This window comes from Balearica regulorum, chromosome 3 (genome assembly GCF_011004875.1).
Source record: "Balearica regulorum gibbericeps isolate bBalReg1 chromosome 3, bBalReg1.pri, whole genome shotgun sequence".
Lineage (NCBI taxonomy): Eukaryota > Metazoa > Chordata > Aves > Gruiformes > Gruidae > Balearica > Balearica regulorum.
Genome location: NC_046186.1, coordinates 37766646 through 37838734, shown reverse-complemented (window position 1 = coordinate 37838734; position 72089 = coordinate 37766646). Strand labels below are relative to the sequence as shown.

The 72089-nt window shown below is 39.1% G+C and overlaps 1 long non-coding RNA gene across 1 annotated transcript; it reads left to right on the top strand.

Annotated features, from left to right (window-relative positions):
• Window positions 1-28948: 28948 nt before the first annotated feature.
• LOC142600953 (uncharacterized) lies at window positions 28949-40138 on the top strand. Its single transcript, XR_012834455.1, has 3 exons — window positions 28949-30300; window positions 34335-34404; window positions 37700-40138. It is a non-coding gene; the product is annotated as an uncharacterized LOC142600953 (long non-coding RNA).
• The last annotated feature ends 31951 nt before the right edge of the window (window positions 40139-72089 follow it).

Here is a 72089-nt window from a genome sequence, read left to right as displayed (position 1 = left end):
GGTGGTGTACTCCTCAGGTCTAGGCCAGCCATCCATATCTGGGACAGTGATTAATTTTCTTATCCTACTTTCAAGATATTTACAAATACTAGTTCTCTAAGATTTGTATATATTTGCAAATTTTCTTACCATCTTTCTTTTTAAATTATGTTCACTATTCTTTGGTCTAGAGATGTTAGAATATAATTTTTTAACAGGTTTTTTTGTTCCCAAAATATTTGCTGGGTTTTTTTGATTTTCCATCCAATTTGGCAATGTATTTTATAATATTTCACATTAATTTTAATATATTATTTGAATGTATTTCACTGATAATATACTTAGAAGTTCAGGAGTCCCTATTAAGTTAAGAAAAGTATGTGATTTCTCTGTTTTGTGTCATAGGATGACTTTCATATGCAATCCAGAACTTCCTGTACTACTTTGGTTATTAGAGAGGATCAGGCAACACATAGTATTATCCTGTACTGGCTTTCTGAGCTGTGTGCATGTTTGTGTGTATAAGCATATGTCTTTCTCATCCTTGTCTAGGTCATCCTCTACTTTTTTTTTGTTGAATAAGAATTTGTCTCTTTTCACAAGACGATTGACTTCTTTTATTCCAGGATAAGTACCTTTATATTTTTTTTTTTTTTTCAATGGTGCTTCTATACCATTGAATAGAGAAATAATGTTTGGGTCACCAATTGTTACAACTGGTCTTCTTTCAGCTCCCTACACGCTGGAGATCTCATTGTGCACTGGGTGCCAAAGGTACCTAAGATATTTGCATAGGGATGGCAGGTAAGAGAGAGGAACCTACAGGAGACCTGTGTACTTCTTGATTGGCAGCTGGAAGCCAGACGGGATCCTTGAGGCACTGGACACCTGTGCTTTGCTGACTGGAGTCCAGTGGCACATTTCACTTACCCCAGCTTTGCTCTAGTACAGTCATGACTGCGTTAAATCTGCTGGAAGGCTTGCCATTCACAGCGGTGTCATCTGTGCGCCACTCGTGGTGTTGAATGTTGTTGTTTGTTTCAAATTTCATTTGTGTTTAAGTCACAAGAAGCAAAGAAACATTTTGCAGTGGAGCAACACCAGTTTTGCCCACCTGGATTTGTGGGTTTAATGTTAGTTAAAGCAAGGTAAATAATACACTGGGAAAATGAATATTGAGAAATGCACTTACTGATTGTTTTTACAGAATTTCATTATACAATTATCTATCAATCCTTGTGCCATTAGGGAGTGAAGTATAAATTGTGTGTCATCTTTCTAGTAAAGTATTCTAGTAAAACTGTCATAGTATTTTCTTGTTCTTGGACTGAGCTCTCTCAGGCAAAAGCTTGGGTTTAATTTGAGGGCAATCAGATGCTAATTTTTAAGACACTTCATGTTTATCTACGGTAATTTACTGCAAGGGAAATTTCAGTGGTACAAGGCAAGCAGGAAAACAAAGAAGTTTGGCTCAAATTTCACTCACACTCTTTGAATGGGGACTGTGCTGCATATGTAAATCAGATCTGCGGTCTAAAAGAAGCATGGAGAACTTTAAAAGGCTCTAAATGTATGGGTGTCTTACTGTCTCTGCATCATTCCCGCAGTCCTGCTGGCTAATGGGACCGAACCTGGCCCCTTCCACCGTTCTCTAATCTCGCTATAGTCTTGCTCTGTTTCTTTGTGTATGTGAGGGGACAGAGGCATGCCTGTCCTTCTCTTCAAGTCGTCCCCCTTTATCCCTGCCTGGCAACTCTGCCAAGCAAGAACAGGGCCATTTGAGACTTGCGATTCAAAAGCTAACCTGGCATTGGGGTGACAGTGGGCACTGCTACTCTTTAGAAAAACAAGGAGTTCTTTGAAAAGCAAAGTTAGTGAAACCATGTTTCTTACAGCTTTATACATTGTGATTTAAACTCAGTGTCTTCAGCTCCTGCTTCTCCTGGCCTTTCTCCCTCCACACCTCTCCCCAGGAATCGCATTCCAGCAATGCTCTCCACTTTTCTGTGTCCCTTACTTTTGTCCCCTGTTTGGCATGCTATCCAAAACCAACATAGGTGCTGACTAGCCAGCTGAGCACAGCCTGGTATAAGGAAAAAATATTTTGAGATATCTACCCCTTTGTCGGTATTTTTTTAACAGACAATTTCTGAGGAGCTTGCATCACTCTCCTTTGAGATCTCATTAGCAGCTTGAAAATCTGAGGTCACTTGAAAAGAGCAGGAAAAACCCGAAACATTAAACTTCTCTGTATATTCGTCATTCTGATTTGGACTGATATTTGCCAAGATTGATTCACCAATCACTAATACTGGTTGCCTTGGGAAATGTCTCAAGCATTATCAACGAGTTAAGGCAGTAGAGTGTTATTGCTGTACAGAAACCTGCTTCCTTATCTCATTGCTAACAAAATGACTTCTTTTCTTTTTTTCCTTTGAAAACTCTGTGTGTGATCTGTTGTTCAAATAGGGATTAATTAAAATTTTAAGAGCTTTCTGTGCTTTAATGTGGGTGGATATCTACTCGACCACTGGGATATACTGATACCCAATCCTAACTCTTATTACATAAACAACTCAGTGATTTATTTTTTTTTATTGCTCCCCTAATGAAACACAGCATTATTTCTGTTTTTGTCTACAGCTGCATATTGACCTGAAGGCATAAGTCTTTTTTTGTGTATTACATTACATTAAATTGTTCAGTACTTTGGTCACAGTGTTAGTGCCTTGCCACATGAAAAATTATGTGCTTTTAATTTACTACAGAGGAAAGGTCCTCTATTTTACACTTCATTTGACTTTCTGTTCTGTAGGTCAGATATTCTGAAAGAAGTATCAGAAGATTTACATTTGATATTCTGATATAGATTTACTGGCTATATTATATTTAACATTCTCAGAATAATTTTGGTACCACCATAAAATTTAAGATTCATAGAGTAAAAGGGCAAAATGAGCCATTCTATCATCTTCCCTGATCTGTGGATGCCTTATATTTAATCCAATTACTAATATATTGAACCAAGTGTCTTGAACTTGATTAAATAATGTCATCCAGAAAAGCTTTCATCCAGTGGCTCTTGTCACACCTTTCATGGAAATTTATAGGAGTTAATCCCCCCAATCCTCCCTTTCTAAAGGCCCGTGTGTACTGTAATCACAGAACATAGAAAACTCTACACCGTCTTTGAAATAAACTAAACAAACTCTGACTGCAAGGCATTTGCTCCAATTCCCAGTCATTTTTGTGGATGTCTATTGAATTCTCCAATATTTTCAAAAATCCTCTTCACACTAGGGGTAACAGAAACATGTATATTTGAGCATACTTTTTAAAAATGTTCCATATACAGATAGTGTCATATTTTCTTTCTTCTTTCTCACTGCTCTCCTTTTCTACATCCTTCTTGCCTTAGCAAAAGAAATAATGATTTTTTTTTTTTTTCCCCTCCCCAAAGCTCTGACTATAGCTAAATCCTTTTTGATCTGGGACGTAGTTCTCTCCTGTGTTGACTCCTTGGTTCTGTGATGCAAGGTGGGTTCCTGTTACCTGTAAAAAATAATGGCAACTAGGGGAGGTCCATGATGACTGGAAAAACCTGAATGTTATGCTCACCTTTCAGAACGTTAAGATGGACTTGGGAACTATGTGTGGGTGAACCTTACCCCAAAATTAAATTTGAATTAATTTCTAAGCATACAAGGGATTAAAAGGCAGTCAGAAATTACCTACACAATTTACCAAGGAAAAAACATGCTTGACCAGCATGTCTGTCTTCTATGATTAAACGGCTTTCAATGTGGATGAGCAGGGAGCAGTAGATGAAATTCATCTTGACTTCAGTAAGGCTTTTGATACTGCCTCCCTCAACATTCTCGTTTAGAAACTGAGGAACATATAGATGGGATGAATGGACTGTTTTAGGTGGGATGAAACTGTCTGGACTTCCATGCTTAGATGATGACTTGATATCTAGTATTGAGTGGATAAATACTGTGCATGAAGGATAAATACTGAAGCCTCTATTATCAAATAACTTTATCAACAGTCTGGAGGATAAAATTCCTTAGGAAATGCAAAGAGAACATTAAAATAAAGTTTAAACACAGCATTAAATTTGGAGGGTTGACCAGTGAATGGCAGAACTTCAGTCAACACAATTTAGGGACTCGGTCAACAGGAATGTCATGGATTTCAGTAAAAAACCATACATTTCCATACCAGGAGCAAAAAAGTAACGTATAACATTAAGTCTGGGCAGGCACAGCCAGGAGTCGCAGTGCTCTTGTGGCCCTGACAAGTGGGAGAAGTAAACTTAGCAGATTGAGACAAGTCATTTTTCTCCTCTGCTCTGCACTAGTGATACTGGAAGACTGCATCTTGTTTTGGGCTTCCCTATTCAAAATGACTGTTAAGAGATTGGCTGGCATCAGCAGAAGGCTGCCAAGATGGTCAGGGGCCTCAGGCCTGTGACCTGCCTGGAGAGGTTGAAGTAGCTGGGATTGCTGAACCTGGCAGGAGGAAGTTAAGGTACGGTCTAACAGCTGCCTACAGATACTTGCCAGCAGTTACAAAGCTGATGGAGCCAAGCTCTTATCATTGGTGGCAGATGGTATAAAGAGGCCAAAAGCTGCATTTTGGGAGGTTTACTAGCCATGACATTAGGAAGAAGTCTTTCGTTTGGAGGGTTGTGCAGCACTGGAACAGGTTCTGTCCTTGGAGGGGATGGACTGGCCAGACAAAACTACAGCTGACCTGACTGCATGTAAGAGATTGCTGTGCTTTGTTCAGGAAACTGGAACAGATGACCTCCAGACATGCCTTTCAATCAGAATTTAATGATTCTTTGATATATAGTTGTGTTTCTCTGGATCAAAGTACCAATTATTCTATATGACTATTCAGACCTTCACATCTTTTAATATTTCAACAGTCATCCTACACCATCAGTAAACTATCAACAATAAGTAGTCTGTACTATCAAAATGTTGCTAATGTTAAATGCCAGGCCTCCTGGAGAAATGCCACTATGTTTTCTTCCCTAATCAATGATGACTTTTTTGGGTACATAATTCAGCTATTGTTTATCTTTATCCCTGATGAGGGGTTTCTGTTTAGTAAAACTGCTAAAGCAAATGGCTTATATTTTACAAAAGTCTAAAAGGAAAAAAGCACAATCACCTTTAGCAATCAAGCATATGAGTTTCCCTCAAAAATTGAAATCATATTTGTTTGTTGTGTGACCATGTCTCCATAAAATCATAGTGACTGGTACTGATTACCTTTCAAATCTGCTAGTTTTGCTTTAGTTCGTTGTTAATACAATCTTATGTCATTTGTTTCATCACTATGCCTGGGACTGATGTCAGGTGATCTTGAGCTTCACGGTGCCCTTTTTGTAAAAGACTTATTGTTTTCCATTCTTCGAATTTTCCCTGTGTTCCAGGACTTGCTACACATGAATATCAGTAACTCTGAAATTGTTTATGCAGCCCTTTAATGAATCTTAGATTTCTGTTATCTGAGCCAGCTGGTCTTGAAAACATTTAGTCAATACATCCTTAACTTTGTGAAACTAGCCCCATATGAAGTGCTTGCATGTGTGCACACACATCTTGTGGATGCTGTCCTTTGCTTACCTCCTCTCCAGTCTAGTAAGTGGATTATTTTTATTGATTATAAAGAGATCTGAAACACCTGTCTTGTTTTCACACTGAGGTGCATCCTTGGGTCAGATTACTCTCTCCCATCCCTTTAAACACGTTTGATCACTTCCCCCCCCACCCCCCATGTCTGTCTGGTAGTGACACTAATTTTCTTCCCATACAAACTTGAGCTTGAGGAGTAATTTATCCTCTTGCCTACTTTGATCAATAGTCTTGTCTCAATAGCCTGCTTTGATCAATAATCTTTTCTTAGCACATTGATCTGTATTTATCTGAATTCCTTCAGGTTTGACTTATGTTGTAGTTATTAATAAGTTTTGGTGTGCATGTACATATTCGTATGTGTGTGTATATATATATATACACACATGTATTTGTCCATTCTGTCTTTCTGAAATAAATTGTAGCCAGATATATTTAAATATGAGACTTTTGGCAAAGAATAGTCTCCAAAGTTTAGAAAAGATCAAGTGGTGGTTTTGTGATGAGATGAAATACACAGCCTAAGTTAAACTGTTTATATTATTGCCATTAGCGCAGGATCTTAGTACCATCTATACTGCTTCCTACTTGAACCTCTCAGTGACCCTCTTTGCATTGCTGAAAAAAATGTAAACTTTGGTTAGTTTTCCTAAGTGATAACATTAACCTCTTGCCTTATTCAGCATCCAGGTAACCAGAGCTGTTCCGTAGGAGGGACGCTCTTGCCTACACTCTTAACCTTCCTCTTTCTGCCTAGGAAAACAGATTGCATGAGAAATGCACCACCCCAGCTGCTCTTCCTGCTCCTGCTCTGCACTTGTCACCCTCTTCCCTTAACATGGGTTCTGCCCTTGGCACTTAGATAAAAACAAACCACTTCTTTTTTTTTCTTTTACTTCTATTTCCCCTCCCCTTGGTGCTTCCATCAAGTTTTTTCAACTTGATAAATATTTTATTTAAATATAATTGTTGGTACCAGTTAGTCCTATGCAAACACTTGCCATAGTGAAGGAAAACACACAGAAGAAATGGAAAAGTTAGCTGTAAACTGAGAGTTGGAGACTGTAAAAAAGAGGATTCTTTGCTTCCTCCTAATTATGTAGGTACATACCTGAAAAACTAAAATAATCAGTGTTCCTCTTTTTTTTTCTTTTTCTTCCCCCTGCTCCAAGTTTTTGGCCTGTCTCTGCTTCGTAGAGTACTCAGAAGAGTGAGTAACCTCATTGCAATAAAATATGGAGAGTTAGCTGTATGTTTGTTTTGATCCCACCCCATTTGCCAACCTATGCTCTGATCTTAAAGGGAGAATCACTTACTGAATAAAAGAGTGAGGATTGCTGGTGAAAGAGTTGCAGAATTATCTGTTGAAGTTGTCAGGACCAAGCTAGGTAGAAAGTACTTACAGAAGCAAGGCCAATGATTACGGTCTTTGAACAACCATTTTGGTGTTCTCTGGGAACACTTACCATTATTTCTTTTGTCTTTTCTTTCTCTTCTCTTCTCTTCTCTTCTCTTCTCTTCTCTTCTCTTCTCTTCTCTTCTCTTCTCTTCTCTTCTCTTCTCTTCTCTTCTCTTCTCTTCTCTTCTCTTCTCTTTTCTCTTCTTCTCTGTTCTTTTTTCTTTTCCTTAGAAGTAATTTTATGTCTGCTCTAAGTAGAGGATATTCAGTGACAGTGATGATTCTGGCAAGGATAAGTGAATGCTGTAATTTCAGTGACACTTTTTTCAACTAATCAGCCTCTTTCACTGACCTGAGGGATTTTTGGAGTTCCTGTCTAGATAGTTAACTGAAAATATTTCCGAGTGTTCTTCTTGCTTTTCCTCTCATTTTACTTGTTCCTCTCATTTACAGTGCTGTGATATATGCCCAACTGTGGGCACCAATTGCAAGCAAATCTCTGAAAACTACTGAAAATGTGGGTGCTTCTAGAGCTGCTGGGTAATAAACTCAGTTGGACTGCTATGTGGATGCAACCTGCAGTGCTTCCAGTTGCTGAATTAAGCCGGCTCGGACACCTCGTGCCACCTTGCCAACAGAGCCTAGAATTCAGCTTTGCTTAGAAGCTACTGTTGACTTTGCAGAAACCTCCATATGGCAGGAGACTTGAGTGTTTTGAGAACATGCTTTTACTTGTCACTTGTGTTCCAGTAAATGTTAGCGTAATTGAAATCCCCATGATCGATGTCTGGGCTTTTTTACAAGTCTCTTTTTTTCATGTGTAAACACTTCCTGTTCTGCCTTCTAATCCTGCCCTGGAGATGCATAACTGTTCCTTATGACTGTTATTTTTTCACTGTTTTCACTCTCATCTCAGTCCAAACTCTTTCAGCTGTGGTACACAGACTATATTTGTAAACTTTTCCCTCTGAGATAATGTCCTTCCTCACATATATTGGCATACAAATGTAGTGCATCCTGCTACTTGAAGGCTAACATTGCCAGTGCCTTGGTTTATTGATACTGAGATGGGGTAGTTGCAATCCACCACTTCATTAGTTATGGTGATATGTAAGGATAAAGAGGGAAAAACATCCCGGATCTCCCTGTGGTTTTTTATGATTCTGTTTTGTAAGCAGGGTGAAAACCTGAGTAAGCTAATAAAAAGACCATCTTATTTATACATGAATATTTTTTTGCAGATCTGTGACGGAAGGTATCGACTTAGAAACTTAACGTGAGACTGGTCTAGAAGTTACTTAAGACTGATGTGACGTTTCCTGACCTTATGAAGTTTTTGCAAGACTGGTGATTCTGCATTTTTGATACAATATCTTATGATGTGCTTTCAAATCTCACTTTTTTATTCTTGTGGACATCCTTTCCTGTTCTTCTCTCCATGTGTATGTAGTTTCCTCTTGTGGTGCTTCCATAGCTTCACATACCATCTTCTGCTGACAGCAGCCACATCTCCTGTTAGATTCAACAGACTGCCCATGTGAATTAACTGTCCACATTAAATGGGGGAATTATGTAACCTGTTCTACTTCTTTTCCTCCATCAGGAGCAGACACCAGGTTATTCAGAAGCACAGACACTGAGTCACCATAAACCAAACCATACTCTTTTTTTTTTTTTTTTCCCCTACACCTTCTGCTAAAACTTCCTCCCTCCTCCCCTCCCCCTTTCACTTTGAGAGAAAACAATAAACACATACCCAAACCTAAACAACAAATTCTCCCTTTCTTTAAAATGCCTGTTGATGCTGTGGTCATGTCCCACATGCTTCGTGGAGCCTTCACCTCTGACACCACTCTTCTGCCAGTGATCCAAAGCAGGGACACTGGGACAGTCAGCTGTACAACATCATGCCTGGGTTTGGTTCCCCCCCACATACCCTTTGTTTATCCTACTAAGCTTCAGCTTCTTCTTACTGTCTTCAGAAATTTGTGCAGATTTCACTGACCCTCTCAAATGTCATTTCTTATGGTAGCTGTTTCACTTCTTTCACAGCGCTTGCTGTCCTTTGGATCAGAGACCTCTGTCTGGTGCTTGTCTCTCTCTTGTGGTAATGAAACAACCAGCACCTTCATGTCACAGCGGGTCACTGCTCTCTTGCTACAGAAATCTTTCTTGAAGGCTTGCTATTCTGTAGGAGACCTAAACAGTAACTTATATCACAGTGCTTTCACCAGGGAGGTACACAGGGGAAAAAAAGGCCAGATGATCTGCGCTCTAGGACATACATTTGGCTATATCTCTCTCTTGGATGGCAGTCTAGTAGTGGTGGGGGATACCTGTATTGTTCTCTTCTGTATAAAGTTGCATATTCTTGTAGTGACTAAGGTTCAACTGTTGAGGGTGATATTTTTTTTTCTCCGCCCAAGGATTAGAGGGCAGAAGATATAAAAATGAAAGGAATGCAATAGGTGGAATACATTTTTAGAAAATTAGATATGACACAGAGCATGATTTTAGACGTATTTGACCCTGAGACAATTTTAACTTCTCCATGACCATTAATTGATATTATTCTACCCCCCCCCCCCCCCCCCCCCCCCCCTTCCAGCTCATATCTGGGCAACACTAATTGTGTTTATTAATGTAATTAATATTTTTCTACCTCTTTTAAATAAAATATAGAACTTCAGATTCTTCCTTCTGTGTAATGCTTGACAAAGTTATATAAACAATGAGAAAACCACACACTCCATGTGATTTAATCTTGAAAGTGAAAGTACCAATGGTAACATTCAATTTTGTTTAATACAGTCCTAGCACTCCTGGGGGAAAATTAACTTAAATACAGCTTTAGAGGAGGAAATGTAGAAAACAATACTCCTTAAAAAAAAAAAAAAAAAAGAAGAAGCAGCAGCAGTAGAGACTAACACTCTAGGTATGACTTTGCAGTGTAGTCCAGCTCCTAATGAGCCAAGATGATATTGGCCTGCCAATACTGCATTACTCAAGCAGGAAGCGATGGGCCTGATGTGCTGACTTCAACTTTTTCTGTCCAGGACATAAGGAACTGCATCATTGTACTCAAGATGATGAGTAGAGATGATGATGCCTACAAGAAAAGTAGGCAGCATGGAGAAGATGTGGTGACGGGTGCTTCTGAAGAAAGCTCGAAGACAGCACAATACGTAAAGATTGGCAAGTTTGACCACAGGGAATAAGTATGAGATGTTGGAATCCTGAAAAGGCTGACAGGGTTGGTATATCCTTGCTCTTTACATAGCTAGGAGCATCAGGCAGGGATTAAAAGAAAGTGATTTAGCTGAATCATTCGGAGAAAAACTTGAGTTGCTTTGTTCTGCGATGTGAAATGCTGAAGTGATTTGCCAAGTCAGGTGTGCAAGCCTTCATCCATTCAGACACACAGTGGAAAAAGCACTTTAAAAAGCAACTCTGCGATGTATTCCCTGCCCGTATTTCTGGTTATTCTGCTTTCCCTGTGCTTATCTTTTCTACCACAAGCCATAAGAGTTATCATTATTATTAATAATTCTATTTCTGAGTATTTAGGTCACATACAGGGCACTCCTATTCCTCTCAGGTTCATAATACTACTCCTGAATCAGAAGACAGAATTAGCTACAGGACAGTTAGGACTTTTCAGGAGTGAAGGAAGAGAGCCTGGGCATAGAAATTCTGTCCATCTGCTAGCATGATGCAGATCTTCTAGGACATCCTATGCAACAGCTAATATCTCCCAAACTCTTGTTGTAAAGGGTTTGGTTTTTAGTTCCTAGGGAATTTATGTGAGGTGCTGGAATAAACTTTGACGTAGTTTTGGAACGAATAGTATCAGAGATTTTTCAAGAGTCGTTCTGACACTGAAATTGTTCTCTTCAACTCACTTGGATTGAATTCTTCAGCAAAATCCCTTGGGGGAAAAAAAAAAGTAGTGTAGGAATCAGCTAGAATATGAGAACAATCATCTCATGTATAGAAGGGTATAAAACAAGCATATTAAAGCAAATGAAGTTAGACTTTCATAAACTGCAGCAGTAAAAGCTGGGGAGGGGTATGTTGCAGGCCTGTTAAACCGTGAATGGTATGAAAAATGTGAGCGAGGAGTAATCAGTCATCATTTTTCACTGTGAAAGAACTATCAGGCCTCAGTGAAATTATCCTGCAGCAAGTTTAAAGCAAACAAAAGGAAATCTTTATGTTGCATATTAAATTGTAAGAATCCTTGTGGAACATTTTGGAGGCCAGAAGTATAGACAGAGCTGGAAAGGATCTGGATCTGGATAGATTAATGAAGATTAAGTCCATTTGTGGCTATTCCATGCAGCCATTTAGATGCAAGCTTCGTGTCAGACGCTCCCACTGATAGCGAGAAACAGGGGATTACGACATAGGAAGAACCCTTTTATGTGTGCTCTGTTCTTATTCTGTTCTGTAAACATCTGTTGCCAGCAGCTCTTGGAGAAAGGGTGCTGCATATATGGACCTTCAGTCTGGGACACAGCAGAACCGTTTGTAGGAAACAGCTGATAGCTTTCTGGAACGCAGAGGGATGAAACACATTTTCACTTGGCTGTATTTCAAGCAAATGGTTAATGTGAGATTTGAAGTGAACTTTACAACTGACAAATGTAAGGCTATTTGGTAATAACGCTATCGTAGTCGTATCTCTTGAGTTAACTGCGGTGTACCAGGTGATCTTTCAGCTTTGTAATGATAACATTAATTTAATTGCAAAACAAAAAAGTGGAGATTCTCATGGGTTTAGAAATCCCTCACTGAAGTTTTGAAAGTCTGAGAAAATAAGAAAGTATAATGAATTAAGATCTTTCAGGTGCTATTATACAGAAAAATAACATTAGGTTTCATATCAGAGATAGTAAAAGGCCCTGTTTCTGGGTTCTTTTCTCCTCTCCTCCAAAACAGAAATACAAACCCCACATTTTCACAGTTTGTGGAATTTAATTTCTTTTCTACTCATTGGAAAAAAAAAAAAAAGAAAAGAAAAAAAGGTAAAAGGGGAGATGATGAATGATGTCTGGAGCTGGCTACAGTGAATTTGAAGGGTGGGCACTATGGGCACTACACCTGTGCACAGCACCTACTCAGGAACAGAAGACCCTCCAGGACATATTTGGTGAGCCTAGACAGCCCAGACAACAATGAGTCCTGTGCTGTGCTCTGAAGAGGACAACTCTTAGTTGAAAGCTCTTTTACAGTGAGAAAGGCAGCCACACATGAAGGCTTCCCACTGCAAATGCTGTTCTCCAGCCCTTGTCAGGCTTGCCCTGGGAACTGACTGCTGAAATACTTCTGCCATCTGCAGCGGCAACTCGCTGGTGTGGAGAGAGGTGATCTCTCCACAGAAGATCACATGCTGCTTGAACTATAGGATGCATATTGGAACAAAAAGTGTTGTTTCTGAAGTGTAATGGTCGTCGGGCAGTGGTCGCTCTATGCAATGGTATGGTATCAAGCAAAAGCGTGTATCATAATGCAAGAATAGTTTACAGTCAGATGTGCAAGATGGGGAAAAAAGATTCTGTATCAGGTGATTAAAGAAAAATGCTTGCAGGACACATTATATGAATATCTCTTTGTGTTTTGAAACATATCCGCTTTGGCAGTGTTTGTGTCACTCTTGATTTGTTTTAGAGAATTTGCTAGAAATGAATCTACTGGCAAGAATTTTTACAGATCTAGCAAAGGTCAAACAACTACTACAAGCTTAGAAAGCAGAGGTTGTATTTATGATGGTTGAGAGCTCATGTTGAAAAGGGCACGAGCTTATTCCTTCAGGTATGTGACTCACACAGTACCATGTGACCTCCTTTTCCAATGGAAAAAGGTCACATTTCAGGTAGAAAATATTTTCAGAAGCAAGAGAAAGATATTTTGAAAATAATTTTTGAATATGAGTATGAAATTTTTGAATACTTTTCAGGGAGAATAACTATTTATAGGGACTAACTATTTTCAGGGAGAATAACTATTCTGTGACAAGTGGTTCACTGAACTCTGTTTTGAGCATGAAATGGATATTTCAGTTATGCTGTTGTGAACTCCACTCTCTGAGACAATCCGTAAGATAAAAAGGTGAAATATTTTCTATTATTGTGGTAACAGAGTACACGAAGCTGAGCTTTTTAAATTGTTCCCCTGGAGATCTTGGAAAAGAAGGTTGTAAGGTAGAAAAAATTGCCTACATATTGCAGTCAGCATACAGTCATATGACTTCTTTCCACATGGAATTTAAAGATTCCAGGAGGATTAACTTTTTGAAAAGATGAGTATTTGATAGTCCTATATTTGAATGGAAGTGGTACAGTGAAAGACACATTCAGCGAGGAAATTTTTGTCTGTTGTAAGTGTAATGCTTCAAATACACAAGGAAAACAAAACATGTCTTCCCTAAATAAAACCCAGTTCTGCCTCCTCTACTCAGAGTAGCTGGCATCTGATTATATAGTAAAGCCCCTGAGCTAATCAGCTTTTATTATTTGTTCTCTATGGTCCTGTATTAAACAAAAAACCCCAAACAAAACATAACAAAACCCTCCAAAAATCCCCTGCAGAACCATCATGTACTTACTTGCTTTTTAAAAATTCTTTTTTAATTTGAAAGAATGTTAGGGAAGGCCACTCCTCACAGATGGCCTGGAATAACTGAGCTTAAAATTGATAAACTTTGCCCTATAGCATGAGACAGTGAGGAAAGTTCACATACCAGCCAAAAGTATTGGTAACAATATTCAGGTAAGCACAAAAGTCCATTAAATCCTGCACTTTACATCAGTCCCAGAGTGTCTATGGGAAAACCAGGAAGATCAGCCCTTGAGCTGCTGGTGGTTTCACCTGAGTGGTGGCATGCATTTATTTGTTTGGGGGACAGAAGTAGCCATTCCCAAATGAAAAGCAGAGCTTAAAAAGCATTCATGAAGGAACTGCACTCAGCTACACACCAGTTTGGCACTCAGTGTTCTGTATCTTGGCCTTGCTCTGCTTTGTGGTCTCAGGGCTAGAAAATATATTTTGTTCCAGCAATTAAACTTTCATCTTACATTTCTCAGGACCAAAGTTTCTGGCTGAGAGATTGCCAACAACAGAAAGCTAAATTGTTAATCCAAGGGTGGGGCACAGCATTGAATAAATTGTACGTGTTCCTCAGAGGTTGTTTTTTGCTCCATACTATATCCAGCACAGAAACAATAAATCTTTAACTAGATTATAGTTACACTTTTGATTCATTCTTTGGGAGCATACAACTGCAAGGTGCCAAGCTTCATGTTTGGTCCTCCAATGGCTCTCAATTCTTTGCCTCTCAGACAGACTTAGCATTTCCCTGGGCTCAATTATTACGAAATTTGAAGAAAAGATAATGTGCAGCCCTGTCAGACACTGAGTTCATCCAAGCTCAGAAGAGAAATGTTGTAACTGATAGACCTGCTTGACAAGTTTATGAAGGTTAGATCAAACATGTGTTTCCTACTGTCCAATAGTTTTCCATCCCACGGTTATAAAAGCCATTGTTAAGCCATGTTATCTGATCAGGCCCTTGTAAACCCTACCATTCAATGAATCATTTTTAACCAAACAGACAAAAATATGTTTTCACTTTTTATTATCTAGTTTAATGTTGAACATGTGCAGTTTGATTTCCTTATGTTTCATTTTCCTTTGTCATGTTCATATCTGTATTACCTGTTCTGCCTTGTCTCATCTTTAAAAGGGGGATGTGCTGTGAAAGTCCCTGATCACTAGATTTCTCAAGTCCTTAGGTCTCATCATGAGGCTCATGGTCTAATTCATGGACAATCTAGCCACCAGAGGACTTGGTGGCTCTGAGTACAGATGTGAACAATGCTCTTGAACTTTGTAGAAAGATTGAAGCTTTCAAATTAGGATCCACAGAAAACATCACAATGAGCTGTTTAAACTAGTTTTCTAGAAATGCCAAGGGGAAGTTCAAGTAAAATACATCAAAACCTTGGCATATACATTTTGGGGCAATGCCCAGGCTCCAATTGCTTTGAAATAGATGATTGATGATCCAATAACATGGGGTCTGCTGTGAATTACATATATCAGCAATCCAGACATTGTGCCAGACTCTTGAAGAAAGGGCTCGATTATGTACCTTTCTTCCAAAATTTAGAAAGAAAAAGGAGCAGCTGCCTCGCTCTGTAACACATGGTTGTTTTCAAGCTGCACACTTCCTGAAGAAGGAATCAAAGAGTATGATGGCAATCTTGTGTTTCTTGATCACCATTTGCCGAGCCTTTAAAAGTAGCTTATAGATAACCAGGGGCCCAAAGTCTAGTGGGTGAACACTTTTTGTGTCACTAGTCTTCTGACATATGGCCTCAAACATAGCTGAGTGGTCCTCAATGTAAGTACCTAAATTTTAACGTAAAATATATTCTGGAATGAAACATTTCCTAGGTCTTTTTGTTGCATTTCTGGTTTGCCTGGTTATTTTTTTTCACTGAGTCAGAAAACCAAAAAACGCTATAATATCTTGGCTAAGGAACTCGTTCAGAAGAAATGTAGGGGATAATCCACCTGCTTTCAGACCCTGCATGGTGGACTTACTTTATATATATATTATATATATAATGGTGGGAAAACAGGAGAGTATACAAGCTATTGTTTTTATTATATTTTGGATTATGAGGAGTTCTGTGCAAGATTAGTTATTGTTATTCTTTATGGTACATCATACTGACTACAGAAATAATTTTTTGTTGTTTGCAAGAAGTAAAGAACTGATGCATGTACTAAGTCAACCTCCCTATTGCTGGACTTGGCTGAAAAGCTGTTCATGAGTCTAAACAGATGTTTAGAACAATGAAAAGTTTATGGAGTGTATGTTTATCTTTAAAAAGAGAACATTAAAGAGTTCATTCAGGCTCAGGATCCAGTCTTTCCTGGAGGACCTTGACTGCCTAGCTAGATTAGAGCAAAACTTAATGATCACAGAAAGACATTTTTCAAATGTCATAAAAGAGATTCCTTTCTGTTGGAAAGCAAAGACTAGAGCATGTGGAAACTGCATTGCTCGTTATGTCCTTTTTGAAGAACCAGACTGATACCAAAAATTCTTTCAGTCTAAGTTTCGGTTCTGGGTATTCTGTGTGTTTTGTTTTGTTTTGTTTTGTTTTGTTTTGTTTTGTTTTGTTTAAACTAGGTTTTCAAATCAGATATTTGTTAACTGATTACAGTTCTTGACAGATTTGTAGAAGACAAATCTTACAAATGTTCCTTACTTAGAATAAATTAATGTTTTGCTCCTGTTTTTTAGAAATATTTCAAACAGTATTAATGCTTACAGAAGTAATCAAATATTTACTTCTGGAAGGTCTGCTTGTGTGCAGTTCTACAGTTCAGGTGAAAATAAAACCATTTTTTATTCAAATATTATGTATTATTTAAACCTATCCTGAAATAAGACATTTCTTTGTAACTAAACTTATATATATTTTAAATGTATGTATCAGTATTGATTTCTTCTTTTCTCTCTTATTTCCCCTTTCTATGTAATCTTTTTGTGCTAGTGATCTTGTATTTACCAGTGAATATTTCATTCCCCTTTCAAAGTGTTTAACATCTTAACAAAAATATTCTGCCTATATATAAACTTTCTTTTGAATTACAGTGACATTAACTAAAGAGTCCTTCTGGCATGACAGCCAGAGTGAGCATTAATAAAACTGTAGAATCAGCAGATCCATCAAACCCCATCCTCCAAAATAATCATCTGTCAGAGGCAGCAGCCACATCTATCGCCTGCATAGTCTAATATAAGTAAATACAGTTTCCAGAATAAAATGATTCCATAATAAAAAATCTACTTGGCAAATATGTATCTGGGCTTCTTTGCAGTGTGCAGCAGTTGGTCTCCGTACTTTGTCTTCTGTGAACAGGGAGCATTAACATGTGACAGTATTATAACTTCTTGAAGTGACCTCTTCATTATGTTGCAGAAAAAGTATATGTGGCAATACAAAGAATGTTTTATCCACAGAGAATGGGCCTCTCTCTGGTGTCAGTGCTGACTATCATGTGCTATCTGTACCCATGCTCCAAGCTGGGAAGATAAGATGCAAACCGGCTTTTAATTCAGAACTGCATAGCCACTTCTGGAATCTACTCACTGGTTCACTTTGGAGGCAGGATTTGTTAGCAAGTGGAAAAATTACTAGCCTGAAGGGACTGCACAGATGAACAGACTCCTGTTTAATTGCCTAAAATTATGGGGGGAGAGAGAGTGTGACTTTTTGACATGTTCAATTGTTGGGATTCTTAAATACTTGGGAAAGACATTGTTGAAGTGGGTGGAATGAGTAGACGGATGACTCACTGCAACAGGCAAAGACTTGGAAATGATTGCTGGCTTTATAGCATCTCAGAGAGCAGTATAATTCCAGTGCCATCTTCTCAAGGCCAATGAGTTGCATCAATAGCTGCCTCTCCTAACCTAGGAATCCTTCTGGATGAGGTTATGGTCATAAGTGAGAGAGGATCAAACATCAGGTGGAGCAGCTGCATCCTTATGCAAGGAATACATGTTGCATTCATATTCATGGCATGTAGGTGACTCTGACCGTATTACTTTGCCCACAGGATGAGATAAATACTCGTAAGGACTCTGTCTTCAGTGATTTTAAGACACAGAGAAAGGAAATCACTCAGCAGAGGCTAAGCTCTTATCATCCCGAGGCTGGTAGTAATCCAAAGCGTTCTTGGGCAAGGTGCTTAATGGGAGTAACAAAAAAGCAGCTGAATATAAGCCAATAATCTGGGCTCTGGCATCTGCAAAAGGAAAATAATAATAGTATATTTCCTTCTCCGAAGTCTTGATGACTGGCAGCCAGAACACACTATGTAGGACAGTAATTTAATACCATGTCATTTTTTCCCCAGATATGTTTTTGGGCAGAATTAACTCATGACATAACTATGAATCTTAACAGTGTCATACTGTCCATTTGAAGCAAATTCAGCCGTGAAGTCTGTAGTTTTTGCACAGGTTAACAGGACCATGGGAAAGCCTAGGCTTTAATTTGACTTGCAGATATATGTGAAATATACAATTTCTTGCCTTTTTTTTGGTGAGATTTTCAGTTAGTTATTTGAACTAGGCACTTTTTTCTTCCCCCTTCTTGTAATGCAAGAATGAGGACCAAGAATATATATCGTAGAAGACTTGGGAAAAAGATTTATAAAAGCTTATTTAACTGTGCTACTGATTTATCTCCTCTGAGGTGGCTCTTGACCAGCCCACCAACATATTCTCAGCACCTCAATCCCATTGCTCAACTGCAGATTGCAAACAAACCCAAACTATGGGGAAGATATAACTTAAATAAAAACTCCTCTATCAAGCTTCACCCATGTGATATATATATTATATGTGCCTGGCACAGTAGGAGTGAAAGAGAACTCAATTTATGATGGGAACACTGCTTTTAATTCAATAGCTTGGCACATTAATAAAGAATGATTAAATGTCAGTATTTGGAGAAACTCATGTTATTCTAGAAATGTAACATTCTATTTGAACTCCACTGAAGAGTAGCCCTTTAAATCTTGAAATCCGACTGCCATTTGCCTGGTGGGCTGCCTTATCTGATGGAACCAAGGCCAACTAAGGGTCTCCTTATTTGACCTTAATCTTCCTGTCAACCACCTACGGCTTCAACTCAAGATGCCAAGAATTTTCTTGGCATCTTTCCACAAAGTGCTGGGCCAGATTCTGTTTCTAGTTACAGCTGCGTAAACTCAGGATCTAATCCGTTCCTCAGCTCTTTCAATCTCGTTGTTTGGATCTCAGACCTGTTTCTCCCTCCCTATAGATCTGACATCTCTTCATTCCTTGGCTAGAATGACTTATAACTAACCCCTTTCCCCCCGCCCCCCCCCCCCCAGTGAAACGGCCATTGTTCTTCCCATGTCTTGTGTGTTTCTTTGGAAATTTTGCAGTGATCAACGTTTTCATGATGATTTTGTATAGCGGTCATCCAGTCTGAAAGATCTGAGTTTGGTGTGTTTGTAGAATGAATATTTCTTACACTCACAAATACATTTTAACAGCATACTTTTTTTTTACCGCTGCAATTGCAATTAAGGCTGGATGAATAGAGAAAAAATATTCAAACAAATATTTTTATGGTTGTTTCTTTCAAATGTCACTTTGTATTTAACCTCTATGAGCATTTGGCATGTTAAGTAAATGAACTTTAATAATCTGATTTGTTTTTCCATTTGCGTATGTGAATATTTGTTTTCGAAGAGGCTGTAGTATCATCCAGCCAGGTGAAGGAAAACATGCTACATGGCTTATTAGTATCTCAGTTAATCTTAAGAACTAGACTGTCAAATATTGAACACCCAAAGAACTCCTTGTTACCAATTAAAAATTAAGCATTTGCACAAAAAAAAAAAAATCACATAATGATATAAAAATATCTGGAATGAAGTAGATCAGTTTATGGACTAATCTTCTTAAGGTTATTCCAGAGGCAGAAAAACTGAAGCAAATCAATACGTCATTACAATGTACTTGTTCAGCTCTACCCTGAAATGATAAAGTTATTGCTGCTTTGTTTAGATTCAAGAATTTCTGTGATTCAGTGCTCTGAACTTTCTTTTAAAGGCTGTACCAGCTAATCCTCAAAAACTCCCATTGTGGAGACTGCTGAATTACTGAGTGAAGGAGGTTAGAAGCTAAGACACACTGGGTATCCAGGCACATCATCTGAGTAAATTCAACTTGTGGAGGATGGGGAAGAGGTGGGAAGGAGCTGACATTTGCAAGGTAAAGACCACTATGTTTTCACTTTGCAAGTTTAGGCTGACCTCCTGGCTCCGGGGAATCAATCTGGGGCAGCGTTGCTGAAGGTACAAATTAATAATAGAATCATGATGAGTTCATGCATTCAACCACAGACAAATCCATTGCTTTTAATTGCCTGCTCGCTTCTACAGATTTGGAAATTAGTGTTATATTAAAAGAGATGTCCTCTCTGCTCACCATGGGGTGCTGGTTTATGGGATTTAAACCTGTGTGTAAATTGATTCAACCCACATGTCAAATTAAGTTATGGTCTTTTACCAGTTGTGATCAGATCCTGAGGGCATACCCCAGTACCTCTGTGCTGCAGTTCTGGCTCAAGGACAGTCCTTCTTCCCTTTCATTTGGAAAATATTTTTTCACTATAGTAGAGTTATCATATCTTCACAAACTATTTGAGACAGAATTTTTGAAGGAAAGGTCAAAACGTACAGTTTCTGTTTCACAGCAGATTTCTATGGACAGGAATGTCTCTTATTGCCCTACTTCACTGTAATAGCAGAATGACTGGTAATCCTGATCCTCACTGTTGTCTTTCCAACATAAATGGTTTTGATGGAATCTCCAGGTTCAAGTGACACTACCTTAATTTTTATCACTTGAAAAAGTCAGGAATATTACAATAGTCAACAGTGAGTGTTTTTTCTTAGCAATGTGTTTGTTGGTTTCATATTTTTTCTCTTCTGCAAAAGCATTTTCTTTATATATAATAATTTATGAGCAATTCATTTAAACTCTACATCTACTTCTCTAGCAATTCTAACAGAATTGCTGTTAAAAAATGCCATGAAAGCTTGATTTTTCTCAATCCATAATTAAGAATAAGTTTTGAAAAATTGTGGGATTTATTTCCACTCCTGCCTAGGAATCTCTTCCCACCCTCTTGCAAACAGGAAATGCAGAAAGTAGGATTAGAGTTCATTTTAAGAAACCAGAGAGATAAATGTGGTTTTATTGATCCCTTGGTGCTCTGAGTCACAATATTTAAACAGGCTGCTGCCAAAAAAGTTAAATAAAAAAAAAATCTCTTTCCCTTCCATGTTTTCTAGCTTTATTACAAACCAGTCCAAGTGGCACACATGTAACTAGATATTGTAATACCTTATGAAACTAATAATTGCCATGCTGGGTCATAGTTATACATGAATGTCAGGCTACAGATGAAGGAAAAACAAACAGGTTTATGTCAAAGGAAGGTACTTCCCAATGTCAAAGAATTTAATTTCAAAACTACAATTTTTAATTAAATCATTGTAGAAAGTACAACCTATAGTATGTTAATTCTCTCTATAATAGGAAAATAGCATCCCCCCCCCCCCCCCCCCCCCCAAGTAGTACAACATAGTTATCTACCACATCATTATATTTTAAAATATCATGTTATCTTAGAAGGGCAATGGCCTCTTTAGGAGAGGTAACAGCAAAAACTTCTGAGGCAGTCAAAGCTAGACAGTTCACAGCAATGATAACCTGATAGTAATGAATAGTCCTTGATTTGCAGGCAGATGGTCTATGTGACCTACTAAATCTCTGTAAATTTTGTCATTCTTTTTTATGAGTTTTTTCTGCAGTCTTGGCTTAGTATCAGTGAGTTGGTGTGTTAGATTAGTTGTTCTTTGGACTGGTCTTAGCATATTTTATTTTTCAGCTGTAGAATAATTATTTAGCTAAATAAGCCAAAAATTTCCAAGTGAGGTGCTTAGAACTGATTTCTAAATATATTCTGAAATATTGATATAAGTGTCTCAAGCTTCTAAGGGGACACAGGATTCATATAGTGTGTGGAATCACTGAGGACTGAAAGAATTCATCAATTTTAAAAACTGTATTCATTCTAAATAGGAGAGACACTTTCAAAGAACCTTCATTCAATGAGCCTTAGATCCCTCAGTCACATGAACAATTTTGAAAATGTTGTCCTGGTTGTCTTTTGGACATGTGATAAAAGAATGACAAAGAATGAATTTTCTAACTGATTATTTAGAATCTGTACAGGAAAGATTGTTGACATTAGAGGCTTTCCCCCCAAAAACTGTGTTTAGTTTTGAATTTACTTAGAAATAAATATAAATATATTTGAAGTAAATTAAAAAAGGTGTGGGTACAAGACTGTGGAAAAATTGGTCCAAGACCCAACATGTCGAAATCAAAAAGATGGTCTGGAGTAGAATGTATATCCACTTTTTATTTTCTATATTATGAAAGGAAGCTAGCACTTCGGTTAGAGTTCACTTTAAAAAAATCACTTGATAACCTGAAATGCAGTTAGAATACTGCCCTTCTGCCTGCTAAACTGCAGAAGAGGGGTTTTATTTTGCAAAACACATCATAGACTGAAGGCAGCATTTTCATTGCATGCTTTTCTCCCTAAAGTAGTCTGAGACTCACACTGGGGTTGCAGGTAGTGTCCTTCTTGCAATCTGGGTTATTGCAGTTTCCCTAAATGGGATGTTTTTGGACAATTATTGTCATTTACACTGCTCTTTTTCTAATTAGGAAGTGATTAAGAACCCATTTTTTTCACTAAGATTTCTTTATTTAAAGCAGGGCAGGCTAAAATGAGATCACATCTCAGCAAGGATCTCGTACATCCGTATACTTTTTGATGCATGCAAAATATGCTTATCCCCCAAACTGCCACCAAACTAAATATTGGGAAAAAAGAATATTTCTACCCTTCATCATATTCTGCTTGCCCAGGATTTTGCATAGGATTTCCCACAGCTAGTGTTTGGTTTAAACTGCTACTGAAGAAAAGCAGAACCAGCAGTTTTTCAGAAATTCCTGGAGTCCGTTGTAATTCTACGTTGTTGTTAGATCTTGTGGTGAAAAAACTCCCAAGAGCTATGCTGGCTGGGTTTGAAGGCTTATTGCAGCTTCAGATTCTTGATGTGCTAAAGCAGGCTTTCAAATGGTTTGGGCACGTGGACAATACGTACAACTGGTGCTTCTGTGCCACCTCACTGAGGAGAAAGTGAGGGTCCACAAGTGTGCACTGCTCATTAAATTCCCTATCACATTCAATTAAGTATTTTGTCAAATAGTTCGAAGTATCCACCGAGTTTCCTTGGTAGATAACCCTACACATTGTGTATGTGTTTGACTAAATGCTTCTGCTGCTAACTAGTTGACATTTTAATTAAAGTCTACAAGGGGCTGGTCCTGATCAGCTAACTGTTCATGGGTTCAGGTTAAGAAGATCACACTGCTCTTGGGTAGAAATACTTGTGCAAAGAAGCAATCAATATCAGCAACACTTCCAAGTATAAAAAAAATAAAACCCTAGAATTTAAAGTAGTGCTTCAGGTGTGTGTTTGTGTTTTCCATGTCAGGAATGTTACTAAAGTCAGCTGCAGAATTTGGATGGGGTTTCATAAATTTTTCATATACTTTTCTTTCCCTTCCGTCCTACTCATCCTTCTTCTGCATATCCAAATATGGGAGATAATTTAGGATATTATATTACCTTGCTTTTTCAAAGTACTATGCAATATGGTAAAAGGAAAATTTAAGACTCTCCCTTTAGCCCATAATTTCAGTATTGTCCCCAATTGATTTAAACCCAGATCATAGTAAAAATGCAAACTAATACAATACTATATGATTTATGTCACTTTTCTGTTGACAGCTAGCTCTTCTTCCTCTCTCAGGCAAGTGTTGAAAGTGCTCATTTTAAGTCTTCAAGTAATTTAAATTGCTCCTGAATGCTTTCTTTAATGTTGGTTTTCGCTATAAAAAATTTTCTAAAAGTCCTTGCATATTATAAGCCATGTCTGATTGCAAAAGGGAAACAAAGAACTCAGAGCAGGGCCATTAGAAACAATAGAAGAAAAGAGGTCAAAATTTATGAAAGAAATAAATGAAGAAGAAAGATAAAGGAATGAAATACAGAATCATTATTTGCTTCTGACTGCTTCAACATTGCTAGATGATGAGACCTATGTATTTTTGTGACTCTTGCATTGACCCTTGTGTTGACTCTTCCACCTATGATTTCATCAAAATGATGAAATTATAGTGCTAGCCACAGGATATGATCAGCAAATGTAGTTTTACGTTTCTGCAGAACTGAGAGGATTTATACAATTTCTAATGTGTCCTCGGTGTCATGCTAATTCTACAGAATGGACGCTGTACAATCAGGAAAGCACGGGAAAATCTGATGTGCCTGGAAAAAACCCAGTGAATTAACACATCCTAACCTCAGCTGTGCAGCTATATTTACCCTGCAAATCACTGGCAGTAAATGGGAGGAATTTATTGTGTTTCTCCTCAAGTGCAAAAGCTTAGAATCAACACTTCAGAGAGAGAGGTTCAGATGGTTTTGCTCTCATGTGCCTTTCTAACACGAGGGAAGGCAAAGGGCAGAGTCACTCAGTGATTTTGCCCTGGGCAGGTCATGGGCTGGCAGACGTGCATGAAAAAAGGATATAGGTGGTAACTGAAGGCAGGCTGTGGGGAAGCGGAGTGCCTGCCCTGCTGATGTACATCCAGTCACAGAGATTTCCTTAAGCTGTCTTGATGCCAGTTCGGGAAACACCTTATCTGTTTTGGTAAGTTTGAAAGCAAGACCTTGCAGAAAAAGAATGTATAGTCATTACTAATTAAAAGAAATAATAAAAAGAAATGTTTTCACTACTAGAAATAGTTCATACCCATGTTTCAAATAAAAATTCTATCTTTTCAGGATGTGTTCTTGAATACATTTAGCACTTCAGCAGATAGAATGCCCCCTGGAACCAGTTTATATTACAAATTAATGTTCTTCTTATACTCACAAAAAAAATTGGAAACTTATCATACATACAAATGCATTAATCACAACATGTCACTGAGTAGGTTCAACAATTTTCTTCCTATCAGTTGCTCGTGGATTGTTGATTTTGAGTCCTCCCTATTCTCAATTATTTATTCTTGATGTATGATCAGTCACCTGAGTCATAGGGCATGTAATAATCAACCCTCTGATTAGATGACTGAAGTATATTTAGAAGTATTTTAGACAATAATGAAAGGCAAATATTTGGTGACAAGCAATGATTCAGATTATCAGCTGTAGAAACTAGTGTAACTCTGTTGCATAAAATGGCAGATAATATTCCAAGTTATTGCTATTCCTTTATAATCATGTAGTACCAAAGCCTTTCCTGCCAAAACCAAACCAAACAAAAAAAAAAAAAAAACAAACAAAAAACCCCCAAAACCAAACCCAAACAACCAAGTCGTCTTACCTAACTAGTTTCCTATACAAAACAAATTGTAGAAAATTATAAAATATGGATACAAAGCCTTTATGATTATGTGATTGTGATTTGTATTGGTGTTCAAGATTAGACATTCTCTTTCCAGTGTTATGAAAAAAAAATGGTGATGTGATTTATCTTCTAAGTGTTGGTGGGACAGATTGAGCACGTTCAGGTGTCTCGTAGGTTGATACGGTAACTATTTGGCATCTGCATTTTGCCATCAAAGGACATTTGTGCGTCATGCAGTAAAATGAATTTTGCTTTCCAGTTTATTACATTGACTGCAGTGGGAGTCTGAAGGGTCTAATTTCCATTTATCTGGCTAACTTTTATGAGTATGTTACATTTTCATTATTCTTGGAAGCAAGGACAAAGGCAGATTAGAAGGAAAGCACTTGCTAGCATGAATTATTATCAGGGTCTGCACCGCAAAACAGTTCTGCAGATTAAGTAGAAGATGGGCTGTTCTCTGCCTGAACACCACCTTTCTCAAATGACAACACACACTATGATTTTTAACATCCGTGCTTTCAAGGGTATTTGAGCTTCATATTTCCGAGGACATTCACAAGTTCTCAGATCTGACTATTCACAATGAAATAGTAAAAATCATGACTCTGAATTATGTGACATGTATGGAAAAGGAAAAAAACCCGCTGTGTGGGGACACAGAGCAGATGAGTCAAAAACCTTCTCCAATTAAGAGAAAATTATTTTATGTGTACAGGGTTGGAGGAAATGCCATAAAATTTTCACTGTCTCATTTGCTGTGTATAAATTGTATTAGCAGTTGAAGGTACATGATTGAATTTAAATCTGTGGATCTATAGCAATCACAGGCAGTGTTTTCATAGTGCTGCTAATTCAGCAGACTTAGCATTGTGTGTAGCAATTGCATTGCAACAAGATGAACCAGGAAATATGGTCCTGTAACTTCTTTCTAATTGAAGAGATATCACTGGAATGGTTTCCAAGATGAATTAAAAATTTTCCAAACAAAATATTTGTACTAGGACATTGTGAAATATGAAACAATAATTATATTGATAGGCAAATATTTCCTGTCTAATAAAATTGGCTCATGAGGCATTGAATTCCTTCTCTGAGAATTATCTTGGTTTGTATTCAGCACAGGGCACTGTGAAGGCTGCAGTGAGAGTCTGAAACAGGGCTTGAACTGGGAGGCAAGGCAGCTAAAATGAAAAACAGAAATAACCGTTCTTTTCAGCTTTGAGTGAACAGAGAAGTCCTAAACGGAGGATCTGTTGAAAAGTCTTCACAGGCCAGATGCTTCAGCAATAAGAGGGCAGGTTCACAGAAAATTTTCCATCCAGCCATCTGAAAACTACAGCTTATTCTGGGAGCAAATCCATCAGAAAAACTGAAGTTGCAGAGAGTTAGGATGCCTGAGCTTTCCAGGAATAATTCCTAAGAAAATTCAAGCAAGGTCACGTGAACCAAGATACTCAAGGAAATTCTAAGTTTGTTTTTCTTAGTGCAACTAATGATTCAGTTTCTCACACCCAGGAATATACACAAACATCAGTGAGAATTTTAATTTACCACAGCCCCAAAGAGAAACCCTGAGATGTATTGGAGGTTCAATATTTGGCTTTTGATAGTGATCAGTGCATCCATTGCAGCCAAGCCTTTGCTCACAGAAACATTGCTGCAGTTTGTTCAGAAATATCTCTACGAGCTCAGTCAAAAGGAACATCAGCTGTTTTTCAGAACAGCATGAATGATGAAAAATAGCTTAGATCAAACCTGTGCTGTGAATGAATTCAGTTACAGTGCCCCACATTGTATTAAAATATGACTTTCATCCACTGTGGGACAAACATGTTTGAGCAGTGTATGATTTTACACGCACATGAAGACACAACTAATGACTTCCAGCATAGAGATGTTGCAGAAGCTCAAGATGAAAATCATCATTTGAAGCTTTTTCCAATTTATAGCTTGTTCTTCTTACTTTTGCCTTGAAAAAAAGGGTGTGTTAATGCATACTTTTATACAATGAGTGAATTTGTCCACTATTAAGGAGATCAGAGCTATTGTTCCAAACTCAGCATGCCTGTTCCTCTATTCCTGCCATACCTAATTTAATATTTCATGATTTTGTGGGGGTTGGGGACTTCCATTTTTCCCCAGGTCCATGGCTGCCTGCACCCTCCTATTCTTAAATTGGAGTAAGGAAAGGTACAGTTCTGGACCACTGATATCAGAGAGAGTTTCAGCATTGACTTTGCGAGGTGAGAAATGAGAACCAGGTGAAATTTGGATGACAGACTGCTGAAGCCATGTATATCAGATGGATCATTCAGGCTGAGGAGAGGTCAGACAGGACACTAAACATCTTTTATCTTGTCTTATCTTTAGCTGAAAGTAGTTTCTATACAAGGACATTTTGCTGTATTTGTAAAGTGCTTTTTTCCCTCTAATTTTTTTACTGAAGATTTAGAAATTTGCAAATAATTCTTCTTTTTGGTTTATAGAGACACAAGATGCAAGGAGTGGATGAAAAGGAGTTGTCAGCTGCATCTCCACAGGATGCTGCTCTGGGAAACTGTGACTGGGATTAATTCTCCTCTTCTCCAGCATTGCAGCCACACAAGGACTTCAGAAGCTCCACGAGGCTACCAAACCTGTGGAGTACGCTGCACACTGCCTGGGATCCCGAGCAGTTACAGGTGGCTTCTTATGTATAAAAGACAGTCATGTAAAGCACTGTTACAACTGAACTATTAATCTGACCTCTTTTACTGGCGGTGAAATTTTCTTTTATTCGCTGGTCCATCAGGACATAACTTTTTAAAACACACTGAAAGGGGCCCTGATGTGGATATATTTGAGTTACAAAGAGCATGTGTTTTCCATTTTAAGAAATGTGAGTCTAAGCATTTAATTGAGAAGTAGGCACATCTGGTGTTTTTAACTAAATATATTGTAGTTGTTGTCACCCTTTCCAAGCAAAAATTTTAATTTTCATATAGTGACAAATTCCACAAATTACAAGCACAAGCCACGTCCACAGTACCTCATATTTGCTTTAATCCTGAATCCAAAAACATGCCATTAGGTTTTTTTCCTTGGGTCTATGTATCAAAAAAAAAAAAAAAAAAAAAGGAAGAAAGAAGTAACAGCACCAGAAGCATACTAAATGTTCTTGCTTTTTGCTTTTTGCAAGAATGGATTTTGAATATTTGAGATCAAAAAAGCCCAGAGCACATCTGTAAATGATAGCTCAGATCTCCTGAGGAAAATTGGTTCATTGGTCTTATTACCTCAACCCTGTGTGCCTGCCTGGAAACTAAATAAACAGATAGATTGCCAAGATGAAACATCAACATCCAGAGTCCAGAGTTTGACTTGGGATGCTGTAGACTTAGCTCCCAAACTAGGATGGGCTGCTAACCAAAGCTGATAAGACATCTTCCAGAATAAAATAGAGTAAAAGCTAAACTGCATAGCCCTTGCAGCTAAACAGACAAACCAGTGGTTTGTCTACTGTCCAACTGTTACTAAGAATAAAATAATAATAAAAAATAATGAAAAAATGCTAAGCAGTAACTTTTAATGATGCATCTTTTTATGTCACTATTCTCCATCTCCACCATTAAAACTAGTATCTCTAGTACAAAGTACGTTACCTAGAAGAGATAATCTATTTCATCCCATCAATAATCATCATAATTAGGTTATGTGAAATCCATAATGTACATCTATTACTTGAAAGAGAATAGGTCAAAGACTAAGGCATGGCTTTGCTCAGGGTAGAAAGCTTGACAAAGCTGCACTGTTTTCCACAACAGATACATCAGTTCCCAGTGTGACAAGTTCCCATCTTGTTTGTTAAAGCATACGCAGTATTTGACCTAAAGTCCTAGTTCATAAACAAACCACAAAATTTCATGGAGTTGATGGGGATGATACATCATCTGAAGTAAAGCAAGCTCCCTTTTATTTTTAGAACAAAACCAGCTTTATTTGAAAGAAATAGCACAGCATATTTCTTCTAATATTGGATAATCACCTATAGCTTTAAGATAAAATCAAATGGAGAGCACGTACCCCTGGGACAGAGATTTAGTTCCATGCTTCTATGAAACAGGGATTCAAGGAGTTTCCAGACATGGGACATCATTCTTACTAAAACTAAGGTGACTACTTGTCTTGAAACTATATACGATATATATATTAACTCTTAAAATGAAAGTAGTTACTGTTGTGTCCTGAGCTCTTACACGTTTTAAGGTAGTTATCTTACATTATCAGTCGATAATTTTAAGAAGTAAGAAATGCAAAAGAATGGATGTCACAATAATCAAATGATAGAGAATAAGAATCTGATCTGCATGCCAAAATAACAGCTTATTTCCAATGTGGCCAGCATGTTGGTTTAGTGAACTCAGTAAACTCAGATCATGAAGCTATGGAGTTACTGCTATGAAAATTGCTATGTCATGAATACCCCTCTGTCAGCCCAGGGTGGCTTTATGGGACCTGCCTGACAAGATGGTCATTAAATCCTAACAGGCAGCTACTGAGCATGAAACACCCTGGGGCAACAGGCTGGCCCAAGGCCTTGGCCATCAAGGGGGTTCAGGTCTGGAGCAGTAGTCAGTTTGTCAAAGGCTGACACAGAAGTCGAGTGTTAGGAGAAAAGGATATAAACAGAGTGAAGCCCCACAGAGATGATAAGTGTGTTTAATGAGGGGGAAGAGCGCAGGAGTCAGGTTTGGATCCAGGAGAAAGGCGCTCAGAGGGTGGTGTTTCAGGTGCTTTGAGCAGTCACCTGCTGAATCTGCGAGCATCCTGGAGGGGAGCTGGCCAGATGGTGTGAGTCCCGTGCTCTGTAAATTTTGTTCTTTGATCTTCTAAGTGCATTTTTCCAGCTGGAGAGAAGGAGTGTCACAACCTGTTTCTGAGATCCTGAATCGTGAGAGCTCTCCACGTGGCAGACATCCTATCACGAGGAGGGTGCCAGTGAGTCTTCTCCAACCTGTCTCCCTGCCTCGAGGTCAGACACTGAAGAACTTCAGCTGAGAAGTGTGGGATAAAGCAGAGATGTGACTGTAAGTGTAGCCATTGAGAACAGCCCATTGGCAAAGATCTGTCTAATCCTTCCAGAGCTCCGGAGTGCTGTGAAGGCAGGTAAGAAGGAGACAATGATTAGTGTAAAGTTCAGACTTTTCTGCCTGTGCTTCTGACCCATTTGGATTTGCTTTGCTTCGCTCCACCGCAACATGCAATACAGCACTTACAGCTCTGTCAGCAGTAGCTGGCCAGTCTTGCATGCCAGGAGGAGAGACCCTCCCATGCATTTGTGACCTCCGGGCTTGATTATTATCTGCAGGAATGAGATGACTAATCTGAAAAATGCTCAGCTGGTTTGTAATTCAGCAGATGAACAAGACAGGCTGCTGAGAAGACAGCACCCATACACCCCGCTCTCTGGAGATGGGTCCGTGTCAAAGACAGAGCTAGACTGAAGTTTTCAGTACCCTGCACTAAAGCCCAAGTGACTTAGGCCATTAACTATTCTTCTACATTGGCTAATATTTCACCTGAAGGGGGAAATATTACCCTCAGCAGTGAGATTTTCTGGCATGAAGGGCAGGGATTCCTCCTCGGTTGGTCTGTGTTTTTGGGTGTTAATCTGTAAAGAGCCAGAATTACTGTAGACCTCATCATTTTTACAGCAAAGTGCAGTTTATGCTCCTCCAATCTACTCTGCTTGCAGTATCAAACAGACAAAAAATCACAAAATCATTTCAAAGCTGGTGAATGTGAGGAAAAAGAGTCTTTATACTCTCAGTGGTGGTCAAATGTGGCCTAAAGTCTGGTCCTAGAGAAGGTGCAGTTGGGTCCATCTGTATCCACACTAGCAAATAGCTGTTTCCTGATTTACTCCCAGGATACACTCTGGAGTGAGCTAGCTATTTCCTTCCAAAAGGAGACCTAGAAACAGTTGACATGATAATTTGTTCCAGGGTCTGTTCCTGGATGCAGCCCACGCCAAGACTGACTCCTTCCATCTAGGACATTCCTCCCACATTATCCCATGTGGTAATGCAGCACATATCCTTGGTGTCATGCTATGAAAAACACAGCTGTGCCAGACTGCATGCAGCACAACCCTCACATTATTTTAGGCATTGTGAACTGAAAAATGATGACAAATAGTTAGTCTGTCCTTGACATAAAGGAAACCCCATAGGAGGGGGATGCCTTTAACTTACAGCCACAGCCATTGCCTCCTGGGGAGCATGATGAGGTCACTGCTGGCTGTCCTGTGGTGCCTATAAATGCTGAGATTTCTCAGTCACTAACATGGGAGAGATCCTGTGAGACCACTTGTGAGACCACCATGTCAGGTGAAAAAGATCTTTGTCTGTTGGTAAGACTTGACTTGTTTGGTATATGGAAAGAGGAGACACCTCTTCTCTTCAAGGACACAGATGGTAAAAAGTAACAACAAAATAAGAAAGCATCAGCCAGAAAAATATAATGGCAATGCTTTCTAGAATTAATCACAGAAAAGTTGTTTTCCATAAAAATCTCCTGATGGATTCTTTCACATATTTGGTGGGACAGAGGCATATAATATTCTATAATATTCTATCATCAATAATCCACTTTCTTTCATAAACAAGCCAGCACATACTGCCTCCTCATCACTATCCAGCTGAGGATCATGTGTAACTGGTTTTCGGAAATGTAAAATAAGCTCAATAAGCATTTTTTTCCTGAAAACTATGTGCCATAGTCCCAAGACTGAGTAGTTTGGGGAAAACTGGTGGGTGTTTATAGCAGTAAAATAACATCTTGCAATTAAATTTCAAGATCTAATTCCCAAAGAGATACAAACTCCATATCTATGTACATACATATGTACATATTTAGGGATTGCTTTACTCACCAGAGAAACAGAGGCAGTTGGGAGGCTGCAACATGACAGCTGCTCAGTAGCTGATACTCCCACATTTTACAACAGGGGTGAAGAACAATAACATCCTGAAGAAGCATTAAAATTCTATTTTTATCAGAAGTCTTTGGAAAGCGTAGCACCTCTCTTGTATGCTGTCAGTGACCACTGGTAGCTCACCTGGCATAGAGGATTTTAGCAAGCAGGTAAGTATTGATGGTAACACCATCATTTTCCATGATTTTTTCTTGGGTTATTTCTCTTCTGACTACAGATGTGTCCTTTTTGCTTGCAGGTTGTGGCAGTCAGTTTCACACCCACTAATCTCTGAATTTCAGTACACATTCTTATACTGGTTTTGAACACACGATAAATAACTTTCCATGTTACTGTCCTGGAGATCAATGATGTGATAGTTTACCATAGGTTGTGTGATTGCTGCAGGACAGAGAAGTATGTGGAATTCAAGTGAGAACAACTATATACTCAGTGAAACGTTTCATAATAGCATAAAAAATATTCTTTGACCATACAGTTTAGTTTCTTGGCAATATTCGTCCTGGCAATGAAATCACCTCCAGTACAGTTTGCAATGATTATTTCAATACTTTTCCAGCTGACATCAGCCAGGACTGTACCTCTGTAGTGACACCAAGGCTGGCCTATTTATGTAACTATGCTCGGGGAACACTGCTATATGCAAGTCCATCCACACTTCATTGAAAACACTTTTTTTCCTTATTTAGTGTCAGAGTTATATGTTTTAGATTATAAATTCAGACTTGCATAGTTACTAGACTCACATGGCAGAATGCACAGGCCAGGCGCAGTTTGCAAACTTCATTAACATGTATTTAGTTTTTGGATGTCCTAGTTTTAAAATATTGGCAAAAGTACAGGCAACACTATCAAAGCCCTAAAGGTTAGAAAATGAAGCCAAACGAATGAAGGATGGTTACCCAACCAACAGATACTTAGGGAATATGTCGGCTCACAAAGAAGACAAATGAAACATTTTGTAGTTTCCCACAAGCTGAACTGATTTTCACCGCAGTCGTTGTGCTAACCACTTACCCTGAGATGCAAAAACTGAGCTACACCTCTGCATGTATAAATAAAGGCACATTTTGAATTTAGAAGATGAGGATAAAGGTCAAAGCAATAGAAAAGGGTCAAAGTAAAAAAAAGAAAAAAATTATGGAAGAAGGAGGAGGAAAGACAAGGGTTATAATTGTATCAAGTAGCCACACAGTGAGGCGTATAATCATCTTAATGCTAATGAATACAAAGCATAAAAATTACATACTGCCATTTTTTTCTACGGCTGCAGTGAGGTAACTGAGAAGTGAGGAAACTTGCATACACAGCTGCTTTCAGAGCACTGAGGAAGGAAGCTAGGTAGATTTCTGGGAATGCTGGAACAGAGTGCTTATAATAATGTGTTTCCTAAAGATAGACTTTATTTTGCTTTTGGAAACTAACCCAAATTCCTCTAAAGCAGACATTTTTTTTTGTTAAAGAAAAAGGTTTGAACAGCAAGAACTTGAGGATAATATGAAAAAACTTAATGTAGCAGGTGTATATTTTAGTATATGAGTTATTAAATTTTCCTACATTTGATTTTCACATGGCGTGAGCACTGTTGTATGTAGCCATTACTTGCATGTTTTCCTTGCTTCTACTTATTCATTGTAGTATTCTGCAAGGAAGATTTATGACAAGTCACACTATGGGGATGACTGGCTAAGGCATCAAAAGCAATCTTGCCTTAAGCTTATTTTTATATTGCATAAGATTTGAATCATACCAAATGTTTGTCCTTATAATGCAATCCTTGTTCTTACTAAATTGCCATTGACTGGTGCTGTGAATGGCCAATTTGGGATCACACTTGCCTTCATTAGTGCCAAGAGCAAGCTTGTCATCAAAGAAAGTTGATTCAGATCCTCAGATAAAAGGTATTAATATACCTATGCATACATTGCCTTTGGTTCTAGGATAGACTTGATGATAGAAATTCTGTTTGGATGCAAAGGCTTTGGAAGCAAACACAAAAGTAGATAAAATTGTTTGATTGCCACTGGTCAGTGTGAAATGATGTTTCTGAGAAAAAATCCTGAATATTGTGATACTGCTAATACGAATGTGGCAGTAATACAGTCTGGGGGCTATTTAAGGAGAAAGAAAAATGGTTTCATTGTTTACTGAAAAAGCCTAAAAAATGACCAAGTAAAGGACTGTTTTTACCATCTTCTTGCAGGAATTTTGCATCAGAGGACTGTGTAGTAGTTATTCATGCCATAATGTCTCAGTCTGGATTGCAGAATCAAGTATGTGACTTAAAAAAAAAAGTTACCTTATGTTTAAAACCACTAGGTTTAGCCCTACAGATATTTTTCCTTGGGTCAGGGGGAGAGGAGCTTATTTACGAGTTAGTCGTCTGTTCTAGATACCTGCAGCAAATTTGTTTATCTCCTCATTATGAACTTTTGAGCTTTGTCAAGAAAAAATATGGAGTACCAGAAATTTATGCTTTACAAGTGAGAGCTGTATTTATATGGTATGAATCCACAGGTTTTGGTGTCTTTCTTGCTTTAGAGTGGTGAAATATTTTAATGAAGACTATTTATTGTAATCTTGCATTATGAGTTTCTGGGGTTGGTGCAATGAACAGTAATGTCATGCCTTTTTAATATACTATTCTTTTACTCCTCTCTCCTTATGCAAATTTGTGAATAAATATACATTTCAAATTATTTATGGAACTGGTAAGTTTCTATAAATATGCAGAACTCCCTTATATAAATGGGCAGAGTAAAGGAAAAGATCATAGGAAATAGAGTTGGCAGAGGTTTGAGGAGGTTATGTAGTCTACATTCAGCCTCAAGAATTCAACTCTGCCTTTGCCACCCCTGGCAAACATTTGTCTAACCCCCCCTTAGAAGCTCCCAATGACAGAGATTTCAGAATCACCCAAGGCAATCTATTCCCACGCCTAGTGATTCTTAAGATGAGAAGGTTTTCCTGATATCCAACCTGTATTTCTCTAGCTGTAATTCAAGTGTATTTCTTCTTGACGTCTCTCCAAGGACATGAAGAATGGATTATTCCTTTGCTCTTTGTGACAGCCCATTCTGTACTTAAAGACTGTTATCAGGTCTTCCTTCAGGCTTCTCTTCTGCTGACTAAACAAACCCAATTCATTTTCAGTTACGGCTTTACGTTACTTAGCTGTCTGTGAGGTGTAATGTGGAAGGAGCATTTGCAAAGAACACAGAGCTAGGACAGTTAAAGAAAAGTTTCAGAAGACACACGCAAAGAGTGTTTAGCTCTGCATTTTATGTGCTTCTGTCCCATCTATTTCCTAAATTTAAATTTAGAGCCTTGTCTCACACTTGTTTACAAGGCTTTTGCTAATTGCCACTCCAGTCCAGATCTCAGTACAGATTCCAATGGCCTGTATAGCCAAGGGAGTATTTTATTCAAGAGTTTTAATTGAGGTCAGTGATTACAAATAGTCAGTTAAAACTGACAGAACTGCCTGAAAGAAAAGAACAGTGGCTTAGCATTGTACTATGGCTGAAAGGGAAGATACTATATTTGGACTTCATAGGAAGTTGTTCCCTGACAAAATCAGATAGTTCTTTCCATTAATATACTATTCCCCTCACCTTCCCCCCCCCCCCCCCCCCCCCCTTTTTCCTGAAAGGAATTAGGGCATTTGTAACAAAACTGACAAAGACATTTAATTTGAAAAGAATAAGTGATTAAGCTTGTATCTATTCCTAAAATGTCTCTCATACTTAATGAAGATCTCAAAAATTGCTCTAATCCTATCTAGTATAAAGACTTGCATCTGTGTTATTGGCAAAACTTAATGTTACCAATACTGCTTATATTCCTTATGATTTGTAGCATTTAAAGTTATCTGGTTTTTGTATCAAAGAAAATATTAGCTACCCACTTTCTCACTACTGTCCAAATGCTGTGCTTTCAGCTATATTTTTCTTTTTTTTTCCCAAGGTGTACAACTAAGGGCTTATGCAGTTGTCTTTGTTAAGTGACAAAACGATTGTGTCATGATATGCTATTTTTGCTGTGGTCAGCATAAAAATGACAGGCAGAGTGATAAATCAATAAGGCTCCAAGAAGAATAATCTGGAAAATTTATTAACATGGACTCACAGAAAAAAATATTTGAAGATGGTTTATATAAGACCATGTTGAATAATCTATATAGACAAATAAGGAACTGGTTTGGCAGTCAGTAGTAGATCCAGGGATGAGAATAAACAAATCATAAAATTATGTGACTTGTCCACCTTGATGGTACAGAAAAAAAAAAAAAGGCAGAGTGGTAGGAGTAAGGAAATGGTCTTACTCTTGTGTTTTGCATCAATGAGAAAGAGGCAGAGTAATTCTGTCTCCAGATTTGGTACTGGATTTGAAAGAAGAGTCTAAAAAATGGGAGCAGGACTGGAAAATACTACAGTGTACGGTCTCTTTTAATTTCAGAAAGATTTGGAAGTGACTTGACTGGTGCATAAGCATGTTTGGAAAATAGAAAACATTTTAAAAAGTTCTTTAGAAGAAAAAGCCATAACAAGGATGATTTCAAGCCAAAGGCAGACAAATTCAAACAGAAAATGAGGCACGTGCCTCATTCTACCTCAGAAGTGAGGTAGAAGCAACTGAGATTAGCTAATAAGAGAAATGATAGGCTTTCTATCTCTTTATGTCTTCAGATGAAGACAAACTGCCTTCCTGTGAGATGTTTTTTGGCAGAGTATGAGTAACTAGGCTCTGCTGGGGGACAGTGGGGTGACATGAGTGGTCTTGCAGCATATGGACAGTGAAAGCAGATCACAGATCCCTGTGGCTTCTCTTTATGAGAGTCAGAGCTCTTGGCAGTGAGCTTAAAACTCTGAATGATGAAGGACATCACTAGTAAGTTTTCTATTCAGATCCATCATCTTGTTACTCTCTTCTACAAAAGTGGCAAGTAGATCTTTATCCTTACGCCAGGTGCTGGGTGTCAGCAGCTTGCCTTTCGCCTTGCTCATACAACCGCAGTTTTGAATTCCTCCATTATTTTGTGAACTGCCTTGCTGAGTACTGGAAATGTGCTAGCAACAAGGTTTTGGACAGAAGAGTGTTCAGTGAGAGATGAGCTGTTTCTCCAAGTGCAGCTCTCAGGCTCAGAGCAATTTGCTGTATATTTCCGTGCACTCAAAGCATGGTGGGTCAGCTTGTGTCACCCCCCAGATTTCTCCCCGGCTTCCAGTGGAAGGAATGAAGAACCACTTCAAAGGGCCACTGCTTTGTATAAAGACGTCTTTTTTCCACTGTGTCAAGTCCCCTGGGCCAAACTGTGTGCTGCTCCTCTTCCACAAAGAAGAACCACTAGCCAAGTGGCAGAGAGCAAGGAACTGAGATCCCAACTTTGTCCCCACTCTGGGCAGATGCTTTAGAAAACTAGCTTGGGAGCCATCAAGGATATAAATGTTTGTGACGCTAAAATAGCAAGTACATGGAATGCAAATCTGCCTTTGCATTGCATATTCTGCATTATCCCTACTTGTAGCATTTCCTCTCTTACTTTGGGGTTTGTTTTTTTTTTCTTAGCAGGATACCTTTATTTTGGGCATTGCCAACACAGATGATTCTGTGTGCTGAACTCCACACTTTTCATCTCGGACTTTCCTTGATGCCTAACAGCAGCCAAAGGAGACCAGTTCACATCTCTGCTCCTGGGTAGCCTTGCCCAGGGAAGGGAAGCATAACAAGATGCACACTTCTCTTGCTGAAGAAACTTGTCAGGATAAGATGTAGCAGAACTTGACTTCACCTTGTCCATGCCAATCCCAGAAATTTTCACTGTATGTTGGGGATGTCTAGAAGATTTATTTGAGAGAAGAAGCCAGCACATACTGGAGTCTTCTTTTACCCCCTGTTGACAAGAACTGCTCTCTTTCATCAGAGACCTCCAGCCATGCAAAGGCTGGAGTGTCCCTTGGGCAAACAAGGTGCCAATCCTCTGATGGGATGTTCCCTGTCAGGGCTAGGAGGGTGCTCATGATGTGTGTTTGAGCCACATAGATCAGTGATGGGCTTTTTCATTGCTCAATACTCTCTCATTTCTATGCTGTAGCTGTGTATCACACTACAGAAGTTCAGTTCAGGCCACCCTTGCCCTGGACACAGAGACCTGCTGCATCTGAGTCCTTCCCTCTGGGGAACTGCTAAGTCGCACATTCAAGGGGGTGCTGTGGGGAAGGAGATGGAGTAGCCAGATCCACATGCACTCCTGCCCTCTTGGCTGGCCAGGGCAGATCAGCCAGAGGACATATCCTGGACAGGAACAGCAGTTCCTCACACAAATGATCCCTGTGGAGACCATTTCTGCAAGGGATATAAAGCACCTGTTCATCAGCCTTTATTCATCTTGTGGAGTCTGTTTCTTGTTTACTGTTACCATTTTCTTTTCCCAGTTCCAACTAAACTATGTTTTTAGATCTTCATATTAGTTTTTTAATAAGCAACACCTAAAAATAATTATTAGTAGTACCCTCTCCTGTTTCTGCTTTGTCTTCCAACCCACCCTGCCCCTGCCACTAGCTTTAGTTTCTGGTTTTAATTCTGTTTTGCTTTGCAGGAGAAATGAAAGACTGTTTACTGATCCTGTCCCCACCCTTTCCTTTCATGTCACAGCTGGTCCTTGAAATATGATGGAATAACAGTTCTGCATGTTGTCTTCCCTGCCTCCTCCCTCCGGTCTATTAGAAATGAATTTTGGTATTGTTGAAAGATCTGAGATGAAACTGCCAACTCAGAATGTCTCAAACAGACCCTATTGAAAGAAAATGGATCTAATAACTTATACAATTATAGTAGCTATTTAATTCTCTATTTTAAAAGTGAACAAGGGGTGAAGGAAGGTTTGGATCATCATGGATGGACCCAGTATGTGCTTCGTTCTGTTGAGCATCCTGATACTTTCATGGACTATGTTGAGTAACTTCCATTTTTTATCCATCTGGAATACTGACAGCAAACATGGAGATGGGAATGGACATCTAAGAGAAGAAACCTTTTGTACTAGGCAGGAGGGATTCCAATACTTCTCTTTTGTTTTGGACATTGGAAGTGGAAGCTGAAGAATAAGCCACTGGGAGAGTGGGAGTAACAGAGCAATGTTAACAGTTAAAGATGCTTTATTTTCAAGTTAAGCAGAAAGTGCAAGACACGGAGATACAGCTACTAAACAGATGAGATATGGTGAATACACAGTAGAGATGTTATTACAATCATCTTCAATGTTACACTTTTTCCATGTGCAATGTTTACTGAGTGGAATTTAAAGAATCACGCAAGCAGCTAAACAAACAGATTTTTGGCATCATTTCATAAAAGAAAGGAGGCTGAAGATTAACAAAACAAAAAAGAAAAAGACAAAGCCACCCCTTTATATTGCATGAAATTCAAGTGGAACACTGGTTAACAGTTAACCTAGTCATGCCTAGAAGTGATTTGTAAATTGACCAAAGACATATACGACCCTAGTTTTTATTGCAAAAGTTGTCTGAAAAACAAATGGTGATTACATTTATGTCCCAGTCTTGCAATGGAAGCTAGTATAATGATGCCCAGTCCTTTGGGGAAGGCTATTTGAAGTTGATACATGGTTGCACGGTTTTGGTACTTTAGCTGAAGAACTAGTGCAAACATTATGCCTGTCCAGTAGGAGTGTGTCTAAAAGCTGTCTTCCGTGTACGTAAATTTAATCTGATGTCATTTTGGGGAGGAAAATGTCGCCTTGGCACACAGTAAGGGCATAATTATCAGGACAGCCTTGTTTCATGGATAAATAAGAATTTAAAAATGAAATGAAATATTGTTCTTTAAATTGTTTAATTATAGTTCCAAATATTTATACCTGTTTAGCACTGTGAATCCCAACATTACATTAGCAAGTGAAAAGCTGAACCTGAGATCATCTACTATTGTGCTCATCAACTCATCTAGAGTTATTGTGTGTAAGGAGAAGCTGTTGTGATTTCAAACTCCTCTGTCTTCTAAAAAATTCTAGCTTAATTCTTCACCAAATTCATGCAGCACTGCAAATTTTCATGTACAACTCAGAGAAAACAAAAGAAAAAAAATCTTATTCGGAAAGCCACATAGTTCTACAACTTTCCAGAAATGCTTTTCTGCAAGCTGAATTAAATGACTCACAAGGAGAGATCCTGTGGGAAACTCAAGGCAACAGAAGCTAGGAAAACTTGTCCACTTTTTTTTTTTTTAAACATCTCAGTCTGTTCTAGCACATGGCAGACTAGTCTGCTTCACGTATGTCTCTCATTGTGATTTGCAGTCAGAGTTTTTCTTCCCCAGATGTTTTGTAGCATTCGTTGGAATATTTGGCAGGAACTTTCTAGATTTAACCAACCCCAATGGAGGAAAGGGTGAGAAGATTCTGCTTGTGGCTTGATCGTGGCATTATTTCCCCTCCCAGGCACTGTTTGTGTTTACAAATACATATAAGCATAACATGGGCTTGTGTAAATACATAGGAAGGTTCTGTCATTGCTAGAGTGATTTTGTAGCAAAAACACATGATGGCAAAATGCAACAAAACCAGTGCTGTCAAAGGTCATTAATTGGCTGCTATTACTGAAGTGAACAGGAGGCGGTGTAGCTGGATAGAATCCATGGCTCAATTAATGAATTAAACTCATCTCAGGGTCTTCAGGCCTGGGTTTTGGTTTTCTTTTGTAAGGGATGAAGAGCTATCACTTTATCTATATTAAAATGATTTTTAGAAGTTCAGATTAAGTTCAAATGGTGACTCAAGACAATGTTCCAAAACAAGTCAATGCTTAAGATAGCAAACTTGCTATGCTATATTATATGCTTCAGTCATAGTGTAAAACTTGACTGGATAAATAAGCTTTTAGTTTGAGTTCGCTGTGTTTTGCTTTTTATTCTGAGTTCCCACTGAGTGATTATTAAAGAGTTCAAGCATTTCATAATGAAGCTGAAGGGAAATGTTAAAGTATTATCCTGGAAAATAACATAATATTATGGTTCAGTTAGCCCAAGGAAAGCACATGTGATTTCTTCCCTCATGAGGGGAGCAATGCTGAGTGATGAAGACTTTACCTAATATTCCAATGTCTCTTCATTCTCTGTTGAACTGATTTATTACTTTGGCACAAATCCACTCCTGTGTCTTTACCTAGCTGTTTGAACTTCATGAATAAGAAAATAATGCCAGTAAAAACTCAACTCCAGACTGCTGCTGGTGATGGCTTCATGTCTACATGAAACACTGAGCAAGTTCATTTCCAAGGTTTATTGAAGATTTTTCATACTCAGTTGCTTTGCTTGGAGATTTAAACACAAGACAGCTTTACTCTTTGTCTTCATGTGTCTGGGCACCTCGAAATATCCCCATGGCTGTTTACCACTGAAGAAACCGACACTAATCTAGTTAACACATTTAAAGAGGGGAAAATCTATCACACTGTATAAGCTGAACCTTTTTGCAGCTAGTGATTCATTATTACAATATTAAGATTGTTATGCTAGCAAAATCCTTCTGAGGGTCCACAGAGTGTCAGAGATGTTCCTATGAGAGAGATTGTAGGGGCTTGTGTTAGCAGAAGCTCAGAGAGCTTTTACCAGTGCTGGGATTATTGGATATTTACACTTCTCAAGATGAACTTGGTGGGAACAGGGCCTTATGGCTAGAAAGAGATCAGAGCTTGGGCCTTTGCCTCTGCCTGACACTTTTGGCCAACTAGAGAAACTAGGAGGACTGCAGATGTAAGAGGAGGGCTATGATTTGGAATAGTTTCTCTCCCCTTTTGTAGGTGGCAATGGAAGGGCACATCCAGTCCTCTGGCCTTTTAGCAATGTGCTATTTTTTTTCCCTTCAATAATAAGTTCCATTTCTGGTTCCACAGTGAGAAGTGTAGTGCTTACTACAGCATACAAGTATCACACACTGTGATATTTAACTGGAAAACCTTACTGTTTGTTAATCATCCTGGGAGTGTGATTAACTAAGCTTGTGTGATCAGTCCTGGGAGACCTCCACCTTGATGATCACTAAACCTGAACCTATGGCATTTAAAAAATAATAAATCAAACTAGGTTGTGTATTTTAAACTCAGAATCTGTTAAAATTAGAAATCCTTTAGTTTACCCCCTTCAGAAGACAAAGCCCTTAATCTCTGCCAAATGCTAAACTGTCCTGGCTCCACAGTGATCGACCCTTCCTTCTCCACTATACACATCCTTTCAATGGCAATTGCTAGTAATGATATATGCAGGCTTATTTATTAGAGTACGTAATGCCTTTGATTACAGCCAGTCTTCCCTGCTGCTGAGGTTTGTTCCAGAAGTAACAACACAAGTTGCCAGTTCAAGCACTTCATCTACACAAACCCCAGAGTTTTTTTTTTTTTTTTTCTGACTGCTTATTTTATAGCCAAGAAAGCTCTCTTTAGGTTTTTCTTACCTAATTCTAAAACCAGTCACTCAGGGAATGGTATATAACTTGCAGATACGAGAAAATAAATCAAGTAAACCAAAAATGTTCCTTGGTGACTATATCTCAATCTGTATCACAGTTTTGTCCTGTATGGTCTGTGATATGGTGAAGGTATTCATTGTTCAGTGTTTTTTGAAGGGAAAAAACCAACCAACCAACCAAACAAAAGTAGTCCAAAATGTACTATGAACTTGCCAGGTAAATACTTCAGTAAGCTTGGGCATGAAAGTAAGCCACTAGTGTTTAAAAAAGGTTGCTTGAAAGTTGTCAATAGTTTCACTCAGTTATTTCAGATTATATTGCTGGTAGCATTTCACATCAGCCTGACAGACCTAATAAATAATGACCATGTCCAAGGAAATATTCACTCTTCTTCTTAGAAAAAAAAAATAAAATAGCAGGCTCAAATGAAGTTTCCAGTATTCAGAGAGCATTTTTTTTTTTTCTAGTTCTTAAAAAATACCTTTAGTTTGGAAAGACCCTTCTATATGAAATTTATGGCAAATTCCAATATTCAATATCTGAAGCTAGAAGACTTCCATCCTATCTAGCATGCATGCTCTGCAACAACGCTTTATCTCAGAGAAGCTGCATGACACAGCAGGCAGAGGACAAGACGGCTGTTCAGGGGACAGAGCTTCTGTTCCTGACCCTCACATTGCTCTGCTATGTGACTGGACGGGAGATATTTCTCCTCTGCTCTAGCTTCTCTGTCTGTAAAAATGGAGATGGATATTCGTATCCATCTTCTGATAAGGTCTAGAACATTAATGAAAAAATTAAGTTCTTTGAGCTATGCTTACAAAAAAGTGGTGCTTATAATCGCATCTACACTTCTACCTGGAGAAATTAATAAGGCAAAAAATCCTTCATTATACTCTTTTAGGAAATATACTTTCAAGTCATAATCTTTACCTGATGCTACTATTCACTGAAGAAGGCAATTGGTTTCTTTTTCAGATTTGAACTTCTGACTGTTTGTATTGCCAATTAACTTGGAATTCCTATTACAGATTAGATTTTACATGATTGTGTGCCTTACTAAAAGACCACATTTGTGCCAAGAGCAGAATCAGTGAGACAGTCATGACAGGCAGCCTTCAAAGAGCCCTTATAAATGTTTCTGAAGACCTCACATCAAAGGCGTTATGGGGGATAAAGCTTTGACGAAAGTTTGGATGTCTATTCAGATGTTTATTGATGCATCCTCCAGAACTGAACAGAGCCTTTCAAGCTTAAAAATTCAATAAATGGGTAGTGGGGACTAGGTTTGTAAGCCAGTTGAGCTTAGAGGTTACTGAACAAGAAGTGGTAGATGCAACACTGATATACTGTGAAAAGCTTATAAAGAGAACTAGCTTACATTGATGCAGAAAGAAAAAAAAAAGGAGGGGAAATGAAGAGTAGAAAATGTTATCTTGAATACCATCCCATATGGATATGAGCATTACTGAATTCCTCAAAGTCAGAGAAAAAGAGGTGCTGTGAGTGACAGAATTGTGATTGTCCCTCATGATGCCAAAGGAGGGTTCAGACCTCCCAAGGCCTCTTTGGGTGCTCTGTTCTTCAGTGGCCTAGATCTAGACCATGTTAGTATACCATCCCATTAGACAAATAAACATGTCCAACTTGCCTTTTTTTTTATTCCTGTACTTTGCTTATCACAGTAGAAAATCTAAAATTGAATTGAAGCATTGAATTGTATCAAATGATTAATAAGCAGATTGTCTCATTCTGTACATGTGCAGGTCATTGATCTATTTTATTTGCCAGTTTCTCCTTTTCTTTAAGTGTTTGACTTCTGAATATTCTGTCTGCCTGCTTTGGTAAGATTCTTTGTTTAATGCCTTCCTTGTATTTAGATGGGATTTTGAAACATGCTGTTCATAAAAGTGTTGAGAGTGGTTTGCACTTCAAGCCTTTGCTTATAGACAGAGCTTGAAAACAATCTTTTTAAATGCTTTTCCCTGTCTGAGGAATGGACCTTGAGTCCCTGGGTCCCTGCTGCTGGACATCAGGAGAAGGAAAGGCTGCAGTGCTTTTTCACCTGAATAAGCTCTTTGTCCAGAACTTCAGATGGACAGCATCACAAGCTAGGAAGGAACTGTTTTCTTATATCCATCAACGAAAAGAGAAAGTGTGTTTACACTTGTTACACACTTGACTGGCGCAGAACTTTATCTCAGACCCTGCTGGTGGGGCTGTAAGATCAATTTGAAGTATACAAACTTCAGGACTGGGCAATGATAAAAAACTGAGAGATGGGCACAAGGCTGCAGCTTAACAGCCATGTTTTGATTTACCTCCACCAAGCACTGATGTGAGGCTTTGTCTCTTGAGTAGGAAAAGGCATGGCAACCTGACAGCACAAGGTTGTTCCCTTTTGTAGAAGGTCTTTTATAAAACAGAGAGTCAAAGGAAGCCAGAAGACCTGATTGGTCTTTTTGACATCTCTCCTCCTCAGACACTGCATAAGGCTGAGATCACACTAGTGGGCACAGATAGTAAAGTCATGGGACAGGCCAAGGCAGCACTTCCCAGAGGACTGGAGACAGGCATGTGAGAGCCACTGATACCATCCACGGCTGGTGGATGGGGAAATGCTACTGCTGTGATAAGGATAGTTTTGCCTTCAGGGCATTCAGAGTAATTGGTAGAGATGGCGCTTAAGAGGCTATCAGGGAAACCTCTGTGTGTGAAGGTTAGTTATTTGGACCACCAGTCCATAAACAGATACTAAAGGGAATGTGCTGTACAAAAACATCCCTAATCCAATGACAGTGAGTGCTATGAGAGCAGGAAGGGAACAGATCACAGATAACGATGAAGTTCAAGTGCCCTTTCTGAGGCATCTCCTCCAGATACTTTTGGAGGTAATGCTGGATCCAGTGTACCACTGGTTTGATCCACGAAGCATTTCTTATGTTCATTTTGGTAGCCACTATGTCTTCTCACACCGATGCCAGTGTGGGATTTTTATTTTTTTTTTTTTTCCCTTTAGCAGAATTCCCCTAATGGATTTTGCAGGATCTAAGCAACATTATTAATCTTGCCACTTCCTCTCCATGTGCATGACTTGCGTAAACTTGCCTTCTCTCATACAGAAATGCCTGGCAACAGGTCTGCGTGTTACAAAACCAACTCAGATCCCAAACAAAACTGACACCTGATTCTGTGTGATCCTTATTCTGGGTGAAGGACAAGAGACCAAACACTTTAAAGGACTCATAAAAGTAATTTGGATGTTATACTAACATCCTTGGTGTGAGAAATTTGTTTTTGTGTCTTCATTCTTATCCCAATCTTAGGATTCTTGGTTTTAACTGAGAGCAATATGGACTAAAGTCCTTTCCTATGACTTTCAGTAAACCGATACAAAATGTTTTTCAAAGGTCTGCTCTATTGTAGGAAACAATGAATGAACAACCTTATATATGTTATTGAAAAAGCTAGTTGACACTTTTTCTTAAAGTTGTATATCACACCACGACAATAACAGCTTCACTCCAGAAGGAACCAGAAACATACGGACCTTAACGTCTTTACAAATCACACTGTGTAAGGCAATATTCAGTCATTCAGAAAGGGACGACTCCCTTGGGTTGCCACGGTTTTGATTCACCAGATAGATAGGCAATGCCAAACTTTTAAGAAAGTTACTAGGACAATTTCCTTAAAGATAGGAGAAATTAGGCAGAGCTGACAGTTTCTATGAAGAGTTTGCTGGGAGTCATATCTCCTTTTCTGTGAAGAGGTGCATGACAGTATATAAATAAATATGTAACCCATGTTGGGATAATGGACTTGGAGAAATCTGTGGGAGAATAATAAGAGAGAATTAACTGCCTCTTTAAGTAACTTCTTAGTTGCCTTACTGAAGTGAGTTTGAAACTGGGTGATAGGGCCAAGACTATTTTCTAGCAAGCACCAGAATGAGAAGAAGTATTTTTCTTGGGTTGCCTGTTCAAATGAGGACCAAGGAGGACAAAAGCGCTGTTGGGTTATTACTGCCCAAGGCAAGAAGCTGCTGACTGAGTAGATCACAGCAGCAACTGGAAGGAGCAAAGCAGAAGGCACGAGATAACAAATGGGAAACTCTTATTCTGGAGTAGAAAGCTGGTGTCCCAATAGCCAAAACGTATTGGTCCTAATTCAAGAAGAGAGGTGTAGGTTGGAGTCTTCATTCACACAACGGGGACAGATGCAGGTTTGTCATTGTGTTTAAGGCAGCTGGGACTGTGCGTGGATCTTGCTTATCTGGGAATCTGAAAGAAAATCAGAATAATCTGTTCTACCTGTTTCGTTTATCTTTCCAAAATGAGTAGGAGAGTGAGCTGTAAAGGACATAAAAGTCACTCTGGATAGAGGGTTTTTTAGAGTACAGAGGCTATCTTATCATTTGTAGAGGTCCTTGGCTAAAAATTTTTTGTTGCTTTCTTACAGCTGATGTCATGTAAAGAATAGCATGAACTTATTTAGTGGCTGCTTCCAGTGTGCACTAGTAATTATAAAATAATAGTATGGAAAGTGTTGCCTTAGAGCACAGGAAAACCAAACTACCTTAAAGAGATTTTGTTCTCATGATTTAATTAAACAACACAAGAATCACTAGAAGTAATTTTAAACTCTGGATGTGAAATATCCCCTTCCACCACATCATACAATCCCATCTTTCTGTCCTGTGGCAATGACAGGGAGCCTGAACTAATCTGGATACTTTCAAAGCAAAAATGATACAGATTCAATGAATGGTACCAGTCACAGAGCTACTAAGGGAAGAAGCAGTCTGACTTGTGTGATTATGTTTATATAACTTTTGGATTTCTTACTAAGTTTCCAGTTACTAAGGAACTGTCAGAACCTGCCAAAAAAGTGCTCAGGGTGTCACAATCATTTTACCTCACAAATGTCAAATGCTTCAGAGCACAGAGAACTGGACAACCCTAATGCTTTTCCCTCCAGTTTGCAGAAATTTACCCTTTATAGATTTGACCTCACAATAAATATTCCAGACATCCACAAGCATAGGAAGACTTCAGTTAAGTTTTTCTTTCCCTCCTGTCAAAATAAGCATATCTTTTCACAATGTGTTTGCAATGTCTGCATTTTCAGGTGAGATTGTTAAACAAGTTTACCTGCATCAGGAACTGATGCAAACTCCAGTCAAAATGTAAACCCATCCTGTTGTTGTTAGGGCGTAAAGCAAATGTGCTTACTCTAGGTAGTATGTCTGTCAAGTACTTCATATCAAAAAGAGCTACCACAGACAATGTGTACTCAGGTTGCTCTTTCGTCTGTGATTATTTTGCATTCACAGTAGTCCAAACAATGACAGCATTTCCTTGAGATTAAAAAAAAAAAAAAAAAAAGAAAGAAAAAGAATTTAACAAGAAATGTGTGTGAAGTCCAACATATGTTGTTTGGGCATGTTTGTTCTACAATCTAAAAGCAGATATGTTAGGCAATTGGGTTGCTGCTTTAAGATGGGCCATTGCGATGGATTCTGCAACACAGACCAACAGCAAAAGCCTAAGCTTGGGAATTGAATAGCAGAAGTGCAAGCAGGATTCAGATTTCAACCTTTGCTCCTGGTCCTAGAGATACCATACAAGTCAAATGTAGACACAGAGGTAGAAAGAGAGATTTGTGAAATGTTGAGTCACTGGCACCTTATTTGGATGCCCTGGCAAACTCATAAGGGACATAGAAAAAGTCAGAGCTGTGTGTTTAAAAATGCATGCATTTTCTGTGTTGAATAAAGTAACATGACTCTGAGTTTTACTCACGTATAGCTCTAAGAATGATGACGAGTGCAATACTTTGAGGAACATTTCCACAACTTTGGGATCTTGACATGAGATGCTGAAATTTCATACCAAATTAAATTGTATTAATATGCCTATTCCTAAAGCAGAGATGGCGTTTATTGACATGTTCTCAGTGATGTTCCTGAATGTATAATTTCCTGTATAAATTGTGTATTGATAAGGCTAGGATATAAAATTTTGCATGCACTGTGTGTCTCTCCAGACAGGTGCACTTAGGTCTGGGAGAGAGGGAGCTGTGGTGGTCGGCGGTGCCCTGAGGTTGCAGGGAGCGTAGTGTGAAAGAGCTCCTGGGAAAGCCAAAGATTTAGGGTTCCACTGGGGAAATTCAGGGCACAAAGGCACTATTTACTTCATCTCACATCATACTAGACTTCCATGTTAAGTGGGCGCTGCCATGTGGTCCAAGGATCTTTTCTTCTGCTCTCTGACAGAACAGTTGGTGGAGAAACAGTTGGTGGTGTGATTCATGCCCTGGAGATGTGTTATGATATCATTCCACTGTTTTTCACAAAGGAAAGCTTCATAGTAGGAAAAAACCCAAACATACAGATGACAAAGTATTATACCTTTGAGGCTGTGTATAGTCTTCTATTTATAAAACTGCTACATCTTACTAGAGACGTTCTTTCCTGTTAGGTAGGCTTACCAAGGAGTATGTGTGTGTGTGTGTGTGTGTATATATATATATGTATATCTATCTATCTGTCTGTCTGTCTGTCTCTATATATCTATATCTCATAGAATCATGGAATGGTTTGGGTTGGAAGGGACCTTAAAGATCATCCAGTTTCAACCGCCCCTGCCATGGGCAGGGACACCATCCACTAGACCAGGCTGCCCAAAGCCCCATCGAACCTGGCCTTGAACACTTCCAAGGAGGGGACATCCACAACCTCTCTGGGCAACCTGTTCCAGTGCCTCACCACCCTCATAGTGAAGAATTTCTTTCTAACATCTAATCTAAATCTACCCTCTTTTAGTTTAAACCCATTACCCCTTGTCCTATCACTACTTGCCCTTGTAAATAGTTCCTCTCCATCTTTCCTGTGGGTCCCCTTCAGGTACTAGAAGGCTGCAATAAGGTCTCCCCAGAGCCTTCTCTTCTCCAGGCTGAACAACCCCAACTCTCTCAGCCTGTCCTCATAGGAGAGGTGCTCCAGCCCTCTGATCAGCTTCATGGCCCTCCTCTAGACTCAATCAAACAGGTCCATGTCCTTCTTATACATATACACACACTAGCTTGTTTCTATGTGTTTTTTCATGCAGAAGCAAATCAATGACATGATTTATAGTAGCCAAAGCATAAATACATTGGAACTTCTCAGTTTTGCAAGATGGTCTGATTTCACGGGATTCATTCCAAATATCATGTACAAACACTATATCTCCCAACATGCCTGAAGTGTTTGCTGATTTGTAGCATTCATATTTCATGAAGAGTTGTTATAAAGAGGAAAAAGTTACATTGTAGTGAATTGTAGAAACAATTATTGGGAAATATTAGGAAATTTAAAATGAGGCAAGATATAAGGATGGAGAGGTAGATTTCTTAAGGGACAAAACCAGAAAATAGAAACAGGAATAAAGTTAGTGATATGAAATTCCTCTTGTTGAAAGATTGTGGAAAATACTCTGATTAGCAGGGCTGATTTATATTACTGAAATTACTGTAGTCATTTAATTTTAAGGAAATCTTCAAAGTTTTTTCCATCCTGGTGGAAATCAATAATATCTTTTATTTCAGTAAAACTGAAGAGGGTGACAAGCATGGCTGTTTGTTAACATGGGTAGTGGCTATGTCTGAACTGCGGAGTAAATGAGTTCTGGAGGTACTGTCAGTATTCTCTCTTGGTCATGGAGTCCAGGGACCTACTGGAGTGCACTGCAGCTCCTGATTCTGTACCAGTGTTTCCTTCCAAAGGCAAAATTGTTGGAAAAATGGATGGTGCATGAGCAGGTCATGGTCAAACATAGAGGCAGAAGGCAGCCAAGGTCTGCACAGGAGACGAGGACCACAAGATTTTCCGCACCTGCCAAGACTGCATCTGCCATGCAGTATAGGCTTAACTAGATTGACCTTTACAGAGTGTCTTTCTACATTCTATATTTTGGTTTGCCTACCTGTAAAACAGGAAGAATGCAAAATATTTGGAAGGAATTTTAAATAAAATGCACTAATCATGAGCTAGGTAAAAGCAATAGGTCCTTTAAGGTGAACTTATTAACTGCTCCAATATTATGCCAGGTTCCTTAGTTTGCATTCTGCAAAGCACCCTGATGTCTTTAGCACTGTCTGTTCAGCTGAATGGCATGTGTCAACCATCTCTTCCTCTTGGAAAATTAATACATATATTTTTACAAATATGGGACATTTTTGCAATGTATATTTGGTGTAGAAAAAACCTTTTCATCTGACTTGTTTGTATAAAGATGTTTTTGTACATGAGCCAATCTCAATGGGGAAAATGCTATAAATCTTTTGGCAGTCTGGGAAACAGTCTCAGAAGAAATATTTGTAATAAGCAATATTTGTTTTATGTCTATTCTTGGCAAGAGAATGGCCAAAGAAAATTTCCCTCCTAGGACACAACCTGCACCACTATTTGCTGCTGTAACATAATCAGGACATTTAGGGTGACACAGCTGAAAAAATTCTGTCAATATTGACATCTTTCAGAATTTATTGCTACAGAATATAAAATGCACAATATTTGAAGATGAGGAGATTGTTTCCTTAAGAAGACTTAGAGCTTTAAAAAATTGCAGTAATTTTGCTTGCCATTTAGGTAGGTTTGTAGTGCCCCTGATGGATTCAGTTCACAATGGAGATTACATGCTGAGTTCTGTAGCTGTGGTTCACAAATGTTGGCAATAAATTAATTGGACCAGATTCACTTAGAGATGTGCCTCCATTATTGCTGCAGAAGACTAATCACTGCACTATACTTTTGGAGGGTTTCTGCCTAGCGCTCTACTGTTGGTATTAGCCTCACTGATAAAGCAGTCATTTACATATTTTCCCCACTTGTTCTTATTTTCTTAGAAGCCGAGCTGACTAAGCAAAAGAAGACTACAATAATTTTTTGGACAGGTGAGGAAAAAAAAAATAGTATTTTTTTTAACCTACCCTTTTCTTTAGAAATTCTTCTTCAGAAAATGTAGGCCATCACCAATAAAACACATTTTCCTTATGCCCTACTGAGTTGTGGGTGCATGGCTAGTTTAAAATGGAAGTATTTTAGACTTGCGCCTGCAGAGGATGTGCAGGAATAATATCAAATAAATTCAAGCATTTGAATTTGCGTGTTTTTAAAGTACAGTCACTAAGGTTTGGCTCAGTATCATTGTGCTTTATCTTAAGATGTCCCTTGTTCATTGCTCTCTTCCCCTCAGGGAGCTCTTTAGGGGTGCAGGTTTTTTGCTGTTAAGGCTTTCCAATTCAGATCTTGTGAGCACTTTCTCTAAAAGGTGAATCTTTCACAGCATTATATCACAAGCAGTTAAATGGCTGGTCCTGCTTCTCTGGGGTTTTTACAGAGCCTTGTGTGTGCTGTCTGAGTAATGTCCATGAAATGGTAGCATCTAGTGCACCGAGAGTCTAGGACAACCGGCTTTTCCTTTTAAAAATTATGCAAACAGGAAGAAATGGCAATGGATGTCTGTGACATTTGCTCTTCACTCCCAAAAAGGGCCACAGGATTACTTGGTTCATATTAAAGCTGACTGTGGTCAGAAGGGAAAGCCTGCCTGGCTTATAGGAATACTGGAGAGAGCAAGCCATTAGCTAGCAAGCAATGTGATATTCTGTTCTGTCTGACATGCAACTTGATTATGACTAACAACCCCCAACCCTGACATTCCAGTAAACTTTACAGGCTAAATGGGGAAAAAAAAAAAAATCAAGAAAATCTACTAAGCCAAAGGAAAATGGCAGTAGAGGTTGGTAGTGAAATTCTTGTGATTTTGAATTCTCTTCATGATGTCAGCCAGCTTTGGTTTTCCAGCTGAAGTGCCAGATTTTCAAATGGTCTGTTACCTTACACGGTTGATATAAATACAGATACCAAAGTATATTGGTGAGCCAACGAACTTTCTCCTTTCTGTTACAAAGATGTGCTGAGATGGGTTAGTTAGGTAGGATTTTCACACACTGGAAAAATATTTGGGGCCACCCTAGACTGCACAGTCTTTGGGGCACAGATTAGGTCTGCTTTACTGTTGTAGAGATCTGAGCACTCTTCTAACACTGCAGAAACAGACTATATTATGTGATTTGTGAGCTCAAAAAGTGAAAAACTGTGACATGTTTACTTACTGCTAAACCAACACATCTATCTGATTTGGACTTTCATAGGGCATGCAGAGCTGATTAGGAATTAGAAAAACATGCAGAAGTGGACTGCTCTTACTAAAGTGTCTTATTTAAATGAAATTTTATTTAAAAACACCTAGAAGCCTATTAGAAAAGCAGTGTTTACCTGCCACGAGAGGTATTGTAAGAAGATCTCTGCATTTGGCAAGCGTACTTAGTGGTATTATCTATGGTTAAGCTTGCTTGATGTTTCCCATCATCAAACTCTTTTTAACCTTGCTTTTAAAGTTGTTTTTAATCTTGCCAAGCTAGGACTAAATTTTTCCATGACATACCTTTGCCTCAGGTTGTGTTTTATATTTTATACTTGGAAAAAATCAGACTTGTCTGAGTGTAAGGTAATAATTTTGGTGTTTCTCTCCTTTTGGAAAGCTTTATAGTTATATACTTTGATAATGAGGCTTGAAACTTGTCTTTGCAATACACCTCATGATTACCTGCCCCAATTCACCTCTGAGATATTGCAATTTACATACAGCTGGGAGACTTTCCAGAGCTCAGCAGTCTTTCAGCTAATACAGACTTAGCTGAAAGAACTCATCACACTCAGTTCTTTCCTAGCTCCTAGGAAGAGACAGACTTAGCACATGCTCTTTCCATCGGTCAGTTGGGTGTACTCCCTTCATCTGGTGCACTAGAGTCATGCTCCTCTTGAAAATGAATCCTCACATGTGGTCTGAGCATGAGTGCTTGGTTCCTGTTTGGTTACTGGGACTGAAAATAAAATTAATCTCTGCTCACAACCATTTTGCTGGTGCCCACATGTGGTAGAGGCAGAATTTGTCTGGTGTGACGAAAAGAAGGGGAAAAGCTGAACTGAGGAGGAAAGAATCATAGAATCATAGAATGGTTTGAGTTGGAAGGGACCTCAAAGATCATCTAGTTCCAACCCCCCTGCCATGGACAGGGACACCATCCACTAGATCAGGTTGCCCAAAGCCCCATCGAACCTGGCCTTGAACACTTCCAGGCAGGGGGCATCCACAACTTCTCTGGGCAACCTCTTCCAGTGTCTCACCACCCCCATAGTGAAGAATTTCTTCCTAATACCTAATCTAAATCGACCCTCTTTCAGTTTAAACCCATTACCCCTTGTCCTATCCCTATTTGCCCTTGTAAACAGTCCCTCTCCATCTTTCTGTAGGTCCCCTTTAGGTACTAGAAGGCTGCAATAAGGTCTCCCCAGAGCCTTCTCTCTTCCAGGCTGAACAACCCCAACTCAGCCTGTCCTCATAGCAGAGGTGCTCCAGCCCTTCGGTCATTTCATGGCCCTCCTCAAGACTCACCCCAACAGCTCCATGTCCTTCTTATGTTGGTGGCCCCATAGCACCCCAAAGTAGTGAGAAGCACCAACCAAAGTGTCCCAAAAGGAAATTCCTTCTAAGGAGTTAAAAACAGGTTGTGCATAGTACATAGTAATGAGCACAATACAATAGCCAAGTGACGATAGGGGTCCAACAGAAAATGATTGTGTGCATTCATGTAATGAAAGCCTGTATTGCCTGATTAAGTTTGCCCAGGCAATTTTCGTTCTGGCCTTCCTCGACCTCTGAATGCTTGGCTTTGAACCAAAGAGTTCTTCAAGTTCTTCTAACATATAATGTGTCATATATAAATGATGCCTTTGTTTTGAAGTTTGTCATTTCACTGCTTCCTCCTCTTCACTGAAGAAAAACAAAAGCCATTAAAGACGATCATGAGCAAAGAAAAATATATTGGTAAAAAGTACTTTGTGTAAAAGCTGGAAGGGGATTGGAATCCTGAGGCTATTTTGTAGCAGCTGAACAGAAAACGACACTTTGGACATGAGGAACAAGACAGCTGGACTCTTCATCAAATCCTTCTGTTTTGATAAACAGAAGCACTTGCATGTTAGCTTCACAACAGATTCGACAGAGAAGCTGCTGGCTTACTCCAAGCTTTCTCCAAAACACTTGAAATGGTCATTCAGAATTGTTTATTTAGGAAGAGCACAAAAAAGCAAACCCTGACAATTCTGTTTTACAACCCAACAGTTAAGGACAATGAGGGGGAAAAAAAAGGATTGAATGAGGGTTGAAACAGCTGAAAAAGGAAGAGAATTTCTGGGGCATTAATTTTGATCTTGCTTCAATACTGTCTTCATTTGCATTTGTGCTGCCCCTTATTCTGACCAGTGAAAATGTGATCCAACTCACCCCTTCTACGTAGGAGTATGCCACAAAGTTCATATGTTGCTATTATTCATTTGCTTACAATTCAAAGTAAGTTTGAAGTTAATTAGTAATTAAAAGACAATTTGATCTGATGTAGGCTGGTCCAGAATGGCTTTTAGAAGAAAGTAAACTTCTTTTGTGTTTGTTGATTTTTTTGTTTCTTTTCCTCTTCAGCCTGTTTTGACTTTCTTTATAGAAAAAGAAGGAAAAAAAAAAAGAAAAACAAAGAAAAAAGAAACAAAGGGGAAGAAAACCCCAACATCTGCTTCCTGCACCAGAAGGATTCCTGATCCAATGGCATATGGGCTTGTTTGGCACACCTGTGTACTGATGGACCCTCAGGCAAAAAAGAAGCAGCAGTCCCCTGCTGCAGGAGGTTGCACTTTAAAGATGGACACACAAACACAGTAGGCAGAAGATGGCGCAGACTAGAGAACAACATATATTTTCTTCTTTAGTGTCCAGATTTTGTTTTTCTTACTTTCAATTTGCCAGAGCAGGGTATTTGTGAGGAAGAAGGGAGACTGGGTTTTGGTGTCAGAAGATGGCTGTATAGACCTGGCTATGCCACTCCCATTTCTTCTTCCTCTCTTCCCCTCTTCTCCCTTTCTTTTTTACAAACCAAGATTCTCCTTGAGTTAAGTCTCCTGATGTTGGTTCCACATGTGTACATGTGTTTGCCCACATGTGCACACTTTTTGGCTTCCAGTCCCTGTATTGACTCACCTAGCCTACAATTCCTCCTGTTTCATGCTGCAGAGCTGCACAACTGCTGCTGTGACTCAGATGAGAGTTCCTTACTGTTTGGGTCCACTCACCAGAAAAACCTTTCCTCCATCTTCAGAGATCTGTGTTTATTTTTTCTTAATCCCTGTGTTAGCTTGGTTTTTAGTAGTTTTTAATTTGTTGCCTGTTAGCACTCTGTTAAACTGCTTCTAAGTGTTTTGTCTTCAGAAAGGCTTACATTTGGATAATTCCTCACTTGAAGAGAGGCCACACCACAAACAGATGGATACTTAGTGTGCCCCCATGAGCTAGGAAAACTCCATAGTCTTTATCTCATCAGGCCCCAAAACAAACAAAAACCCAAACAAACAAAAAACCTAAACCAAAACAAAACAAAACAAAAACACCAAAAAAACCCAACCCAAAAGAAAAAACAACAACAACAAAAAGGCAAGTGTTCATTTTTGCTGCTTGGTAAGTGTATGGGGACAATATCAGACCTGAGATCTTGGACTGTGTTTGAACACATCCATTGGAGACAGAACCATAAAATGGCTTTTCAGCCTTCAGGACTTCTACACCTGTCCAGACCAAGCAGAGAAAGAAATTTTCATTGAACAAGGTTGAAGTCCAAGGAAAATCTCTCTTAAAGGGGAACGACCCACCTACCTTCCCCTCCCATCAAAGTTGAGCACTCAGTGCTCTGTTATAGTACCAAGAGAAGGCAACTATAATGAAGGCAGCTGTCATAGAGATGATCTTTGTTGTAAGCTCTGATCTTCTTAGTCCCTTGCTCTGCGGCAGTGCACTCTCCTGTATTCTCCTCAGCATCAGGCTGCCTCTGCACCAGCCCGTTACCCAGGATAGACCCCACTTAGATGACAGGGACATCTGACTTCCATAGATACTGTCACATTTCAAGATGCTCCTCTGGAGCACCTTTCACAATTATATGAGCTGTCCTCCCAGTAGAGGCATTACTCTGGTGCTTTAGTCATTCTGCTGAGATTCTGGATCACCTTTCATAACTGAAGTGGTCCTGTGATGTGGGATCACAGCTAGCAGAGTCTCTGCAAAGACAGCTACTGGAAGGAGAGTGGGAAGTAGCCAGTTATAGAGAAGTGCCTAACAATATGCTGTCTGTCCTGTGTCCTGTGACCCATCCAGCAGTCCCTCGGAGCCTTAGAATCCAGATTATTGAACTACATCATGCTTTATGCTGTAGAGATGAGGCACAGAAATCCCATGAAAGCATGTACCATGTGGAGACCAGCTGTCCAGAAATCTCTACACTGGCAAAATATGCACCTGAATGGGACATCTTAGGTACTCCAGTAACGACAACAGGAGAAGCCTCTTCTCTCAAAGTAAAGTTAAATCTGCTGTATTTTAGGCTTGTGTTGTAAAATCTTGTAAGAGAATGCAGAACAAAATACTGAGGTGATACTTTATCATGTTTTTCTAGGTGACAAACTCAAAGTGTTGAAAAGATGGATTTTAAGTTCCTTTTTAAATCTTTGTATTCTGACAGTTCTGCTGCTATTACATTCTGCAAATTGATCACAAGCGCATGTGTTGCCTGCAATGGTTATATTTCAAACATGCAGAGCAGCTGCTCACTTGTAAGTGAAGCTTGACAATAGCTGATCCTTTACAGAGTTTAGTGAGTCACACCTACTGCATATCTTTTGCATAAAGTGGGAACTGTCTTTCTTGTCATCCTTTCAATCTTGTTGGCTTTTGAAGCCCAGAAGTTTTCTAGAAAATCTGGCTTAATAATGCCACATTTTGTGCAGGAATACTTTGACTTACAAACCCTTAGGGCTCCTGGGCTGCAATCTTGTTCCAACTTAGCAGCAGAAAATGAGATGTAGCAATACTCTACTTAATATGTATAAACACATCAGTAATTTAACAAGCATTTTCCCATATCTTTTTTAGAAGCAAAGTGCACAATGGGCTTTTCTGGAAGCTGGTTATGGAAAGATGATCAAACTCATTCACTGCACAGGATATATCTTTTATCAACAGTCCCTCCATCATTTATCAACAGTCCTGGTTAACAGGGGAGGTCCCAGATGACTGGAGGCTTGCCAATGGGACGCCCATCTACCAGAAGGGCCGGAAGGAGGATCTGGGGAACTACAGGCCTGTCAGCTTAACCTCGGTACTGGGGAAGATTATGAAGTGGTTCATCTTGAGTGCGCTCACCAGGCAGGTGCAGGACAACCAGGGGATCAGGCCCAGCCTGCATGGGTTCATGAAAGGCAGATCCTGCCTGACCAACGTGCTCTCCTTCTATGACCAGGTGACTCACTTAGTGGATGAGGCTGTGGAGGTTATCTACCTGGACTTTAGTAAAGCCTTCAATACTGTATCCCATAGCATTCTCCTAGAGAAGCTGGTGGCTCATGGCTTAGACAAGTGCACTCTTTGCTGGGTAAAAAAAACCGGCTAGAAGGCCGAGCCCAGAGTTGTGGTGAACAGAGTTAAATCCAGTGGGCAGCCGGTCACAAGCAGTGTTCCCCAGGGCTCAGTCTTCAGGCCAGTCTTGTTTAGTATCTTTATCAATGATCTAGACGAGGGGATTGAGTGTGCCCTCAGTAAGTTTGCAGATGACACCAAACTGGGTGGGAGTGTCAACCTGCTTAAGGGTAGGAAGGCTCTACAGAGGGATCTGGACAGGCTGGATCAATGGGCCAAGGCCAACTGTATGAGGTTTAACAAGGCTCAGTGCTGGGTCCTGCGATTGGGTCACAACAACCCCATGCAGTGCTACAGGCTTGGGGAAGAGTGGCTGGAATGCTGCCTGGCGGAAAAGGACCTGGGGGTGCTGGTTGGCAACTGGCTGAACATGAGGCAGCAGTATGCCCAGGTGTCCAAGAAGGCCAACAGCATCCTGGCTTGCATCGGGAATAGTGTGGCCAGCAGCAGTAGGGATTGTGCCCCTGTACTCGGCAGTGGTGAGGCCACACCTTGAGTACTGTGTTCAGTTTTGGGGCCCTCACTACAAGAAGGACATTGAGGTGCTGGAACATGTCCAGAGAAAGGCAACGAATCTGGTCAAGGGTCTGGAGCACAAATCTTATGAGGAGTGGCTGAGGAAACTGGGGTTGTTTAGCCTGGAGAAGAGGAGGCTGAGGGGAGACCTTATTGCTTTCTACAGCTACCTCAAAAGAGGTCGTAGTGAGGTGGATGTTGGTCTCTTCTCCCAAGTAACAAGCAATAGGACAAGAGGAAATGGTCTTAAGTTGTGTCAGGGGAGGTTTAGATTGAATATTAGGAAAAATTTCTTCACCAAAAGAGTGGTCAGACATTGGAACAGTCTGCCCAGAGGGGTGGTTGAGTCACCATCCCTGGAGGCATTCAGAAAATGTGTAAACATGGCACTTCGGGGCATGGTGTAGTAGACATGGTGGTGTTGGGTCGATGGTTGGACTTGGTGATCTTAGAGGTCTTTTCCACCCTTAAAGATTCTATGATTCTATGATTCTATGATTTAAAGACACCTAAAAAGCACAGGTTTTGCTTTTGTTTCAGTCTGTCATCAGACATCTCCAACAGGGTTTTGGAAAGTGTCACTCCCTTCTAGAAGCTAGAATAGAAAATGTTATATGCTGTCATTGTGTGTAAATATTTTATTGACAGTCTTGCTCCCGCTTTTTCTGACAAAGCACACAGTGGAAAAACAAATGCAATAAGTCTGTTCTTTTTGTGTAGTACCAACACAGATATCTATTGGACGTGGAGAGTTTGGTCTTTGCTGCTTTAGGTTAATGTGGAACTGGGAATGTGATAGAAACAGGGGTCGTTTCCCTCCAGAAAACAACTTCTGAATACCAAAAGTTAAATCCTACAGAAAAACACTGAATGGGACCAGAGATGTAGAAAGAGATCTAAGCAGATATGGATTTGTAGAAGTGATCTATCTTGAACATAGAATATTCAGGGTAACTGTTGAATCTGAAGATGTTGGAAAGTTTGGCAAAATTAATGATTTATGTATTTTTTTCTTCCATGGAAGCAAGCGGAGTAAGCTGGAAGGGAGCCTAATGGGTCATCTAGTCAAATTCAATGCAGGATTAGCACCATTTACAGTGTTCCTGTGAGATGTTTGCTTGACTTGGAGGTGTCTTGGAGGATGTCACACTAGGCGGTTTACTACAGTGTTTTATTATGTTCCTGTTTAAAAGATTGGGGAAGGTTTTAAATTTGTTATATATCTATTTCAAAAGTACTGAGAAATGACATTCTTACTGAGGTATCTTATACTTGACTTGTCCTTAATCAAATCCTACATGCCACACTAGAAAGGCAGTTACAACAAAGGGTTAAAATCTGTCACGTGAGAGGTGTTTCTTACTTGCCTTCAGATATTTACAAGTTGAGAATAAGCTTGTCATCCTTGGCTCCCTTTATAGAAATAGGCACCTTTGAAAGGTAATTAATCTTTCCTTTTCAGCCACTCAACCTTCGGGAGGTAGAAACTCATGATTTCCTAGAGTTATTTCCTTGAATAAAACCCTACTTTCAGTTTCATCTTTTTCATGTTTATTTTGTAGGAGTATACAGGTAACAAAGTCTGGGATGTATGTTTGTGGAAACTGAATTTAAAACACAATCAAATTAATTAATTAAAGGAATTAGGGAAAGCAAGTTTCAGACTCAAGAGGATTTGCTGTTCACAAAAGTGTCTTAAGCTATCAGAGAGATAAGATGTTATAATGCAATCTTTATGTTCCCTCACAATTCATATATTCAGTTTAAATGTCAGTTATAAAACATGTTCCATGAATTCTGTCTGAATAATACCAAAACCAATACACTTTTCTAGCAAATTATCTCAGATAAGGGATTTGTCTGAAAACACTGCAAGTTCCTCATGAGAGAGGACTACATTTTCATTTAGGAGTTACTTCCTTTGTCTACAGCAACTTTTCCAAGACCCCCAAGTGGATATTTAATGCCTAATTAAAAGAAAAATAAACCAGTCTGAAATATTTATCTTTGAATTTTCTATACGTATAGGCCAATACACACTATATTTTAGATCCTGATTATAATTTTCACTTTTTTTTTTTTTTTTTTTTTTTTTTTTTTTTTTTTGGCAGCTGTATGTACATCCTTCTTCTCTTTTTAACAAGACTGGAGTCTATAATGCTACAAGGTTGTGCAGATTCACACCTTTCATGCTTTGGTCCACACCCTGGCGGTTTTTTCCTCTCATGTTTATATTCCTCTTATACCCAAGAGGAGAAAATGGTCAGTGGGATGGCCATCCTCCAGGTTGCTACTAATGTTGTCTGTGCTGCCTCAAATATTGCAAGAATATTTTTGCAAAACTGATTTTACCAAATGAAGCCAAAAGTTCTAAAAGGTCTACAGTGATTTGATCAGTGTCTTAAAATCCTATCCACAGAGAGGACCTATTTTAAAATTACTAGGGGTTGTTACTTGGAGTTTCTTCAGTGGAGATTTCAGTTCATTATAATATTTTTATTGCACATGAGAAACCTTATTCTTAAATGCTAACAGCTGTACAAATCGAGAGGTCAAACCTGTAAACTATTTCACTCTCCAGATACTTGTTTAGCTTCTCTTACTGAGGCTAGTATTATATATTTTGATCATAACTCCAGCAGTTTTGTTTCTAATAAAACTCAAATCTTTTTGTGCAATGAATAATGTAAAACCATAAATGTTTCTCATTTTACTTCTGTCTTGATTATTTTTTGCCACCTACTTGTCTTATTACTTTCTATATATCTTCATTCTCAAATTTAGCACTACAATGTTTTTACTCACAGCATTAAACGAGTATAACTGAAATAACTTTTTTACTTAAATTCATTTAAGGTTTTGATAATGTTTTCTTGCATATCTCAAGTTCATCTTGCATATATCTTTGCTGGTTTGGTTTTTTTTTACCCAGGAAGATACTTCCCATGTGGTAGTGGTAGAAGTTTCCTACCAGAGGGAAAAATAAAAATAAATACTGCTGAACAGAAAATTGTATAAATAAAGAAGAAAAGTAAAACAATTCACTAGTCTTTTATCTGGCTTTTCAATTAATTGTGCTTTATGTTAGCATTTCTGGTATCATGATAATATGTCGAGGCTGTTCTTCGTCAAACTCTTGCAGCATGAAATGCTTTGAAAAAGTGAAGGTTGTCAGTATTATTAATGGAAAACAATTTTCAGGATGTAGTAGATTGCGCCACTCGTGACCCCTGGAGAGGGGAGAGAGAATGCCACAGAGTGCTTCTGAGCAGTTTCACTGTATTAGTCAATAATGTTTAGAGAATGAAAATTAAACATTTTTCATGGCTCTGTAAGTCTACAAATATTTAACGATAAAAAATGTATCTGAAAATGTTTGTCAGATAATTTTCAGGAAATGAAGATTGCTGGTAGTTTATCCAGTCAGGAGAAGAAAACAGCTCAATTCTTGGGTAAATTATCAGTTGTGAATATGCTGAGTTTTGAAGAAAAAAGTGCAAGATTAAAATGGAGTGCCTTTTACTGGAATTAATTAGGCCTAATTTTACTTGCCACATTCACCTTATCATATTTTGACTATGTGCAATATTAATTCATTGGCCTTTCTACTTACAAGTCACGTTTCTATCTCTGGTATTTTGGTACTAATATATTCCTAGAGAATTCCTAAACTATAATGTATCTTCTCTGATGAAAGCACTGGTATGAAAAACATTTAGCCTTAGCTGCCACCACACCAACAAAGTACCAGGAATAGACTGGAATTAAGCTACTTTGCAGTACCTGTGTGTTAACATGGTTTACTTGCTAAGTTAGAGCCATAGCAGTGTGGGATGCCTTTTTCTTAGAGAACCAGCCCCAAACACTCCCTCTGGCTGCAGCCTTCCTCATCCTAATGAGAATGGTGGTGTGGGAGAGGATTTCAACGTGGTATCTCCTAGGAAAAGCAGAAGGTGAAAGGATGATCCTGGGTTCCCATAGCTCTTTCACACACATTAGGGAATAGTGATACTAGAGTATATAATGTACTGGGATTATATACTAGAATGTGTTGATATTATTTACACGTAATAACTTTTTCCTTTATAAAACTCCCTGTCGCTTTGCTCTTTTTGTGTTTTCAGAAGGTGTGACTGATGGTGCTAATTATTTTGGGAGATAGAGAAGGTGATAGTGGGTCTGAGTATCTGTGGCAGAGTAGCTGGATAACTGCAGAATCCAGGTAACTGATCACAAGTGTTTGGACAAAGCGCTACAGTGTGGAGCCTGGGCCTCTTCTTATTCACATCATTTACTACAGTTCTTTCTACAGGAGGCTGCAAGTACTCCTTACATACAGCTTTGCAATAATTTGAATCTAATCATAGAATCACAGAATCATAGAATGGTTTGGGTTGGAAGGGACCTCAAAGATCATCTAGTTCCAGCCCCCCTGCTACAGGCAGGGACACCCTCCACTAGACCACGTTGCCCAAAATCTCATCCAACCTGGCCTTGAACATTTCCAAGGAAGTGTTAACTTCATATTACCATATTAATCATATTAATCAGTTAATCATATTAACTTCCTGTTAAATAAGAAGGATTGTAACTGGAAATCTGTCTAGCATCTTACTCTCTGCTATTATTGTAAGGTCTCATAACCTTAATATAAGAAATTAGTGAGGATAATTACAGTGGTAGAAAGTTCCAGCCAAAACTCTGGGGTTGCAGTCTGGGTAGTTCCGGTGTGCTCAGCAAAGACAGTTTATGCATAGTTGCCTTCTATGCAGATAGCTGGTTTGTCTCATCTTGGCACAAAAATTATTCACAGGGCAGTGCTGAGTTAATCCACCGTCCCAAGAGACCTTTGGTGATTTGAAGGCTATTACTTTATCCCTTATTGGCAGAGATTTCTGTCATATTTTATTTTCTTATATGATGACCATAAAGCAAATCAGTATGAGGGAGAATACTTGAATCGCAGGAATATGTCCCAACATTTTAAGATACTGGTGTTTGTGATGTGAAATACTAACTAGACATATTATTTTAAACCCATGAGTGTAATGGCATGTTTTCTGCTCCCGCTGACATGGTTCTGATTCTCAGTGCCAGCTATGCATTTGGCTATGGGTGAACAAACTCTGTTTGACTTTTTGATAGATAATTATTGTTTTTACTTTCTTAATACTTAGAGGCTTGCAGTAAATAATGGGTAGGATAGGGCCAGTAAGAGTCAAACGGATAGTGCATAAAGATTAGCAGTCAGATGTGCCTGTTGGTTTGAAAAAGATATGTTCGGTGCAGCCTACAGAGTCCTGATCCCAACTTCATGGCATATTGCCCAGAGAGTGAAATCTAGTCCAACAATAAATCACCAGAACTTGTTCTATTTGACTGTGTTAAAGCAACACAGTCCCTAAAAGCTAGGACCACCAACTACGTCGTTTCTGCTGCATATCTGCTGTAACAAAATCACTGCTGCTTTTTATAAGTCAAATGTTACTGAGATGACCGAGAATATAATTTAGCAAGTACAGGACTGTGCTGTTTATCACCCAATAATCTGTGCTTAATTTTCAGTACGCCCCTATGTAGTTTCCCTGGTGAAAGTTTCACCATATTGAAACCATATCGTGTTGCTTTTCACATCTTACAACCCTTCAACTCTTGCTATGAAAATTCTAGACATCATTTCCAGTTACTTAAAAAAAAAAAAAACCAAACCTTGAGATAAGACATCATTTCAACTCGCTCTAAACAAAAGGATAAGAATTTAAAGAACAGTTAATTGTGTTACAAAAGTTTTCCGCTGTCGGAGCCTAATGCTGCTGGACCAGACTTTTTCCTGCTTTTAGGGATCTTAAGAAATATCTTGCTTTTACAGCTTGTAACATTTCAAACTCTTTTTGGTTTGTTTTCTTAGTGTGGAAAAGAGGACAAGATGGCAGTCTTCGAAGAATTCAAGTGAATTTCTTAGGAGCGTTAAGCATATAGCCAAATTTTTCGGATGGGGTGGGAACAGCAATACTTAGCCTAGAAAACATTCTGCTGCTTAAAACTACTGTCAGTAATAGTTTCAGTTTAGAAAAGCAGTGACCCATCACATTTCTGCAGGTTATTTCTCCATATGTTGGAAAGATACTGGAAATATAAAATGTGACTGCCTAGTCACCTTTGGTTGGATAAGAGCCACATTATTACTCACATAAAAAAGTAACCAAATCCCTCTTCTTATTTGTCCATATGATCACCCTTCTGAATGAGAAGACTGGCTGAATGGTCATCATAGCCTTACAGATCCAGGGAGACACTGGGACACATTATGGGAGAGGTATTTTGACTGATGATCTGGGCCTGCAGTAAACAGCAAGTATGCAAATTATCTGGAAATAGTATTACATGATATCATTGATTACACTAACCGAAAGCTAAATGTTTCATTTACAGTATAATATTGGATTTTGCTTTTATTTATTTATTTTTAAATTTTTTTAATGGAAAAAGCAAAAAGTAATTGGTTCCTATGGTACATTTCTATTTTAAAAGACACTCAGAGCACTCACACAAACACAGACAGCACTAATGGTCTCATCCTGCTCCACTCTGTGGCAAACCAGGATGGAGGCCCACTAGTGAGAATACATATACATATGCATATACGTATACGTGTGTGTGTTTGTGTGCACGTGACCATACAGCCCCTCCGACTGACAGTCTGACCCTGCTTGCTGCACTCACCCCATACATACATGTGCACACCGAATAGAGACCCCTTACCCAGGAAAAGGGTTAGAAAGGAACTTAATAAGAAGATAGGAGAGACTGTCTGGTGCAGGGCATGGCCAGACAAATGTATCAACCAGCAGTTGTTTACGTTCAACCGGCCCTTTTATATCCCCCTACCCCTCTATTTTCCTACACTTGTTCCTCCCCAAATAATCTAGATCTCTCCCTTTCCCCACCTTTAGGTCCTCTTCTGGTGAGGTGGTCTGATGGCTCCAGTGACGGGCCTGCCAAGGTATTAGTTGGGCATTTTGCCCCCCACCCCTGGTCCCCTGCCCTCTATCTCTCTGTACTTCTTTCTGGGGATGCAAACAAGCTTTTTATCACATAACCTAACATTATTCAGTAATGATGTGCTAGAAGTCCAAAGATGATGAAATTTCAAGAAAAAACATGTATAATATTACAGTGCAGAAGTAATGAGTCTTTGTGAAATGTCCATCAGGTGGCCAGCATCTCAATGGGATGAGAGATGACTCCAGAATGGAGATGTTGGCCACATTGTCAATGAACATCAGCAGATGTGAGGGGTATGATGGGAATAAAAGGTGGGTTGGCACACTCTTTGCCACTAAGTCCCTCAGGTTCTGAGAACTCTTTTGGCTTTGGGCATGAGTCTGAGCAATTTGGGCTGCCCTGTGCTCTGCCTTCACTGCAGCCACACAATGGGGCACGGTTAATGAATCTGACATGATCTCTGTAGGATATCCTGTTTACTAGCTGCTCTGGCTACAATTCAGTATTACGTTCTCCTGGATGGGCAAAGGTTCTCCAGGAGTTGGTGTGTTTTCCCTAAAAGCGGTCCAGATTGTTGGGTTGGTAGGAGTGTATCAGGTCAGTGCTTAAGGCTTTCGATTTTTACAGCAGGTTTTGCACAGCTGGTATTAACAGAGTATTTTGAAAAAGCCAGCTATACTGGGTTGCATTCTGCAAGTTACTTCTTCCCCTGCAGTAGACATTGAAGCATTGAAGAGCTGAAGTTAATTGGGGAAGACTGTGACATGAAGATGGCAACCAAAGAGGTGAAGGATCAACTGTTTTGGGAATCCTGAGCTTTAACAAGCTAGTCTTGCTAGCTTTTAGCATCACTGGAAAGTGAAGGGCTGCTGCCCCTGTGTCTATCTAGGCTCTTGGTGTATCACACCTCTGTCATATGTCTCTCCTTTACAAAATAAAGCCAGAATAAACTAAATTTTGTTGACATTGTGGCGCATGTGTTTCAGTGTCATCCATGCTACTGGAGGTCACCAGTGTCATTTTTGCTCCTGGAGCAATCATACTTTCATTCACTTAACAGGGAGCTTTTCTTTGATTTTTCCACATGCTTTCCATTCATTTTTCTCAATGAGTTTTGCAGATAAGTCCTTCAAAGGGATTTGGCTGTAGGCTACTGTTGACTGTTCTTGGAATGGCGTTGCTAAAACACGTCATGTAGACCCTCAGGACTTTGGCAGAACAGGTACCTCTATGATTTTCACGTGTCCACTGTATGCAAAGACCATTATTTATGCTTTAAAAAGGCACTTGCATAACTCTGCAAACAAGATCTGAATATATCTGCCTCAATACCTTTTATTTGCACAAAGCATGTGTGTAGGCAGAGCAGGTTTTGCATAAAAATAAGTCAATAGATAATATTTGCAAATGTCTCTCATACTAGCAAAAGTTATCAGTAGAAATCAGCACCCACTTTGTAATGAGATCCATGTGTTTATCAGAGCTGCTAGTAAAATGTCACAAAAACGTCTGTGAGATTGCTCGGCTGACTTGGCAACTCATTTGAGCTAGTTAGCGGGGAGATTTTAGCTACCACCAAGTATGATGCAATGTGAACACTTTTAGGTTTCTAATCGTTGTGTTTGCATAGTGAAAAAGTTTCTACCAGCTAGACTGATTGGTCTTTCAGCACCTTAATCAAACATACCTGGAGGCCTCAAGATGAGAAAAATAAATATTTGCAGAAAAACTGTCTGTTTGCAGGGTTGTCCTTAGCCTGGTTCCTCTCTGACACTTTCATTTTCCTGCCTGTACTCTCTTTAGAAACTTAAAAGGAATATGCAGAGGTCTTGGACACCTAAAAGCAATATGAAAGAGGCTAATAGACAGGGCTTGTGAATTGTAGGAGATTATAAGCAAGAACAGAATAGCCTTTCAAGGGTGTTTTAACCTTTATACATGCTTGACTGTGTTGAGCTCATCCTGGAGTTTGATAGAAAGAACCAAAATTAAAGTAAACCAGAAGGGTAAAAATTTGCAGCTTGCTATATTTCATAAAAAGGCTTAAAAAAATCCTTTCTATTTATTCCTTGCTTGGAGAAAATGGCTGGTCTTTCATAAAATGCCTTAAATTGTATTTTCACTGAAATCAAGAAATGTAAAACTCAACAATCTTTGTCTCACCATGTTTAGTTATTTGTGAAGAGGTGTGTTTACATGCAGTAAAAAAAAGCAGAGATATTTACAACCTTGCATTTTCTGCTGTTATTGTTAATTTGATGTCATTTTTATTGGAACATAGATGTAAAAGGGATCTCTTTGGGTCATTGGGTCCAGACCCCTGCTATTGCAGCCAATGCCAATATATGTGGGTAATCCCCTCCATAAAAACTGATCAGTCTATGAGTAGCTAGAAGTAGTCAGACTAAAAACCTATCAGAAGGTGGTGGGGTTTGTAAAAACCTATTAGAAGGTGGTGGGGTTTGGGTTTGTTTTTCTGGTGTGGGGTTTGTTGGGGTTTTTTTTATTTTTTCCCCCAGAATCTCAATTCTGTAATTATTAGAAACCTTCATCTAATTTCTAGGATAAATTTGTCTTTTTATTTTCTTACTAGATAGTCATATGTTATATGTCATACGGATACTGTGAAAAGATTAAATTAACAGAGGGATATTGTAACAATTTTTGAATCCAGTTAAATTCTCCAGAGCAGGGGATACTGTGCCAATACAAATATTTGCATGGTACTAAAAATTAATGTATGTGGAAGAACATAAATTGAGTAATTCAATGTGTGCTTTTAAAACTTCCACAAGATTTTTGCATCTGACTTGAAGAATGTAAAAGATATGTCGGTAGAAATTTCTGACAGTGCAAACAGGGGTATTGCTCACATGCTGCAGGTTATATTTAAAAAAACATAGTGACAGAAATCCTTTATTTGTAATTACATTCATAAAATCCATTGTAAAATTATTACTTTTAAAGAGACTTTGAAATAACTGTAAATAGTTTTGAATGATTGGAAGTGTATAAACATGCCCATATGAGAGTCTATTCACCTTGTGATGTAGGAATGGCCAAGTCCTGCACACCCTGTGCCCCTTTCACAAGCCATGCAGGCATAGGAGATGAGAGAATATCTCATTTATGAGGGTAGGCATTTCCGCAGGCTTGTAGGGAAGATACCTAAACTGGCTTCTGAAAGCGATGTGGTAGTCCTCAAAAACAGGCTAGGTTTTCTGTAAGGGGTATCTCAACTTTTTTTCCCTACTTCAGGGAAAATGAGTTATGGGATTTGGTGGTGTTTTATCTATCATCACCCTCGTGTCCTCATATTGCCCAGAGGCAATTGGTACATTACCCTTTGCACTGATATTTCTACAAGGTGACAGAAATATGCTGCTTGAGGGGTATTGCAGAAGACTGATCCCTATCCTAGAACCTCCTTGCAGCTGACTGTCTGGCAGAATGGAAGACATGGGACAGCTTTGAACTGATTTCTGCCACACTTGCAAAGCAGGCTATGGGGTGATGATATGCCTCACATTTGGATGCAGAAACAAATGTGATGCATATTTTAAAAGTATACATGGAGAGACTGCTCAAGTAATTGCACCGTCTGGCCACTGGGACTATAATAGACAGCTGAATATGAGGCAGCAGTGTGCCCAGGTGGCCAAGAAGGCCAACAGCATCCTGACTTGTATCAGGAAGAGTGTGGCCAGCAGGACTAAGGAAGTGATCTTCCCCCTGTACTTGGCACTGGTGAGGCTGCACCTCGAGTACCGTGTTCAGTTTTGAGCCCCTCACTACAAGAAAGACATTGAGGTGCTGGAACGTGTCTGGAGGAGGGCAATGAAGCTGGTCAAGGGTCTGGAGCACAAGTTTTATGAGGAGCAGCTGGGGGACCTGGGGCTGTTTAGCCTGGAGAAGAGGAGGCTGGGGGGAGACCTTATTGCTCTCTGCAGTTACCTGAAAGGAGGCTGTAGCCGGGTGGGTGTTGGTCTCTTCTCCCAAGTAACAAGCAATAGGACAAGAGGAAATGGTCTTAAGTTGTGCCAGGGGAAGTTTAGACTGGATAATAAGAAAAAATTTCTTCACCAGAAGGGTCATCAAGCATTGGAACAGGCTGCCCAGGGAAGCGGTTGAGTCACTGTCCCTGGAGGTATTTAAAAGACGTGTAGATGTGGTGCTTAGGGACATGGTTTAGTGGTGGACTTGGCAGTGCTGGGTTAATGGCTGGACTTGATGATCTTAAAGGTCTTTTCCAACTAAAATGATTCTATGATTCTATATCATCCATTTTAAACATTTTCCTATTTTGTAACGGGTCATGTATATGTTTATGTTCCTTTAGGTATTCAAAGAGTGCCTCCTTTGCGGCAAATAGCCATATCTGTAGAACAACAAAGAGCAGAGGATCCCAGTCACAGATTGCACTTGTGCTGCAATGCAGGACAAATTCTTGAGGAAGGAGAATTTCAGGGACCTACTGTGAATATTATTCACATTAAGGTAATCTGTCTTGTTCTATTCTGCAAAGTACTTGTGGAAATACTCTCTTGGGATTCCTTGTTTGTTCATCCTTGTGATTTCCAGATCGAAATTTATGAAGTTCAGAAGTTTAAAGCTGTGGCCGTTCTTCACCACCACAAAGCTATGGCAGCTCTTAATCCCACAAAAGAAGGTTATGAAAGCCAAGCTATTTCCTTTCCAACTCTTTTATTATGACTATCACTAAAGTTTACAGCAGAATTCCGAATCTACACTTGTTCTGTATCACTGATCTCTAACAAGTAGCAGAGACTTAACTGTTTATCTTCAAAGGAACTGTGCTATATGCATCTGAAAGAATATTTTGGAAGCTGGACTAAGAAATAGAATCCTCCTGTACTTGTGAAACAGATACAACTTCAAAGGAAAGCAGGGCAAATGCGGCTGAAAGATTTCCACAAACATTTAGGTCTACTGCAGTCAGCAGCAGCAGTTCTATGACATCCATGCCTCCTCTTGCTCCTGCCTAAAACATTCATGCAAGTATAGATTTGTTCATGCAGACATCTACAAAGAGACAAAGTTACTTAAAAAGGAGTTCTACATCTAAAGATATCACTATTCTTTGTAATCTTTTGTATCTACCTTTTCTCTTGTTTAAAAAGCCTCAGTCATCCAAATGGGATGAAAAAAGTGTCACACGATAGAGGCAGCTAGTTAGAAACAAGAGCAGTAAACAGACAAGTGAATTTTGCGTGGCGTCCTATAGATTGTATTTGCTTGGTATAATTATTCAGTCAATATCTTGACAAAATCACGTAGGTCTAAATGCTATTCCTGAACAGAGGAATTGTGTTATAAAATGTATTGACAATGAACAATTTGATGATTGTTGTGAAAAATACAGTTTGACAACAAACATACTTATTAAAATGACTGCAATTTATTAACTATTTTCCATAACAGGATAAAACAGATAAAAGAGTGGTATTCACAGCAGTGTTAGGGAGGTTTGGCAGTCAATGATCCTGTATTAGTGGCATGGTAAAAGGAAGTTCTACGGAGGAAAAAGAGGAAGCTATTGATGCTCACACATAAAACAGACTAGACTGATTAATGATCTAAGGAGAATGTTGTCAGTGCCTAAATGTGGAGGGGATAGTTCAGACAGCTATCTGTCAGCCTACAGAGACTTGCACAGAATTGTACCTCAGCTCTCCAAAATCGTTTCAAAATAGTTCAAAGTATTTTAACAGAATAGTTCAAAATTACCACCTATGACCCATGCATATCCTTTGCCTAATGATTTCCTGCCACCTCGAGTTCCTGACCAGGCCAGTCTTGAAGGAACAGGAATATATATCTTGAAAAGACATACCCTTAAATGAAGCATTGCTAGTTCCTGGAGAGCCCAATAGGACCTACTTTTCCCTTCATGTGCCTGCTTTTTATTATGACTTATTAAGATGGCGAAAAAACAAGTCACACAGATACTGTAAGACAGATTCTTTCCTCCATATTATGTGTGCAGACTTATTTAGAGGATAGTATGCAGGTTTACGTAGACTAACCATTTCCGTAAAGAAAAAAAAAAAGTCGAGTATCTAACTCTGGGTCCTTCATTCGCTAATATTGACTTAGTTCAATATTGTCAGCACAGAAATGGGCTGGATTTGAATTCACAGAGTTGCACCTTTCCTCAGCACTGGCAGTGCTCTCTCTTCCCCCTTCACACGTTTCCAAATGGAGAGGAGAAGAAATCCAAAATCAAAGCCAGGACTGTTGACTTTTTAGTAAGGAGTTCCCCTTTTCTCTTCCTCTGAGCAAGAGGATTCTCAGCTGAGTGAGCTGTGGC